Source organism: Cupressus sempervirens, chromosome 2 (assembly GCF_028749045.1).
Source record: "Cupressus sempervirens isolate cs-2001-9-10 chromosome 2, ASM2874904v1, whole genome shotgun sequence".
Taxonomy (NCBI): domain Eukaryota; kingdom Viridiplantae; phylum Streptophyta; class Pinopsida; order Cupressales; family Cupressaceae; genus Cupressus; species Cupressus sempervirens.
The window spans coordinates 502,554,122-502,626,210 of NC_143119.1; the positions used below are offsets into that span (position 1 = coordinate 502,554,122).

Below are 72,089 nucleotides of genomic sequence, written 5' to 3' on the forward strand. Positions count from 1 at the left end.
ATGAGCTCCAAAAGGTAGTAACTGAGGCCACAAGGGACAAGGTGAATCCATAAGAACCAAATTCTACCATTCCTTTAGTTACTCAAGTACAACCTTTGACCCAAATAATATTAGATACATCTACTAAGGTTGATACATTTGTTAAAGTTGACATAGTGGAGCAAAGGCAAACTGGAGAAGAAGAAAAAGATAGTACTACTAGACAACAAGAAGCAAGACAGATGGATTCTTCTGTACCTGAAACACAAGGATAAGGTGTTGTTCATGCCATGGTGATAAACAAGAGAAAATCTGAAGAGAGTGAGAAAACACTTAAGGTAAAGGAGCAAGAAGCCATCCAAGAATTGGTAACTCTACCTACATCTAGCACCTCTCCTACAAAAGTTCTTCAGAAGCCAAGCACAGAAGCTATACCATTGCAAATCTTAGTGCTAGGCTCAAGCTCTTCAAAAGTTGAAAAGGTAATTTACTATGGAGATATCACTCTCGATGAAGAGATTGTTATTCCTAAGTTTGATTATGATACAATGACATTAGATCAAATAAGCATTTTGCAACAAGCTTAAGAGAAGAAAAAGCATCAAGAAATGCTTAGGAGAGAACATAGGCAGAGGCAAGCACTTCAAGACATTAAAAGAATCTTTTGAGATGCATTCAGCCTACCAACTCTTGAAGAGACCAAGCCACTACTAGAACAACTGTCAAATATAGTGGAAGAGGTCAACAATAAAGACATTGATACTAATGCCAAACTTTTAGAGAGGTCTGAAAAGAAATTCTAGAGCAAGGTAAATGAAAATATATATGGTGATATAGCACTCACTCAAGTTGCATTGGCAACAAAGGTTGAGGATGTGAATAAGGTATTTGAGAGTATATTCTCATTGTATGCCAAATTGTGTGACCCTACACTCTTCACCCAAGAGAATAGACATCATATTCTGAGTCTAGAGAGAAATCTAAACATGTCAGGGACAAGGCTAACTCAAAACTCTACTAAGAGTGAGAAGCATTTTCATACATTGCTTCAAACATGAAGTCAATTAGTTGTGTTAATAGTAGAAGAGGCTAGTATAAGAGCCAAATTGACATGTATTCAGGTGTCCCTCACCCCACACATGGAAATAATACACAAGGAACTAGGTTACATAGAAACTCAATTGAAGAAAAACCCCAATCTTTCTACTCTAGATGGCCTAGTACATCTTGCTACCAAGCTTGCTATCCAAATCAAATCACTAGATGTTGCATGTGACAACTGGGATATAGCTCTTAAAATCATAATGGAGGTCCATAAATCATTTTTGGATAGACAAACTATATATGTATAGCCCATTTGACATAAGTGTCAAAAAAGGGGGAGAGATAAAGAAAAGGGGGAGAATAAATAACAACAGACATTTGGAGAGATAAACCATGGGGGAGAGATAAAGCCAGAAGAAGAGAATAAAGAAAGGGGGAGTAGATAATAAACTAGAGAATAAAATAAAGGAAGAAATAACAAAGGGAAAGCCTAGTAATAAAGTTATATCATTGGGGTGATACATATTTCTGAGATATTTTGAGATTCATTTTTGGAAAGCAATAAATAGATATAGATATAGCTATGACAGAGCATATCAGATGAAAGAATATTAGATAGAGCGTATTGAAGTCAGAGAGAAGCACAGATTATGGATACAAAACAAACACATTAACTTAGGGGGAGTTATGAATTTTGAGGCATATAGGTTATTGCAAAATTTTGAATTTTTTTGAAGTTTTGTATATATAATTTGACCCATGGATATGTTATGCTTGAGAAGTTAAGTAGAACATTGTATATTTAAGTTTTTTTGACACTCATGTCAAAGGGGGAGATTGTTGATCTCAGATTGGTTTTGACAAGTGACTTTCAACACAATTAAACCATTTACTCAGTTCACGTCGAACTAGTAATACATGCCAAGCACAACATCTAAATCTTAGACCATGCTGAGTTGAAATGAGTATTGAGTCACTCATGTGCCAAGTCACTCAAGTGCCAAGTAGATAGACCATGATGAGTAAATTCAAGTGTCGAGAAAATAGTGGATGTCAAGAAATTCAGGTGTTGATTCAAAAGCAAAAATACAATATTTGCCAAGCATTAGAGACTTCATATGCCAAGTGACATAGTGTGGACATATTTGTTTGTAATGGCACAAATAACTATGTAAACCATTTTTGAGCTAACTTAAGGATAGATTTCAATCTTTTGGAGATAAGGACGAATCTATATGTGGATTCCCTATGCAATTACATGCAGTCAATCAAAAAATGAGAAGGTTTAAGTGACAAAATGGATAAATCTTAGCCATAGATTCATACCTAACCCTAAGCCACTAGAGTCTTCTTAAGGAGGAAAAATCCCTAAATTTTTAACGATGATGAGAACAATGCACAAGGGGTGAATTATTAAATTGAAATAGTGAACAAGAGAGTTTGTAGAGCATTCAAGGTGACTTAGTGGTAAGAGTGAATTGCAGAATTAGTTAAGTGAAGAATAGAGGATAGAGAAGGATACAACATTGATACATCAAATCATGAAGGATCAATTAGAGATTGGATAGAGGTGATATGTTATTAGGCAAGCAAGTGTCAACCATAGGATCTATGCTAAGACATTTTGACGAGTGATTTTAGTTAAATCTCTTAATAGAGTAGTTCTAACAGGCTATATGAAATCCTTTAACAAGGTGCTTATTTAATTCTAAGTTGAAGTCCTCTAACCAACCACACTTCTAATAGGGTGTTGAAATCCTCTAACAAGGTGGGACTTAATAGTCTTTGTAAGCCTTTAACAGAGCAAGCCTTTCATAGGCCAGGCCATGATTCATGGTCAAACCATTGTAACCTTCATTGGATACACTTTATTATTGTAGTAGTGAAGATTTGTGGGTGTCATCCCCACCCTAGTTTTACCTTCTCACTTGGAGGGTTTCTGGGTAATCATATCTGGTGTTATGTGTGTGCTTGATTACATGTTTACATGATTGATGCATATGTTTTACATTTTTTAGTTTATTAATGCATATGATACATGAATGATGAAAGTTTTATGGGTCCAACATTTTCAATCTTTTTCTTTGTTGAATTCTCCAACTAAGCTTGGCTAGCTGATTGGATCAACTCTTCATAGGTTCCCAATTCGTCAAACTCCTCATCTTTATCTGATTCAAGGATATCCTTAGTATATCCTTCTATTTCCTCTTAAGTGATCTAATATCACAAGGGTTTAACATACAACATCCTAGACTCTATTACCTCAATGTATTTGAAATTTATGTCCACTGTAATGCAAATGTCTTCTTTGTACTTTTCTATCATGGAGGGTGAAATTATGAATCTCCCCCTCATCATAGTATGGAATGTCTTCACAATTAGATTACCACTATCGACATTTACCTTCTCAATGAGGTGTTTTTTATATACTTCAGAAATAATTTCCATTGTGTTCCTAGCACTGCTCATTATGGTCGATTCTTGCATGAATGAAAATCTCTAGATTAGATGGAAAAATATATGTGTGATCAAGGATTGGAATCTAAATTGATTGTTCTTAGCCTTCTTAATCCTTCTATGTCAATTGCGCTCTTAGGACTTCACATAAATTAAATTTCTCTTTGTTAAATAGATCTTCTAAGCTAATTGAATAAAGCCATCTATCATATCCTCTTCTTTGGAGCTGTAGCACACCCTTGCTTCTATGCTTCTACTTAGAAATATGGCATCATCCTTCTTGATCTTACTTATTACTATCCCTCTTCTATTGTATATAGACTTAGTATTGTCAAGTACTAACTTCTTGACATTCTTTCCATTTACTTGAATAGTACCTTCATTGCATAATCTAGTGACCTCATGAATAAGGTTCGCAAAGATCTCAACCACATAATCTCCTAACCAAAACTTTCCATCATGAATTCTGCTCAATATCACCTTAGTCCCCTCTTGATTATCAAATACATAGTAAAACAAAAAATTTACTAGGTCACTATCCTTCAAGTATTCATATCCTTATTGATAGCTCATATCTTGGTTGTAGATATGGTTAAATTCCTCAGAGATATGTTCTTCTCCTACATTTTCAAATTTTCTCCTTAGGTAACTACTCACATCTTCTAGGAAAATGACATTCTTGGGCATTTTCAAAAATGTAGTGCTAGGGTCATCAATCACATATTTAACAGGGTTTATCTTCACCTTAGGTCTTTCTTCATCTTCCACATTATGTAACAAAGACTTATCTGTTGAAAATAGGTTGATACAAGTATGAATATGTGTTTCAATCATTATTTTTGTCACTAATGTCAAACCTGCTACTTGTAGGTAAGACAATTGATTAGATGATTTGAGCATTATCATTTATTTCACTGATGAAGAGGATTTGATCAAATGATGTAACAATAGCACCTAGAGGAAAGGTTGAGTTATGATGTGAAAAGGAGTACAAGGATAAGTTAAGATAGTGATATTATAGTGCATTTATAATCTAGTTAAGGTTGCAGAGGATGGATACACTAATTAAGTTCAGAAGAACAAGTTAAAAGAATTATGTCTACCAAGCTTAACAATCTTCATAGTAGGTGCTAAGAAAAGTTAGTGTAAGACAAGTAGAAAATCAGTTGGATTTGAACAAAAGTCAATTTCAATGTTAGCCAGGTGATACAGTGTAAGCTGAGTAAATTTTAGTTGATATCGAACAATAGTAAACTTTAGTTTGTGCTGAGTATTTTGACAGTGGATGTTGAGCAACATAGTATGTGTCGAGCATCAGAAGCTAGTTAATGTTGAGTGTCAACATTATGAGAAAGATTGAGAATTCAATGAATCTGAGCTGACAAGTTTGATTTATTGGATTGTGTGAATCATATGGAAGATAAACTTGATGAGTTGGTGGCATAGAATTCAAGATAAACCATTTTGAGGTGAGTTCAAAGAGGATTGAAGGAGAAGCTTCTAGAAGGGAATAAAATGAAATGGTGGGTAGATTCATTGAATCCTACCTAATCCAACCTAACCCTAAAATAGATGATGGAGGATGAATGACAAAAGATCTTAATTTTCTATTTATAGAGATGGTTGCTCAGAAGAAAATGTTTTCATGTGCAAGAACCTAAGGAAGACAAGGAGTCTAGGGTATTGCTTCATTTAGTAACCTAAGAGAAGTGTATGCATTGGCAAGAAAAGAAAGAAGGTTTAAGGGTATGGATGCTTGAAGGGTGAACAAGTTGTCAGAGTTGAAGTGTGTGAAAGCCAAGCATAATGGAGGACTGAAATAGAGATCTATAATTTGCAAGTGTGTTGTAACTTCTTATCAGATCAAACCTTATGGTTACTTTCTAATCATTGTATCAGTCTAGTGTAAATCCTTTGGATTAAGGTTGACCTAGTAGTCATTTTTAAATCCTTTAACTAGGTGACATTCCAAGTGAATGATCTAAAATCTTCTAACAAGGCTCACTCCTAACAAGGTAATTAAAATCCTTTAACCAAGTGTCATTTAACAATGTGCATTGTAACCTTTAATAGGTTTGGCCTTTCACAGGGCATCACTTCAAAAGAGTAAGAATGAGTAGCATGTTATTGGTGGTTTTTCCCAAATTGGGTTTCCATGTTAAATTATTGTGACAAATGTGTTATTGAATCTATTATGTTTCATGTTTACATTTCTGCAAAGTTGATTTGATAGTAACCTACAAGTTTAAGTGAATGTATGATCTAATGGATGCATGCATGATGAAATTTTTTTATGAATCTGGGTTCACTAAGTTGTGAAAAGTTTTATTTGTACATATGGGCCTTGGATAACTGACTCACCCAACTCACCCCCCCCCCCCCCCCCCCCCCGGCCTCAATTATTGTAAAGAATTCCAAAATTATTCATTTTTATAATTAAATTATTAACACAATTTATAGATTAAATCCTCAGTTAAGAGTGAAATACCTCAATTTGACACATAATTTAGGGTTTTTTGAACTTTGTTCTTAAAACAATTCAATTCTACTTCAATTTTGTTGTCAAGATGCTCTTTATTTCTCCTTAACTCTTCACACAGTTGAATGATTCTTGTAGTCTTTCTCATGTGGCTTATATCTCGTTAAAACAAATTGTGCATTAATTATGCAACTACTCAATCCATAAAAATTTGTTTCTACTGACCAGTAAACTTGTTTCATTCATATAATTCATGTGATGTCCAAATGAGATGCACTTCCTCACGTCATCTTCTACCTCATATTAATTGTGCAACTCTTAACTTGATCTCTGACCATTATTTTCTCTTTCTGACACTTGATCCTTAATAAATAGGTGCTTAATTCAAATAGGATGAATCACATCTAATAGTTGACTTCAACATTTCATCAGGTGGATTAAAACATTTTTCTTCTAATACTACATGTAAACTTAATGGATCTTTTTCTTTGACAAATACCTCTTTGAATTCTTCCACATGTTCCTTCAATTCATCTTTCAGACTACTGTTGCTACTATCATTCCTTCTAGAATTTCTATTATTATTCCTTCTATAATTGGGATTCATGTTGATACTTTTCATGTCCAATATACAAAATCTTTCTATATGACCAATTTGTTGCATAGCTGACATACTGGTGTGCTTCTTATCTAATTAGGTTGATTCTGATTAACTGGTGCTCTACAATTTCTAGCAATGTGTCCAAAGTTGTTACGCTTGTAACACACAATCTAACTCCTTATTCCATTAAATCTTTCTCCTTCATTAAATGTCCTTTCATTGGATCTCCTTCTCTCATTACTTGCAAGGTTAGTATCTCATAACATTCTACTATTGCTATTATTACTATCTAATCTAGGCTTCTTACAATCAATTTCTTTATGGCCAAAACCATGAAAATTATACCAATAAAAATCTATAATAGGTTTGAATGACTTACCTGTATACTTTCTCTTCATATGACCAACTTCATTACATAGAAAGCATCTACCTTTGAATTCATACCTTATCTCTTTAGGTGGTTCAACTTACTTTATTTTCTTAGGGTCAACATGTTTCTCATGTTGACTTGCATGTTCAACTTCTTTAGGTACATCTTTCAATTGACTAGATTCAATCTCATTCTAATCATTCTTCTTAGGTTCAAGAGTTTCAACAACTAGATTTGGTTCCTTTCTTGCTTTAGATTTCTTTGCCAATTTTTCTCCAATGAAATATCCAAGACCAATCTTATCATACGAAGGTCTTTGATAATATAGTTGCTCATCAGTTTTCTCACTACTGGAATATAACTTTTTTAATTATTTCTTAGCCTAGGTTAACTCTCTTTTCACAATAATATTGTAATTCTCAAGTTCTGCATGCTCTATCTTGATGATTTCATATTTAGATATCACTTTAGTAAGATATGATCTTAGGTCTGCATTTTCAGATTTCAGATCTGATTCAACTTGCTATCATCTTTCTTCAAGCTTAGCTATAGTTCAATAATCTTCAAATCATGTTTCAAAATCTCATTCTCTTTCTTCAATGTTGATAACTCATCACTATCTTTTGTCTGCTTTTTAGGTTTCTTTCTAGATTTCAGATAATAAATCTTATCTTCATATGTTTCTTTTAGGTTGTCTCTTTATTCAATAAGAAGATCAATCTTCTCAAGGGCTTCTTCAAGATTCCTCTATAAATGTTTCATATTCATAGGGATCTTACTCAAGTTGTTAAGCCTCTTTAGAGTAACTATGCTTTGATACCAATTGTTAGAAATAGGTAATACTGAGAGAGGGGGGTGAATTAGTATTCTACAAATGTTTTCCCAAAACTAAATATTTTTAATTACTTTATAACATGCACATGAAAGTAAAATAACAATGATGATCAACAATAATAACCATATACTTTTTAAGACAACTCATAACACCATTTTTTTTAACTAGGGAAACCCTAGCCAAGGGAAAACCCTAGTGGGGATGGTACCAATAAAATGTCCACTAAACAAAAGTATCATGTTAAGGATTTTGACCTTGTCAGGAGTTGATTACATACATATAGTGTCTCGGTCCTTCATAGAGGAATACACCTTGTTAAAAGACTCAACCCTTTTAGGATTTTTTTATATACAATTAAAAAATGCATGGAAGATGAACCCATTGCCCAAAAATGGAACTACACAATATAGTTCCTTGATACAAAAGAGATAGATACAAAAACCTCTTTACTATTTCAATATCTTAAATATCTTATCTTTCCTCTAATGTACATTACACAACTCTCATCATACATTAGAATTCACATCAATATAGTTTGCAGGTCATTTCAAATATCACAAATATCTTACACTTTACTTCACATAATACAATCTTTCCTTTATACCTTTATATTTTACAAAATTGCCTAGTCGACCTTCAAGCTTTCACATGCTTGGAAAAATAAAATAAAAATTCTTTCTCTCTTAGGGTTAACATCTAGGATGCCTCCCTAATTAGTTAAGTAATTATTTCATAACCAAAATAATTCCTTAACTTGTAAATACCCAATTACTTTTATGCTTTGTTCTTCTCTGTACACTACCTTTACTAGTGTTTATTCCATAGCTCCTTCCATACTATGTGTACTAACTTGTGCACTTACATATGCCATCCTGACATTCTATACTATATGTACCTAACTACACATGTTCCAACAATAACTCTATCATTTTTACACATCAAAACTGTCCATGTTCTACTAGATAACTATCTGATACTTAGACAATTTTCATGTCTAACTATGGAATCATCATCAAGACATAGTTCCTTTTTTACAAAAGGTATATGTTACCAAAAGTGAAAATGCTAATGCTATTCCAACTTACCCTACTAAGCCATATTGCCAACAATTACCTTTTTAGAGATCAAAATATTTATATCCATTTTGGAATGTCTTACAACTCATCCATCACTCCTCGCAAGGCAACCATTTTTTCTTTGGCTATTTCAAATTCTTGGGTCATCTCCTATTCTTGTATAAGGATATTTTCATACATTTCCTTCTCTTTGGTTATTAATTTCAAATAATCTTCTATCATTCTATTGATCCATCTCTTTATCATCATGCTATGATATTTGTGCTTGTTTACATTTTCCACCATCAATTGATCAAGGATGTCATCCAAGCCTATTAAAGCTAGAGGGAAAGAAATTATCATTTGTGCATTCAAAGAATTTTTGATTGAACTAATATAAGACATTAATATTCGAAACAATTATCTAAGTTGTTCCTTTCACTTATTTTCTTTCTTAGCTCTATGTAATATTTGTGTTGTACATAACTGAAAATTCTAAAAATCTTCATTAGCAGTTGATAGACCAAGGTCTACTTTTCTTGAAGTGAAATCTAACTATGTGGCTTTTGTATTTTTCTCTTCTATAGGCCTTTCTATTTCCACATATAAATTGTCCTAAGTTGCATTGATATCCAATCTAGACATCACTTTTGTTTTCTTCACTCTAGGTTACTTTTGAATAATTCTAGAAACTATGTAAAATCAAGGACAAACCATCTATATCAGTCTTTTCTTCTTTTATAAACTTTTTTGTAGACATGAGAATGTAGGAGCTTGCAATGATTTGTGCACAACATCAAATTATTGATTCATTGTTGTTATCAAATTTGATGTGTTTGGAAAGTGGTTATCTATTTGTGTAATGTCGAGTAGTGGCATTCTTGGAGGAAGAAATTCATGAGGAGGAGAGGTTATGGTCATAGGTGAGGGAAAAACTAAAATCCAAATTGTTCAACATTTCCACAAGGTTCTTATAAGTGAGTATTTTTATTAGATCCCTCTTTCACATAATGTGCCTTACTAGCTCTATACTTTGGTTTTGTTCTCCTTTTCCTAACTAGGAAGTCAACCTCACATACTTTGGATAAATCAATTGGTTGATTTGGATCTTCATCATCACCATCATTACTTAAATTTACTTGTTATAATTTCTTGTCTAAGATCACTTTTGATTCCATATGAGATGATTCTTTTTGATAACTATTCTTGGGTTCTTCATGTATAAATTCATAGAAATCAAATAAAGTATTTGAAACATTATTGGTACTATTGGGAAAAAACTAAGTTCTATATCATTATTTTCATTGATATTTCTCTGATTAGATCTAGTATGTGGTGATTTTGGAAAAATCATAATAAAATCAATTTCTTGTCTTCCAGGGACATCTAAAATATTTATATCATGCACTTGAGTGTATTAGAAACTATGGGTCCCTCCTACAATAATACAATACAAAGTTTTGTTTTTGCCTAAACAACATTATGATTGATGTGAAACCCATGTTCATAGTATACAAAACCATGTTCCTAGTGTAACAAGGCTATGAAATTTAAAATATCTAGACTACCAATAAAGGAAACAATCATCACAAGGACCCTTTTCTCCAAGGTCATTTCATCACCTCATAATTTTGTGGAAATATATTTTCTTTTAGTATTTTCTTAAGATTTATCAAGTCATTATTTTCGTGGTGTCAATACATCTTCTTCTACTATTTTCTTAATATTAGGTCATTATTTGCAACTAACTCAAGTAAAGTTTAATGAAAACTTCCAACATATTTTGGCTCATTCACCCTCATATTAGTGTTATCTTTGTCTATAAAAACTTTTCTAGTACCAAATACACTACAAGGCTCTAGATGCCTTGGAACTCCACACATATTTTTTCAAAATATGCCTTGTTTGACCTATCAAATAACATGAAAATATAACTTGATACAGTCTATAATCCATAGTCAATTATAGTATCTAATTTGAAGCTAGGAGTGATCTATGAACTACATGAGACCCATAAAAGATTAATAGTTATCAACTTGGATACTTCATAAATTTCACAATAAATACATCCATTTAATCACAAGAACCATATTAGTTTGAAGAACCAACATAAACATGTGTATATCTTGTACACAAAGAACATTTGTCATCTACATTTAACATACTAGTAATCATTCTCATGTTGGGCTCATGTGTGAAGACATTAGATAGAAAGAAAACAAGAGTTATGGACATGATCTAAAACACTACATGATGATCACAACATGATTGTAAACTATCTACCTAGTTGCTTTCCTTATGTTGATAGTTAAACTCAAATTTGTTGATAATTAATCTAAATATTTTTATATAATGAAATATAAGTAAATAGGGATTTAAATGTGTAAGAATAAAACAAACTAATGAAGATTAAGTAGATAAAGTCAACATAATTACAAAAGATATAGATAGAGAAGGGAAAGTATAGTTTACAATGTGATAGGTGAAGTTTTAATTTCAAACCCAAAAATTATTAAAAACTTGAATCTACCCAATAAAGTAAAAAAAAAAGTGAACCAACAATTCTTACTACTCTATGTAGCTTTGATACCAATTTGATATGGACCTGATTCAAAACTATTTCCTTTATTAAACCTTGTATCCTTATTTCAAGGATACATTTTCAGCCATTGGCCATACTTAATATGTTTCTTTGGAACAAAACCCTCAAACCTTGATTGGTACTTTCCATTGGACCACATTCATGTAATTAGAAAATTTGTATTTTTGGGCATAACTTGAAATATAGAAATGACATAAAGATTCTAAAGACTATTTTAAATACCCATTGGACCTTCCATAACATATGTAAAAATGCACTAGGGTGTTTTTGTGGAATGGGTGAAAAATAATGTCATAAATTTCACAAAACTTAATCAAAACTAATAAAATCAATGACAAATCAAAGATGATCCACTCCATTTTCCAATGAATCTATTTAGAGGTCATAACTCTTTTATACAAGACATGCTACAACTTGACAGTTATGTGACAAATATGGAAATTGACAAACTATAAAACAACCATAACTTGAACACAAAACTCATAGAAATGAATGAAATCAAATCCAAATTAAACAGGATTCATACCATGTAATTCATCACATGTTCTTGCATGATGATTAGACTGTACAAACCCATATAATCTTTTGTAGCATCAAAAACCTATGAATAAACATTCTAAAAATTGGAAGCTTCTCTAGTACTTGTGCATTTAAAATGTCTTCCAACCTATCAATCATGTCCTCCAAACTACAAAAAGGCATCCATACAATTATTTATATTGGTATTTTCATCATTTAGAGCAACTGAACTTTCATATTTGTCCAACTAACTATGTATATGTTCCCACTTGACCCTTCATATTATATATGATACATTTTACATTTTATTTGACAACTTTATATGTATGTATGTATGCATGTATGTATGTATGTATCTTTTTGTGCAACTTTTACATCTAAATCAAAATACTCAAAAGATCCTAACTAGCATTTAGAAATTATCTTCTTAGACCTTATTTAATTTGTAAGATTCAAAATTTATCTACCATATATCACTTACCTCTTACGACCATTATCACAACAAGGACTATGGTGCTCCACCAATATCTTGTACGAAGTTCATAAGATGTATATTTTATTGTAATTCATTTAATTAATTGAGTGAGCTAATAGTATCATGTTATTAGTTAATTTAATAATGAGTAGAAGTGTAATTATAAAAAATTAAAAATTAAAAAAAAATTATAAATATAGATTAATGAAAAATAAAAGAAATTCAGATTCACAGTTTATTTTGCTAAGTATGAATCATGATGAATAAAGTATATAAAATTATTATGACTAAAACAAGGATAATATCTTGCTAGCAAGATATAAATAATGAAAAAAAAAAATAGCAATAATTAAAAAATGATAATAAATATAATTTGCACAAAATTAAATATTCTAAACTAAAATTCAACATAATATTGGAGCTAAGCTCAGTGTAACTATATTCCAAAACTATATCATTATGCAGTAAAACCAAGCATTAGTAACCTCCAATATAGGGCCAAAAATACAGGCGATAAGTGTCCAAGGATTTTAAGGTACGTGAAATGCAGCAAGAAAACGTTTGGCTACTTCAAAGGGAACCTAAAATAGGCACGACCGCCGCCCATGTCATGACCGGAAAGATCGAAATCCATGCAACTTCAATAACGCTAAAATATTACTTTGTATTAAATACGTTTTAGTGGAAGAAAGATTGTTCCTCCAATTTCTGGCAATACAGATGGATTCTTCGTTGAAGCAGGCCACTAATTTTTGCTCATGGAATTCTGTGCATGAAAAACCTTCTCCTTCTCAACATCGACACTCACCGCAATCCAGGTAAAGATCTTCTGTGGAATCTCAAATTTAACATAATAAGATTGAAATTTGATCATTGAGCGATTCAAAATAAGATTGAAATTCGATCATTGAGTGATTTAAACTAAGATTTCTTTATTCTTTCAATTTTACAGAAATAATGCCGAGGACTCCACATACGAAGAAGCTGTGGAGATTATTTCAGGTTTTTCTTCTACTTTCAACTTTCAACTGTTCCAATCGTGTATAAATTTCAGAAAATTTCAGATCTGCGATATAAAACCCCTAATCATAAGCTAGATTTCTAATGTACTTTTCAAAAGTCCCTTCCCCTGTTCGTAAAGCTGATGCTTTTAGTGCATCAATGTCAAGCTCATAGATCTATGAAGAAAAATGTAAGAATGCAACTGGAATCCATAGATCTACTTGAAAGGAAAATAAATGTAATTATTGTTGCATGTAAATGAGAAGCTCTGGGCTCGAAAAATGTTTATGAGAAGTTCGTCTTAAAGAAATTCCTACAAATTAATCAGCGACTGATTAATTACGCTCAAGATGAGTGAGGGATTTATTCGACTGCAACTAATTGATACAAGAGAATATACTGACCGATTTAGGGATGAGCGAAAAGTATCTCAGAATAAACAAAATAGGTCCTGAAGTGAATTTAGCAATACAAATATATTTCAGCAATGTAAATCTAGCCTAAGTATGCGTCACATCCAGAATACTGCAAAACAAGTCTAGAAGTTGATGCTCATAATGTCTGTTTTCCTACTAAAATTTTATCTGTTGAGAAACTAAATTTTCTCAAACAGACAATAAAGCATTTAATTTATTTATAAATTGTCAAAAATTGTTTATAGATTCCGTCACTTTTTGTAATATATATACGTATTAAATATAATTTATTTGAATATTTAGAGTGGTAAAATGTGAATGTTTTCCAAAATTTATTAATAATTGTTTTAATTGTTATCAATTATATATATATATATATATATATATATATATATATATATATATATATATATATATATATATATATATATATATAATAGAGTATATGTATTTTAGAAATTTAGTTTATTTTTTCATATATTACTAATTTATGGTTATTTTCTAATTTTATATTATTATATATTGCAGGTAATAATATTTAAAAGAGGTGAACTAAAAAGACATCAAAATGATTGACAATAATAAATAAGTTCATATAGAAATGACCTTGAAAATTCAATTGTCAAGACACTTGAAAATTTGTCACCATGTTTTAAGCATGTGCAAAAGTTAGAAATTTGTTGTGTCTACATTTTAATTTTATTTTTTGATAAAATCTAAAAATAAAATAAAATCATTCAATAAAGTTGTCTTCAAGCCAACAAATTAATATTGGCATTTAATTTTATTACCTTCATCACATATTTTTTAATCTCAAAATTAATTCTTTCGAATTGACGAGCATAGAGATCTTACGCTTTATGTATTATATTCATCCCAAACTGTGACTTATCCATTAAATAACCTCATACTCTTTAAATGCTTCCAAGTTTGATAATAGTAAACAACACCACCATCAGGGATAGATGGATAGCTTATCTGTATTTTTCTGCCAATGCATTATTTGGCAACATCCAGAAAGTAAAGATCATGCAGCTATATACATTCATTTCCTCATCTCTTGTCCAAATAAGAAAACATTTTGTCTAAATTCAACCCTTATTCCATACAATGAGAAGACATCATTTTTATTCCATGCATCGTACTTGGATTTTTTGCACATTTAACACAACCAACCATCCAATTGATATAGAAAGGTAAGAGTATGTAGCCACTTTTGTCACTCTTAAACATCACATACTAAGGGAAGAATTGAGCTTGGGAAAATAAGTCAACTTTGACTATTTAACACTCTGGTCTACCAATTAAGCTTAGTGTGTGATGTTTAAGCCGTTCCCTTTTAACACAACCACACATCCAATTGATTCTCCTAATTTAACAAACAAACATAGCCTTCTTCTAGAGTCTCATAAAATTTTCAATCCACCTAAGATTGGTTCTATTTTGGTGCCTTCCAACCTTCATATTTCTATTTTCTACTTAATTTGATCACTCTTCATTTAATAATTTAGTTTCTTAGATAATTGTTATTTCAAAGTTTGGGATATTTAACCAATGTTTAAAAAATATTATTTATTAGGGGCATTTGGGCTCCTAACATTCTACAATAAGACTTTTATTAATTATTGTAAAGGAACTTCCCCTTCCATATATGGAATAAAGTAGGTAGCTCTTGGTCTGATTTTATGCTTCCTCATCTATTGTTCTTAGCTTTGAAGTTGATCTCCTACCACATTTTAAAAGAATATTACCACATTTGGGGGTAACCAATTCTAAAAAAAAATTTGGAATACCTAATTTGTTACTATTTTGAGCATTAGCAGTCACAAATTGGTCCACACTTTCATTGGTTTTATCTATATTTGATTCAAGATTATTATTTATATTATCAAAAATTTATGGCGTGACATCATTTTCCAACAAAATATTGTTGTTAGACATATTTATTCTAGTATCATCTGTATCTAAATCATGATTGATGCCCATCATATCATAAACAACTTCTAATTTTCTATGGGGATTTGATTAGCAGTTTTAGGATTAGACAGAAGAGGTTCGTCCATATTTATTTTTGTATTTGACTGAGGCCTAACATCTCCTAAGATAGTTTCATTAGAACTAGGATTATTACATGTGGTTGGTTTATGTACAAGATACTAAGTAATTAGTTCATTTCTAACTCCATCACATGGATTACCATAATTTTACCAAATAGTTCAATTAGCATTTGCATTTTGGATTCCATGGATTTTATAAGTTCCTCACATTTCTATACATTAATTAAATCATCCTTGAGTTAAATATTATCATTAGTTTGACTGATTTCAAGATTATCATGTATAGTAAGCTCAAAGAGTTCATATATTTGTTGACAGTCCCAAATATTTGTGTCTAATATAGAAAGATTGATAGTGTTTGTTTTTAAATGAGAAATGCATATAATTCATTTCTAAAGATTTATCAAAATCTATTAGAAAATTAATTAATGACTTAGAGGCCTCAAAATGAATATCCTTAGGATCCCAATTCCTCAAGTTGCATTTATTTTGTTGATTTATAGGAATCTAGGGTACACACGTATTTCATCTTTTTTTATGTTTAAATATTTTAACATTCTTCTAACTTTTCTCTTCATTGCTGTTTGATATCTCAAAGCCTCCTCCTTTCTCCTTTAAAGTGAGTTGAAGTATTGAATCCAATGCATGAATATCTTGTTTTGGGAGTAATCCTACTTTTAAAAATAATTCCTTGGGTGTCTCAATTTTTTTGGATAAAATGAACTTTCTCTCTTCAATCAATCCTAAATTGGTTCTAGGGTAAATCTTATATGAACTCATTAAGGTTTCTAGTTTGAGGGATCTTATTTTGCACATTGGATTCATTTTAGCTAGTATTTTAACTAAACTAGTGTCATAGCTAGGTTTTTTATATACTATAGAAGACCATATATTGTTGCTTATTAACACTAGGGTTTCGCATTGTATCAGCTCAACTAGGATATGATCTATAAAGCTAATCCAATGAGGGATAAATTTTTGAAGTGTACGAGGTAGCTTAAAAATTTAGAATCCATTCAAAAAAAAAAGAAGGAAATGTCATTAAACATCAAATAAACACCTAATAGAAGATACTCTTTTAATTTTTTTGTTTTACATTCTATCATAATAAATTGTATTCCAAAGTGGAGAATACTTACGTATGTTCCAACATTTTTCTATATTTTCCCTCCCCAACATTATTCCTTCCCACACCATCATTAAACCATTTTCCTTTCTTTTTTTGTCTTCAACCCCAAAGGGTTATTTTCATTGGACTTGGGATCCATATTAGTTATTTTAGGTGAAGTTATGAGGTTAATTTTTCCCTCAAAAGTTATTTTTTGAATAATTGGGGCAATTGGCATTGATCTAGTTCTAGGAGTTGATTGAGAGTTAGATGTAACATATTCAGAAAAGGGTTTTGAGCATATTTTTTTAATTTGCCCCTATTGTGAAGGATGATATTTTGTTAGATAAGAGTAGCACCTATACTCTTATACATGTTTTTGGAAGTAGTATGCTATCCGTCCATGAAGATTTTGTCAATTCAAGGTGTCAATGCCTTTGCATCATAGTCTTCTGCTCTCTCTGGTAAGGTCAAACATTTCCCTTTGGCTTATTTTCCAAGTTATTATGTTTGAAATATATGATTTCTTCCATGTCTTATAAGCCCAAATTGATGCTTTAACAAATCCAAATTCTAAATAAAAATAAAGACTTATTTTATTAATTTCTACAAGTTCAACCCCTTTTCAACTACAAAATTTGTTGTGTTGTGCATGATAAATCACTGTCTAAAGAGGCCTAAGAAGTTTGTTGCCTATTTTATAAAAGAAATATTTTTTTAATGGTTCACTAATGGGAGATTTTTTTTTGAATCACAATCATTTATAAAAGAGAATTGAAAGAAGTTTTTTTGAAAAATGTTCCTGAAAAAAATACTTGATCACTTTTACTAATTAAAATATTTATTGGAGTTTGGAATAGCAATGAAGTTTAACATTCTTAATATTACTATGTATCATGGATGGTATCTTTGTTTTATCATCATCTACTAGTAATTATTACAAAAAAATCTTTAGATCAAAAAATCATTTGTATATAAGCATGTGAACTCATTTGTATTACATAAAAGGAAATGAAATATTCTATATCATGTTTATATGTGTATATTTTTTATATTAATCATTGTATTTCATATATAAATGATCATTTTCAACATTAATTAAATCATATTTGCAATATTTATGTGACATTTTACTAATACATTTCTTATTATTGTATACAGAACAAGGTGATTTTTCTCAACTAAAAATAGAACATTGTCGAGCATACTTACGAAAATATGGGCTTCTTATCGGATCTAGAAAGTCAAAGAATTCAAGAACATGTCAAGTAAGATATTCTCATTTGTTTAGTATTTTTATTATTTTAACATCTTTTACTATTTCATTATATTCTAAAGAAAAATAATGATTATACAAATTATGAGAGCTAGCATACCCATATTTAAAGAAAACTATGTTGATGAATATTGAATTTCAATATATTAGATATTTGTAAAAATGTATAAATCATCTCATTTTAAATTTTAAAATGGCTAAATATTTGAAGATGACAAAACAAATATTTTTGAAGTATCCAACATGATTTTTTTATTAGTATTAAATAATTTAGGATTATATAAATAAATTAATTAAAGGAGTTTTATAATAATCCTCCATTATGAGAACCTTAGGTTAAATAAAATTTATCAACGTATGTAATGCTTTCAATGGTCTAGCAACATATGTTGTGATATTCATTGATATAACATGAAGTTCCCATGGGATTGCTTAAGGGTAATTTTTGCTTTAGTTTGAGCAACTAACATGTTTCCATGTAATTTTTTAATTACAAGGAAAGGATAATTGAGATCATTAGTAATTTTGGAGGAGAAATTGTTCTTTAAAAATTGAAAATAATTATTGGAAATTGTCATGAGCCTAAATTCATAAAAACATTTCATAGATTATAATAAATCAAATAATAATTATATCTAGTCATACGATAGAATTGTTAAATATACCAATAATACTACATTTAACATATATAATTATTGAATGAGAAAAATAATATTTAAACATGATCATTTAAATACAATCATTTATGTTTACATATGAATGATAAAGTAAAAATTCTTAATTAAATACTTAATTAAATAACTAATCCAAATATCAAAAGAATTAACCTAATTAAATTCCTTCCCACATATAAATGGAGGAATACATTTAATCAAGCAAAGGAAGAAAAAAAGGACAGGCAAACTGGTCAAAAGGTGAGGACTTAGGAATTAGAAATCAACAAGCCGTGAATCAGATTTTAACAACACAGTGATCGCCCATTGGAAGACAGAGGACAATCCTCTAAATACTAAAAGACAGTCTGCAGTACAGAGTGAATGCAAAAGGAATTTCCATCGTAGATTCATTGTGGCCTATGTGGGTACCTTGAATCTGACATAGAATCAAAGAGAGGAACAAAGTCAAGTTTGAAGCTGAAAAAAAACAAGCCTAAACATTATTGTTGTTGTCGCCAAAGCAATAGTTCAAGGGCTTCTTTTCTTCTGCTTATTTCTTTTGTATTTCAATGAGGAAATGGGGTTTTCTTTCTAGTTCTTTCCCCATGGAGTTATTGAACTAGCTATTTTAATATATAGTTTGTGGCCCCATCCACATTTGCCCCTAAAAAAAAAAAAAAAGTTTGCGGGCACACAAGGAAGAAGATTGGGGACCCGTCAAACCACAAGCGATAGTCATTAATTCATCCTAGTTATTACGGCATCATAAATCAAAGGACTGGAACCATAATAACATGGACAACATAGTACCAAAGGTAAAATTAGTCCACTTTATGTTATTTTTTAAATTAATTTTTGTAGTAGGGTTACACATATTCCTATACTATACAATATACTATTGGCATACCTCTATTCATATACATATATATAATATAATTAAATAGTGGCAAGGTATTTGTATTATTTAAGAAGTAATATTTACGAATATAAATAAATAAATAATTTGGTTTATATATTTCTCACAAAATGAATTAAGAATCTATAGTGACAGTATAAGGACATTTCTCGCCTATATAAATGGCTATGTGCCACTATAGAGTCAAGAGTTGTCTTTATATGAATGGCTAAGATGGGAATTGATGGAATCTCATAGTGTCAGTGCATGTGATGTAACCTATCGTATAAATGGCTTATTGTGCTAGTGCGAGTAATTACTTTATTCTAGGTATAAATGGCTAAATGAGTAATGAATCTTATAGTGCCAGTACAGGAAGTGAGATCCTTGTATAGATGGCTATCGTGTTAGTGCAAGAGATGAGTAACCCTATATAAATGGCTAGATAAAAATGAGGCAATGGCCATAACTATGGCTAGAATAATATATTTAAACTTGTTGATATTCAAACTTCACATCTAATTTTTAAGGTAATAATGTTTCAAACTAACCCTAAATAGTGGGGACATTACAGGAATTTATGACCTTGGCCTCTTAGTTTAAAAAATAAAAAAATAAAAAATAGTGGGCCTGAAAACAAGCAGATGGTCCTTATTAAAAAATACTGCTTTTAAACCATTTTATTAGAACTATACAAAATATCTATTCATTATTTTTGCACTACTACATAGATATTTGGAGCTTTTTAGAGATGTTTCTCTAGTCGTGTCTAGTTTCTTGTCTTTGTAACTATTTGTGTCAATATATAGAGCTATCTATTTGATAGTCTATCTAAATTTGGAGTTATTGGAAGTTTGTGATGCATCTCCATATCTAGTATAATATATTCTCACTAATCTTCATATTCACCATCTTCATAATCAATGTGCACTATATTTTTGAAGTTCTTGAAGTGGCTCACACTAGGCCATCTCGTGAATCATTCTTGACAAATCAACATCTCTTCTAGTCATGATCATTTAGCTAACTATGTTATATTATGTGTATGTCTTATACTTTACACAATAACTTGTGTATGTGCACTTCTTGCCCTTCTCATTCAACTTTTATGTCTTCTCTTTTGACAAATTAACATATCCAATGTATAGCTTTAAATACTCTTACTTGTGCTCAACTATCCACTTACATTTTGGTAGTTCCAACCCTTTTGGACATATATCTATCAAATTAGTTACTTTTGCTACAACTCAAAACTATTATTCCTTTAAGAGTACCTTTCTCTCTTAGCATGATCATTTTCATCCCTTCAATATCCCTATTATTCCTCTAAACGACTATTTCATTATAGAGTACAACTTTTATTTTTCTCCTTGTTTATGACATTTTTATTTTAGACTTAACATTTTTATCAACAATATAAAAATGACTTTAATTTCTACTAGTATTGTTTCTACAACTATTGTTCAAATACCAAACTTCAAAGTTTCCTTCTTCACCAATATTTCTTATGAATAAAGTTGTGGGTTGATTTACTTCATTTATTTAACTAGTTGATGTATGTTTTCCAATACTCACTTCAATAATAAAACTCAATATTTTCCTTATCATATTTATTTTGAGCTAATGATCTTCTCTTTTGGTTTTGAGATAGATTGAAAATTCCCTTCTCTCTAATTGTCATCTACTCATTCCATGTTATCTCCTTTAGAACTACTATGGATTACTTCTATCACAAAGTACAATATATTTTCCCTATATGATAGAAAGTACAAAAGACCACATATAATACCCTAGAATATGTGATGTGAACTCCATTTAGTGTTAGCATATATTGGATGTTGGATGCTAGAAATTATCCATGAGTGTTGAAAAACATTCTTCCCATTGGGAAGAAATGACACAATAAATGTGTGCAAAATGACTTTCTTTTCTAGATAGGAATATGTAAGAAGCAAGACTAATCTCTATGAGAAAAATAATTTTGTCACAAGTTACAAAATTAATCCTCCAAAAACTCTTATGGTGAAATTTTTAAAGTTCCCCAAACCATAACTTTCCAAAAATTTAAAAATATATCCAGGCTAAAGTTAAGCACCCTAGAGTTGGAAAGAACTGGGCACTAAAAATTCATATTCAACCACTTTTTCAAACTTGAAGGAGGGGAAAATGGTTGGAATTTTTTTTTCTATTTTTTTAAGTTGAGGGGCTTGTACATGGTCATAGTTTTTCACCACCTAGATGGTTGTGTTATCAATTCTAAACTATAACATAAGAATTTTTTAATACTCAAATTTGTGTGGTATGTGGGGGCTAACAAAGTAGATCACCCCACACAAATTTGACTAATACTCTCACATGCATCTAATGTTGAGGAGGCCATGCTTTATCTATTTATGTAGGAAGCCATGTTTATGTACATACTCATGAAGATGAATAAAATTGTGATGTTATAGATAATTGAGGCTATGAATGTCATTAGGTATCAAAGGCCACATATTGTGAGCCTCATAAAAATTTTGTAGGTTGCCTTTCACATGCTCCATCTACACATGCTGAAAACCTCTTTTAATATTTGTTATGGGATTCAAAAAATCTTAGATTGGGTCTAATCCCATGTAGAATTCTAAGAACTACTAGAGATATTAAGAAACATGTAATAATAAAAAAGAACATAAAATTGAATTTTAAATAATGCAATAAGAGGAGTACACATTAGTGTGAGTACTTCCATGGAATAAGGGATGATCTCCTCAAGTAGAAGTGGTGATTTAAAGAAACTCATTAAACTATGCCATGCTTTCTAAATAAAACTTACAACTCTCTAATAGTCTCCTAAATGATGGCAGCTTGTGTAGAGACAAGTGTCAACTAAGTATGCATGACTAAATAGGTTTAACAAACCTAAGTATAATTAAATAAATAATAATTTTTTTAAAAATCATCCATAATTTATTCTTTATTTTTATTCTCTAGATATATAGAATAGTTTTTTTAATTATGAATAAGAAAGAAAGCTAGAATCACTACAAGTACAATAAGAGAACATAAGAGAAAGATGGCCTCCCCAAAAAAACCTAGTAGACTACCCCTCGCCATCTCTAAAGATAACTATATACATGATAATATACCCCATATTTAAAATTGGAGATATCTAAACTTACAACAAAATCCACTTTAGTGATAGTCACATCAACATAATTTGTATATATATAATGATAAAAACTATCATCATTAACAAATCAAAGCTCAAATCATCATATATCAGCTACAAAAAAATGATTAAAACTCCATGTCTCAATGTATTCTATCTTTTCAATCATGAGAAAACCACCTTTAGTGAGCTATGTGGATTTGTTGCTTGATCATGCTGGCATAAGAGACTTGTGATGGATGATGTGGACATGGTTCATATCTTAAACAAAATTCCTACTTGACTCACCCTATCTATTCAAATACCCCACATCATTTAACATTTCATTCTCCTGGATTGGGAATATAACTTGATAGTTTGAGGGTAAAGGAAATCTAGTCTAATAAAAAATTAGTGTAATGAAATCATGTTTTGATATACTTATTTGGCTAAAGTTTGTATTTGTGTCACCTCATACTTGAACCTAGGCTAGGAATTTGATGGCTATAGTGGCCCTTTTTCTACTTTTGAACTGCATATGACATGCTAAATTTTTTTTGGACCGCATTGATTGATAGGTTACATTTTAATAAAATTGTAACATGATACTTAATTTTATTAATAAACCATCAAATTTTGTTATAGGCAATACCAATTAAAATATTAATATGCAAAATGTAAGCTTAGAAACTTTCTTAAGTTAACATGTATGTTGCTAATTTATAAAAAAAATTGTAGAATCTTATATTATTTTACAAAAACATATAAATTTAGAAACTTCTAGGTACAAAATTTTTGTAAGTATTACTAATTTATACTTTAAAATTGATTAAATATTAAATTTTACAAGAATTATTAAATTATTAAAAATAAAATGACAATCAATATTTATTATAAAATGTAAAACGAAAGGTATTATCATGACCGAACTATCATAAAACATACTCATGATAGGCAGCCTGGTGTGTGTCAAATTCAAGACCTGCTTGAACCAAAATTCTATTTTGTATAAGCTTTAATTTAAAAATAGAAATAATTTTTTTCATTAAAAAAATATGATGTTGACCTTTGCATTGAGAAGTAATTAAATCCCTTGCTAAAAACAAATTCAAGTCTCAAAACTCATGGTCTTCCAAAAAAATGTGATAGGGAAGTGCTGCATGAAAGCTGCTTTGGCACCTTATGATGATGTGCCACTATGAAGAGAGCCTTAATTATTTGTCTACTTGGGGTAGAAATCTAAGATTCAACCTCTTCTTTATGAACTTGATGATGCTCTTTTAGAAAGCACGAGTGGATTTAAGACAACTTTGAATCTATAAGTGACTTTAGATTTGGATAAGCATCCCAAGAAATACATTTTGATGGAGAGTCCAGATTTACAACTGACACCCCCATATTAGCTAGAAAAAATTTAAAATATTATATAAATGGTAGACTTGTTGATTTAAAATCATAAAAGTGCACATATATAGAAGCCTAACTTAAATAAGGATTTTTATTATATTAACTAAAGTGAATATTTATTTTATAAATACATGTACTATCAAATTTATTAAATCTAGAATTTTTTTTAAAGAAATGATTACTTATTATAGTTTTGTTAGAAATATGATATTTCAAATTAGTCAATAAAATTTTAACCATTTATAGTTTTATTTATGTGACTATAAGTAATTAATATAAGTATTGGTTCATATGAACAGTTTGAAAAGCGATGGAGTCAGAAAATACCCTCAAGAATCATTTGTTGTTGATTGTACAGGTAAATTAAGCCACCAAAAATTAGAATTGAATTTGAATAGATTGTCATAAATATTTTTATCTTGAAAATAAGTTTAAAGTAACATTGTATTTGAGTTTATTTCTTAATGAATTGTTTAGTCCATTTATTGTTCATTCTATAATGTTTGTAATAAAAATATTGTCAATTTAATTAATTTACATAACAATGTGTACAATTAAATATTATCTTTGTATTGATAATTATAATCTTGTGTAACACTAAACACTTATGCAACTAAGGTTCATATGATATTTTGTATGACAAAATTTAAATTATTTTTTGAGAATGCTTTTATTGTAAAGTATTAGCATTCATTTTTAAAATTAATACAAAAGAGAAAACTAGATGGGTGTTTGTATGTTTTGATTGGTAGTTAAGAATAATGGGAGCCTATAGCATGAGCTAGAAATATCATTTTAATACTTTAACTAATTTTGGGGAGCTTTTGAGGGTGAGTGGAGCTATTTTTCTTGGTGAAGAGGCAATTTAGTGAGAAGGCTAAGGTGGGGATTTGGCTGTGTTTCTTTTTATGGGATTTTCTCAGCTAAAGGAATATTAAAGGAGGGAAATACTTTTAGATGTAGGCATACCCTCTACTCATAAAATTGTAAGAGATCTCAAGAAGATGAAGGGAAGGATGGAGAAGAAGATGTTGTCTAGGCCTTCTATTGTAGGTTGGTGAAGTCAATAGAGGTGACATTTTTGGTGTTGCTTCCTCAAATTTGGTAAAGGAAGTGGTCATTTTATAGTAGGGTATCCTTGATGGTGAAGACCAAGGAGTCAATATGGGCTTTATTTTTGTCTGTTCTAAAGATTTGGATGCTCTATGGATTTTTTCTTGGAATTTAAGTAGGCTCTTTATTTGTTGTAAAAATATTTTTACCCCTTCATCTTATTCTAGCTTTTCCTCTTTGAATGGGGTTCACATAATTGATGGGGAGAATGACCTTCTTATGGATGTCTTAATGGAAATTATTTGTTAAATATGATGGATGTGACTTCAAATTTAGAGGCCTATGATGGTGGTCTATTTTTTAAGTTTAAGAGAGGGGTTTCTCTCACTTATTTTGGAGATGCTTCCTTCAATTTCAATCATAGTTCAATGAATAGGTCTACTCTATGCTCTATTTCTGTGGATGAAAAGTTTTACATTGAGTTAGTAGAGGATAAGATAATTTTCTGTCTTCCTTTACCCTATTATCATATGTAATTAAAAGTTTAGGAATCATTATAGGGTTGTTTTCTCCTCTCCTCAAAGACATGATTCTAATATTTCTAGTCTTAAAATGTTTCTCTTTTTCCACTAGCTTTAGCACAATATGAAGGGATGTTAGTTGTTTCCTGTCTCTCTACTATCATTGTTTCTTTCTTCTCGACTTTGAAGGAGCCTTGTGCTATGCTAACTAATGTGATTCATAAGGATACCTTGTCCTCAAAATTTTCTTTGTCACATCATTTTTTTCAAGTTTTAGTGTGCCATTTTGAGGTTTTGCAAGATTGTTAATTTGAACTAATTTTCATTTTTCTTCTTGATGGGTTGACAATTTAATTGAGGAGGTCTTCTGGCAAGTTTCGCCATATTCATCCCAATACACATAATGTACATAGATGGATTCTTTAGACATGGAAGCTTAGTAGACATGTTTAAGTAACATCAATATTAAATATATTTTTTCAACTTTCCATTTTCCAAACAGAGGATTTTAATGATCCTTCATGATAGACCTTGTCTTTTGGGCATGAATTCACTTTATATTTGAAGTTAGTGTCTTGGGTTAAACCAAAAAATGGAAACTCTCAAGTTTCATATTTGATTCATTTTCTAGTGCTACATTTGAGATTTTTGAATGAAAGCACTTTTAGGATTATTGTGAACTCTTCTGAATTATGCTTCAAATAAGGTATTCAAACTTACTTAATGTGGTTTTATTTATAAACTTTGAGTTTATGTGGAAAAAGATGATGTTCTCTCTACTCGTATTATCATATTCTTTGTATTTGGTAAATTGGTGCAATAGTGAGTTTGAGGACTCCCTATTTTTAAATAGTTCTTGTGGTAAAGGTTTTTAAAGGAAGAATTGGGACTTTATTTATAAAATTAAGAGTCAAACCCATAGTTATACAAGGCCTTCTTTATTTTTGTATTTGGGAGATTTAGAAAGTTGATATTAAGATAACCCCCTATGGATATTTCTATGAAGTTGTTGGTGAAGGTCTTGCTAATGATTTTATAATGGTACTTTCTTGCAAGAAATTTACACTTGAGGAGAAGGGCCCTAATTATAAGGTAATGCAAAGATCCTTGGAATATTTTTTCAAAATAGATTTTTTTATGGATCTCTAATTTAGTAGGGCTCTATTTATTTTATTGTTTTCTTTCTCTCTCTTTTGTAGTTAATGGTTTTTTTTTTTTTTTTTTTCATTTGATGATTTTTTGGGCTAAATGTTTCATCATATCATTGTAAAATGAAATATGGTCCTTTCAAAATATTTTTTTATCCAATAAAAAATATACCATAATAGAAAAAAAGTCTTTCATATCAAATTGGAAAAAAAATATCAAAATTTAAAGAAAAGAGAACTATGTAAATTTTGTAACATTGGAAGAAATTTTATTCTTATATAGAAGGAAGATCGATGGAGTAGCTTCCTATGAGGAGTACTTTGGTTATTTGACACATCCCATATGATGAGATTAGTATTTATAACTAAAATTCCCCAACAATGTAGATGCAAATGCTAAGAAAAAATTAATGGATCCACGACTATTGAGGAAAATCATAAAGGTGGAGATGTTACATTATAGTAACATTTATAGTTATTGATCCAATCTTTGACTATATACTACTGCAATACAATATCCATAATAATTTACACTTACCTTCTAAGGAAAGAAAATACAACATAATATTTACTACTAGATGTATGAACTAATTATGGAATGTGAAAATTTATAATAATAAAATATATGTAATATATGGCTTCTAGGGAACTATTCCCTAACCCCTACTAAGGCATGCATCCCCTAAACCCTAGGGGGGTACATCACCCATACATTGACACACTCAACTACCAAAGAACAACCTTATTTTACTGCAAAGTTGAGATATCATTTTCCTAACACACATGATTTTCACAAATCTGTTATTTGATACTAGTGTATGTTATATAAGATTGTCCCCTATGCGAGAAATTGGATGATAAATTTGACAAAAGAGTACTTGCAAGTCTTCACAAATATTTGATCTAATGCATAATACACTAGCAAGACCATTTCCAATTTTTCATTGAAAAATAATCACTAATATCTTACCTTTAATAAATAATTATTCCAAATTCAAGAACAACTTCTCTTTTCATTAAAAATCTAAAGTCTTTGATGGATCCCAAGACTTTGAGCATCATGGGAAATGAGAAGTAGTAATCTTGAGCATATAGGTCTTCAACACTAAATTATCTAGTTTTTTTGTAAATGAAAGACTTGATCTTTGAAAGATGTAGTTAGCTACATGATTCATTCTCAATAACTTGCACACAAACACTAAACCATATTTCTCACATCCAAGATTTCATTCCACTAAGGGTCATAAGAAGAATAACTCCCTTTGAATTTTTATATGATAGGAAGATTGTAGTCCATCTCCTCAAAGTATTTGAAAAACCAATTTAGGCTCACGATCCTCTACAAGAGAAAAAATCTTGAAATCACAAATATAATATTACATGCTTATTGGATATCTTTGTGACATAAATGAATATTTTATTATAGATCTATACATGATATCTTTGTTAAGAGAAGTGTACATTTTGGGGAAAATAGTGTCAATTCATTCTCCAACAATTCTCCTTTTTCCTTCATACAAAATTGGCATAGACATATGAAGAACTTTCCTTGTACTTCCCAAACTTATTAGGTTCATTTATCACCCCATTAATTTTAAAAATTTAGATGATGAGGAATCTCATTGACCCCATTATATTCTTGTTCCAATTGTTGAACTCAAGAGAAACACTACATCATGTAAGCACGCTTGGTGGGAATCGCCCAAATACTTAGGGGAATTGATCATAGTATATTGACATTTCACATGCCTACATTGACATGACTGAAAACCCATTATGCTTTTGTGAAGTCTCAGGTTTTCATAAGTGACATTTATTCACGAAAATTTATAATACAATTATTTTTCTTTAGAAAAATGTCACATAGTATCTTGTTCTAGTTTCTTATAAATGAAAAATAATTTAGAATAAGTGGATCATTCATTCTAATTTATACTAAATAGTAGTAAGACAAGCCCTATGCATGGCTTGAGGCTAAAGGATTTTCACAAGTTCATAATATTTTATATAAAAATATTTTCCACTAAAGATAAAAACCTCCATTCAATTGACTCTTTCCATAGTTAAAAATCATGACATTAAATGTACATGTATTGGATTGAAGTGTGCATTTTTATCATAAGGGTCTTCATAAGACAATTTACATTTTCCAACCGTAAGGTTTCATTGACATTTTTGATGATTTTTAGGTTAACAAAATATCTCTATATAGTCTCAATCAATCCCCTAGATTGATTGGTTTGGAAAAATAGATGTGTTTCTTAGTCATCTATATTTACCTAATGCCACTTAGATTAGTTCTTATAATAAAACAACCCAATTCAATGTTTTTTTCTATATATTGATGATTTGGTTGACACAAGAATAAACTTATCCATCATTACTACAATAGACTACATTTCATAATTTATCATGCCTGGCTTTGTTTAATACACTACTTTCTCAAGACTTGGAACATGTAATCCTCTTTTGAGATCACATTTTCTTTCAAGGTATTCTCTATCTTATAACTCAATTTTATTTTGAAGATTGCAAATATATCCCAACTCCTTTTAAAATCTAGAATTAAGATTATGGTTGGATTATGTTCCACTAGTTTATACTACCTTGTGTCACTAACTTATTGGAAGCTTCATCTTTTTGACTCACACTAAGGTCACAACATATTTTATACATAGTTATCATGGTTTCATGCTTCAAGTAGGGACCTAACAATCTTCATTAGAAAGATAAATGAAACTTACACTACATATAGGAAATTCATAGATACGGGGTTCAATATATAATAAGAATTGGTTCAGACATAATTAGATGTACGTGAATTCTAATTGGTCCATTCACACTTGTCATTGTGAATATATATCAAGCTACAATTTATTTTTCTTTTAGCACTATTTGTTCACAACTAAGGAGCAATGCATCTTTATTCTTTCTTTAACAATGACTCTGTAGTGAGGGTTGTTTATAATACCACTGAAAGTTGATTGCCTTAAAATTACTTTTCATTGAGATTTGCTTCCTTCCTCCAAACAATCAGTCTACTTTTCAAATGAATTCATCTTAGATGTCAAAGAAATTCGTCTAGACAACAAGAGAGGGTTGGATCTTTAGTTGGTTGGCTTCCATTAGACCTTCAACACAAGCATTATCCACTACTAAAATATGTGATGGTTGTAAAGTCAATCATCAAAAACATCGAACAGAAATCAGATTTATATTTATTGACACCCAAATTCTTCAAATAGACATAGAATTGAAATTCATAAATTGACCCCCAAATTCTTAGAGTCAAATTTATAAATTGACACTTCCTCTACATATTTCAAATAGTCAGATTGGAATCAAAGTTTAAATTAACCCCAAATGTTGTAATTATCCAAAACTACTCGTTTATTATCTGTAAGCAATGTGCTATGAAAAGAGAGTTGCTCCAGAGTTGACTGTTGACTAACGAATCAACGTGCAATGCAGGTGATGTTTCTGTGGCGAATGTCATTCTTTTCGAGCAGAAGGTTTATGAGAAGTATATTGCTCTTCTTCTATTATGTTTTCAAGTTTTTAGCTCCTTAATTTCAGCCATTGCTCTTATTGTAGATAGTATGATGAGAATATATTTAACGAGATCAAATTGTCCAGTTTGGAAAGCACATTCTGATCTTATATTCACATTTGACATTATACTATTTCCTTCAAGATAAATCATTTGAAATTATATCAGTTTCTTTAATAGAAACATAAATTGCAAATGAATTAATTAACCAAATAAAAATTCAAAGGATGTTAATGACATCGAATTTTTACAATTGTCTTAAAAGTTTGTTAATGAAAAATTGCCAAAAGAAAACTAGAATAAACAAAATTACTGTTTAAATAGATCCGCTTTGTAAAAGCTTTATCGATGATGATGAGAATGTGGTCCGATTGGTGCCACTGATATAATTTGTCAAGGACTTCATCAAAAGCGTGTGCTCTGCCTCCACTGGGCGAAAGAATTGTAGCAGGGCGAGTGGTGAAAGAAACCCCAGGCACATTCACATTCACGGTGAGTACACACTCATTCAATTTCATTATCAATGTTTTCAACCTTCCACAATCTAAGAATACTAAGATTAAAGGCTTGTACAAAGGCCTGTGGTGTACATATTCTATGAATTATGGATTGACGCCCAAAACAATGCTAACGCTAATGCATGACTGCCCATCTCTTGATTCACAGATTGAAGTATTGCGGACGAAAGGAATGAATCCTTTGCCTCCTTTGTTCCCCATTACCATCGCAAGAAAAGAGCTTCACATGTTAAAGATCTATCGTCAGGTAGACAACAATTTTTTTATAAAGGATTCTACTTTTTCGCTAACTTCTTTGATTAAGAACATTCTTATTATCAACTTTATAATATAACTTCATTATATGTTTTATGGTGTCTCTCTTATTGAGCGCAGCTTCTTCCTTCGGAAGAAATATACGTCAGAGCAATGAAGGAGCATGCTGAAAATCAACATAGAAATGGTGAAAGAGGTAATTTACTAAATATATTTAGGGCGACACAGTTATATGGTATTCATTCAATGGAACTTTTGATAAACTCTGCAATAGAGTAAAATAAAGCAGAAAATAGCAGTAAATACAGGGCAAAACAGAGCATAACAGATCAGCAGAAATGAGATTAGATACAGCAGAGATGCACACTAAAACCTGCAAATATATTCAACAAATATACTTTTAATTTTGTTCCATACATATGTGAGGGCGGGAAGGCTGATGTATTTATAGATCTATGCAGCTTCTAGAGAATTCAATAGAAGCTTACGGAGATGAAGAACGGTTAATCTAGAGAGCCTTCTACTTTTAGATATTTTTAGAAATTACATTAAATGCTCAACTAGTGAGCACTGTAAACAAACATTATTCTAACAACTTTCAATGCTAGATCAGTAGTTGATTATCTTTGTTTTGTATTTTGGTAAGATTCAATGTCATATTAATATTGTTTTGAAGCGTTTAAAAATATTAATATAATAAATATATAGTAATTAGTGTTTTATTGGACTGTCAATATGATGTAATATAAGTTAAGGTTTTTAGGCAAGAGTCTACAACACAATGGTAAATTGTAAGCCTCTTATCTCAAAGATAATAAAAAAATGTAAGTTAAGATTTTTAATTCAATTAGAAATACTTGAAACTACAATGTTTTAGCCACTTTAAACTGTCTGATCCTCTTCCAAAGATGAAGTGTTAATTTTGATTGGACAGCAAGAGTACTTAATGTTTTATAAAGATCTAAATTCAAGAGGGCTTATCTATTTTAATTTCAATATTTCATATTGTTACCGGCTACAAATAATATGTGGGATAGTAATTTAACACCATAAAACCTCAAATGAAGACAAGTCCTAAGCTTGGAAGTGATAAAATTGTGATTGACAGGAGGCCCAAGCAACTGTATGAATGCAAATGAAAATGATGGTGATGTTTTGCCCCGCACTCCACCTCCAACACGGGATAATGGCTGCCAAGGTATATATAGATGCTAAGCTGATTGTTTTCTTCCTTTAAAAGTATGGATGGCTTAAACATCACACATTAAGGTTTCATTTCTACACTAAAAATATTAAATAGTCAAAGTTGACTTATTTTTCCAAGCTTAATTTCTTCCTTACTGTGTGACATAAAAATAACCTGTACTAACAGTTGACTTTGATAAATTTGTTGAAGTAGAAGATATACCATTTTATACTGCTTCCTCTGCAAACTCTAATGTGGAGGCAGCAGTAAGAGAAGATGAAGAGCACAGAGATGTGGCACAGAAAACACAATCAAATGAATTCAACAGCTCTCAACAAGACAATTGCAGGCAACAGAACGCACAAACTGATTTAGAGTGCTCAAACATTTGTGCAACTGCTGGTAGAGAGAAAATGTCCAAGAAGAAGAAGCAACAACCACCAAATGTGACCACTGATCCGAACAAAGATCTCTTCTTCCGTCAATTTCATGATAATTGCACTGCTGATAAAGAGAAGATGTCCAAGAAGAAGCAACAAACTGTCAAAGGAAAGAAGGATACCACTGAGATTGAAGAGCTTTTCATCCTTCAAGTTCATGACAATCGCACTATTGACAAAGGGAAAATGTCTAAAAAGAAGAAGCAACCACCTGTGAATGAAAAGCAGGATACCACTGAAAATGAAGAGCTTTTATTCCCTGAAGTTCAAGATAATTGCACTGCCAACAAAGAGAACATGTCTAAGAAAAAGAAGAAGCAACACATTGTGAATGAAAAACAGGATACCGCTGAAAATGAAGAGCTTTTCTTCCCTCAAGTTCATGATAATTGCACTGCTGACAAAGAGAACAACTCTAAGAGAAAGAAGAAGCAACAAACTGTGAATGAAAAGCAGGATACCACTGAAAACAAAGGGCTTTTCTTCCCTCAAGTACATGTTAATTGCACTGCTAACAAAGAGAACATGTCTAGGAAAAAGAAGAAGCAGCACAGTGTGAATGAAAAGCAGGATACCACTGAAAATGAAGAGTTTTTTTTCCCTCAAGTTCATGATAATTGAACTCCTGACAAAGAGAATAAATCTAAGAAAAAGAAGAAACCCTCTGTGAATGAAAATGAAGAGCTTTTCTTCTCTGAAGTTCATGATGATTGCATTGCCGATAAAGGGAAAATGTCTAAGAAGAAGAAGCAATCAGCCTTGAATGAAAAGCAAGATATCACTGAGATTTAAGAGTTTTTCTTCTATCAAGTTCATGATGATTGCGCTGTTGATAAAGGAAAAATGTCCAAGAAGAAGAAGCAACCAGCTTTGAATGAAAAGCAGGATATCACTGAGAATGAAGAGCTTTTTTCCTTTCAAGTTCGCAATGATTGCATTGGTGATAAAGGGAAAATGTGCAAGAAGAGGAAGCAACCAGATTTGATTGAAAAGTTGCATACCACTGACAATGAAGAGCTTCTCTTCCCCCAAATTCATGATGATTGCACCACTGATAAAGCCAAAGTTTCTAGAAAAAAGAAGAACCAGCCAACTGTAAATGAAAGGTCAAATATCGCCGAAAATGAAGAGTTTCTCTTCCCTAAATCGGAAGATAATTGCACTATTGATAAAGAGAAAAAATCCAAGAAGAAGCAGGATACCACTGAAAATAAAGAGTTTTTCTTCCCCCAAGTTCATAATGATGGTTGCACTGTTCATAAAGAGAAAATGTTCAAAAGAAGAAGCAATCAATTCTGAATGAAGACAAAGATACCACTGAGAATGAAGAATTTTCCTTCTCTAAAGTTCATGACGATTTCACAGATGGTAAAGTGAGAATGTCGAAGAAGAAGAAATACCAAGCAACTATGAATGAAAAGCAGGATGAAGAGCCATTCTTCCTTCAACTTCACGATGGTTGCATTTCTGCTAAAGAGAAAATGGGCAGTAAGAAAGAGAAGGAGCAGAAACCAGTTGTGAATGAAAAGCAGGATACCACTCATGAGAGTGAAGAGCTCTTATTTCCTCAAGTTTATGATGATTGGGCTGACTTACTTGATGATGTTGATGGCTGTTCCAAGATTAAAAAGAGGAAGAGAAAACAAAATGAGAATGAATTGGCATCTGAAGAAGAGAAATTGAAAGAAAAGAAGAGGTGGGGTGTGGAAGTGGAAGTGGAAATTTAATAATAATATTATATTAAATAATAATAATATCATGAAGTAAATATTAATAATAAATAATAATAATATTGCATAATATATCATACTATTATATGATAATAATAATAATTATTATATATTTAATATGAAATAATAACAATAATAGCGGTATACTAACATGTCAAATATTTGATTTGAAATTGAATATCCGATGTCAAATCGGATATCCGATATCATATCGGATATTCGATAAGGCTTGGCTTAACCTTCCAGGTTTGGTTCCTAGATAGATAAAAAAAGTCAGAGCGGATTTTGAAGCACTTTTAGGCATCTTCAAACTCTCTTTTTTTCACATCGTCACTTTTTGGCACATCATGATCATGCACATACCCAAGAGGCTAATCAGCTGGACTTTTTTAGGCCCATTTCTCTTTGTAATGTGGTCTATAAAATCATCACTAAGCTCTTAGCAGAGAGGCTTAAAATTTGCCTTCCTATGGTTATCTCTGAGGAACAAGGGGGTTTTGTGGCAGGAAAACAAATTTTGGATGGGGTGGTTATTGCTTCTGAAGCTATTCACTCTATGTGTACTTCCAGGGAACGTGCTATGTTTATTAAGCTTGATATGGCCAAGGCTTATGACAAAGTCAATTGGGATTTCTTGCGGAAAGTTCTTCTTTCTTTTGGCTTCAATCAAGATTGGATTAGATGGGTTCTTAGCTGTGTTACTACTCCTTCCTTCTCGGTCCTTCTTAATGGTGAACCGACAGAGCTTTTTGGGGCTTCTAGAGGTCTTCATCAAGGAGATCCCATCTCACCTTATTTTTTTATCATTATGGCCGAGGGACTTGGTCGACTTATCAAGTTTCATGTTTCCCAAAATTTGATTCAAGGATGGCAATGGGGAAATGGTTTGCCTACTCTTTCTCACCTTCAGTTTGTTGATGATACTGCCCTTGCTGGGAGAGCTCGAATTTGGGAAGCTAAAGCCTTTCAGCTCACCTTGGATTCTTATTTGGCTGTCTCTGGGCAAAAAATTAATAAGCACAAGTCCTCTATTTTTTTTTTCAACACTCCTGAGCCAATCCAGCGGAGGATTGCTAATATCTTGAGATTTCAGATTGCGTCTCTCCCTCTGACTTACTTGGGGGTCCCTATTGTGGTGGGTAGACAACCTAGGCTTTTCTGGCAAAGCTTGCTTGACAAACTTCGTCAAAGGGTCAATAATTGTACTCACAAGTGGCTTTCTACTGCTGGTAAGGTGACACTCCTTCAATCTGTCATTCAAGCTCTTCCAATATACAGAAGCATGGTTCAGGCTGCCCCGATGTATTTTCTTAAAGAATTTGATGCCCTCTCTCACCAATTTCTTTGGAGTGGCAATTTACAACATACCAAATGGAGCCTCATCAATTGGGATACTGTTTGTAGGCCAAAAAAGGAAGGAGGCCTTGGCCTTCGGTCTGCTATCTTGTGCAATCAAGCTCTTGCTGCCAAGCTCTATTGGCGTTGGTGTACTAGTCAGTCTCAGCTTTGGGCCCATATCCTATCACACAAGTATTTACCTGGTGTTGAACCTTTAGAAGTTTCTAGGTTTTCTCTTGACGGAAGAGGCTCTATGGTGTGGCATACCCTCAAGATTGGTGCTCCCCTGGTGTAGAAAAGTTTATTTTGGATTTGCAACAGAGGCACTGAGGCTCTATTTTAGAGTGATTCTTGGAATGGGCATCCTCCTCTCCTTTCATCTCATCCTCACTTGCAGGCTCTTTGTGATTCTTTCCTTTCTGCTGGATGGAATAAGGTGGCTCATTATAAGGAGGCTTTTAACTTGGGCCTTTCTGTGGGTTATAGATGGAAGAATTCTTCTGATTAGCCTCTGGGTGGCTCACTGGGAGATCGGCTGGAATTATCTCAAATATTGGCTTCTAGGGAGTGTAGCTCGTTGCAGGAATTAGATGTTTTGGCTTGGGGAGGTGCTTCTTCTGGAAAGTATTATGTTTCTTCTGGGTACCTTGCACTGACAAAGCAACTTTTTGGTGAGGTGGAGGTCTCTTGGTGGAAGAAAGTTTGGAATAGTTTTTCATGGCCTAAGTGTAACTTTTTCCTCTGGATTTTGGTTTACAATCGTTGTCTCACTTGGGATAATCTCTGCAAGAGAGGCTTCCAGGGGCCTTCCCTCTGTGTTCTCTGTCGCAATAGTGAAGAGACTGCATCTCACCTTTTTTTCCAGTGCCCCTTTGCCAAACAGATTTGGCACCTCTGGTGGAGTGTGTGGGGATGCACGTGCTGGCATGCGTCCTCTTTGTCTGAATTTTGGGACCGTTTGGGCCATTCCCCTTCCAAGACTTCTTTTCTTCAAGTTGCTTGGACTATCGGCCCTTCCCTTATTTTATGGCATGTTTGGCTTGAGAGGAATAGAAGGATCTTTCATGATTTGCAGATTGAGATCAAGAACCTGTGGGGGAGAATTGTTAATTCTCTTCAGGAAACACTCCTTGCTAAATGTGACATTGGCGGGGGTTTGGATCCTATTGATGCTGGTATTTACTCTCGCCTCTCTTTTCCTCTTCAGGGTTGTTCTCCCTTGATCCCCCACACCCACTTTGGAAATCGAGCTAAGCAACACCCTCAGTGAGTTAATCGTCAGGGTCGTTGGTCTCCTCCTGAGGTGGGCACTCTTAAAATCAACACTGATGGTTCTTCTCGGGGAAATCCTGGTCCGACTGGTATTGGGGGAGTTGGGCGTGATAGTTCTGGTAATATCCAGTTTCTATTTTCTACTTATAAGGGTTACTATACTAATAACCTCATGGAAGCCCTGGCTATCTTGGTTGCAGTGGAATAGTGTTGTCTACATGGCTGAAAAAGAATCCTCTGTGAGACTGACTCGCAGGTGATTGTGAACTTATTGCATAATAGGAACCTTGTGCATGTGGATTGGCATTTGGCTCTGGTTATTCAGCAGATCATTCAGTTATGCAATTCTCTGGATCATGTGTCCTTTATGCATATCCCTCGTGAGTGGAACGGTGTGGCTGATTGTCTAACTAAATGGGCCTCTGACCAGGGGCCGGCTTGGAACATTCTTGATCCTAAGATGCTTCCCCTTGATTTATCTCAGATGCTGGTTCAACTTGTGGACTAGGATAAAGCTATGTAGTTCTCTTTGTTTCTTGTGTTGTTCAGCTCTCTTTGATATTCAATAAAATTTTTACCCCTCTTTTAGTTAAAAAAAAAAAAACCACCAAATGTGACCACTGATCAGAACAAAGATCTCTTCTTCCCTCAATTTCATGATAATTGCACTGCTGATAAAGAGAAGATGTCCAAGAAGAAGCAACAAACTGTCAAAGGAAAGAAGGATACCACTGAGATTGAAGAGCTTTTCGTCCTTCAAGTTCATGATGATCGCTCTATTGACAAAGGGAAAACGTCTAAAAAGAAGAAGCAACCACTTGTGAATGAAAAGCGGGATACCACTGAAAATGAAGAGCTTTTATTTTCTCGAGTTCAAGATAATTGCACTGCCAACAAAGAGAACATGTCTAAGAAAAAGAAGAAGCAACACATTGTGAATGAAAAATAGGATACCGCTGAAAATGAAGAGCTTTTCTTCCCTCAAGTTCATGATAATTGCACGGCTGACAAAGAGAACAATTCTAAGAGAAAGAAGAAGCAACACACTGTGAATGAAAAGCAGGATACCACTGAAAATGAAGAGCTTTTCTTCCCTCAAGTACATGATAATTGCACTGCCGACAAAGAGAACGTGTCTAGGAAAAAGAAAAAGCAGCACAGTGTGAATGAAAAGCAGGATACCACTGAAGATGAAGAGCTTTTCTTCCCTCAAGTACATGATAATTGCACTGCCAACAAAGAGAACATGTCTAGGAAAAAGAAAAAGCAGCACAGTGTGAATGAAAAGCAGGATACCACTGAAAATGAAGAGTTTTTTTCCCCTCAGGTTCATGATAATTGTACTTCTGACAAAGAGAACATGTCTAAGAAAAAGAAGAAACCCTCTGTGAATGAAAATGAAGAGCTTTTCTTCTCTGAAGTTAATGATGATTGCATTGCTGATAAAGGGAAAATGTCCAAGAAGAAGAAGCAACCGGCTTTGAATGAAAAGCAGGATATCACTGAGAATGAAGAGTTTTTTTCCTTTCAAGTTCACAATGATTGCATTGTTGATAAAGGGAAAATGTGCAAGAAGAGGAAGCAACCAGATTTGATTGAAAAGTTGCATACCACTGACAATGAAGAGCTTCTCTTCTCCCAAATTCATGATGATTGCACCACTGATAAAGCCAAAGTTTCTAGAAAAAAGAAGAACTAGCCAACTGTCAATGAAAGGTCAAATATCACTGAAAATGAAGAGTTTTTCTTCCCTAAAGCGCAAGATGATTGCACTATTGATAAAGAGAAAAAATCCAAGAAGAAGCAGGATACCACTGAAAATAAAGAGTTTTTCTTCCCCCAAGTTCATAATGATGGTTGCACTGTTGATAAAGAGAAAATGTTCAAGGAGAAGAAGCAATCAATTCTGACTGAAGACAAAGATACCACTGAGAATGAAGAAATTTTCTTCTCTAAAGTTCATGACGATTTCACAGATGGTAAAGTGAGAATGTCGAAGAAGAAGAAATACCACGCAACTGTGAATGAAAAGCAGGATGAAGAGCCATTCTTCCTTCAACTTCATGATGGTTGCATTTCTGCTAAGAGAAAATGAGCAATAAGAAAGAGAAGGAGCAGAAACCAGCTGTGAATGAAAAGCAGGATACCACTCATGAGAGTGAAGAGCTATTGTTTCCTCAAGTTCATGATGATTGGGCTGACTTACTTGATGATGTTGATGGCTGTTCCAAGATTAAAAAGAGGAAGAGAAAACTAAATGAGACTGAAGTGGCATTTGAAGAAGAGAAATTGAAAGAAAAGAAGAGGTGGGGTGTGGAAGTGGACAACTTGGAGAATAACCAAGGCAAAAACACAAACTCCCCAGATAGTGTGGAGAAGCAGATACCCATTCCTACCGAATGGATAAAAACGAGAACAGAAAGGCAAAGGAAGCAAGCTCTGTGGCAAATGAGAAGGAGAGTAAAGATGCATAGGAAATATCCACTTGATGATTATTCATGTTCATATTCATGTGAGAAGAAGAGAATAGATGAGCAGAGCGCGTCCAAGTGCAGCAACAGTTTCAGATGTTATATCTCAGATTGTCCTCAGTTGGCAGCGAAGAAATGTGTGAATAAGTTGTGTGGGTCGTGCTGTGTAGCTGTGGGTGGCATCTGCATCCGCCATCGCCATCAACCCATCGATGCCACTCCTTACTCTCATGATGATCAATTCCCCGCTCCACCAAACTAACCCCTCTCTCTCTCTCTCTCTCTCTCACATTTCTTCTTCCTTTCAACAGGATCTTCATACTCTTGCTGCAAGTTATTATTATTGAAATTGTTAAAGAGCTCTTCATGATTGTGGTTGGGGTTAAATTAATGTTTCGAACATTTTAATAAATTATTATTTGTTGAGATTTTTTAAGAATAATATAAAAAAATTGATTAATGTTTTTGTGTATTATTACTAGATTCGTATGATGTCATTTCATTTTATTTTTAACTAGCTATATATATTATACAATATTTAATTTGTAAATGTGAACTTTATTAGTCCCGGCGAACTAATGTTTTCCTTGAATTGCTTTTTAGTTGAACTTCTTTTGCATTAGCTGGCCGTGTATAATACTTATTTTTAATACCAATACTAATGTTCAAATTGTCTTTAAGTTTTTATATTCAATTCTTTATCAATGTATCTTTTCTCTTATCAGATCTTTATAAATTATAATATTCAATTAATATATATAATTAATTAATTTTAAAATATATAATAATTGTTAATAGATAAAATAAAATATGAAAAAATAAATAGGTTCTGCAATTTATTCTTTTTTAACCATTAAGTCTTCCTGAAATCTGTGTACAATTTATTTCTAATACCTTGCCTATTGATAGTCCAATAGCACACAGTGAAATTGTTGATGTCAAACAACTCATTCTCTTTGACAATATTTTAGGAGAATTCGCACCTCCTGCCCTTACTTAAGCACTTTTGGCCCAGTTAATACGATGCCAATTTGGAATGGCATTAGCCAACGGTTTATTTGGTAATGGGCAGTTATTTTTTGTAGATGTATTTATCTATGTTTAGAAAAACCATTGCTGCTGAAAAAATAAGTCTAATGTAAAACGAATAAAATCTTATTGTTAAGTTAGTTGTTAGACAAATATAATATTGTGTCTGTAATTTATCTATTTATTTAAAATCAATTATTCTGAGCTTTCTAGGACAGTTTATCTTGGGATTTACAACTTTTTACACTTTCAAACATTTAAAAGATGAATTTGAATAAATATTATTGTTAAGTTAGTGTAATATTGTGTCACTTTGATTTATCTACTTATTCAAGCCTTATAGGACAGTTTATTCTGAAAAATTTTGTTTATTTTTCACTTTCAAACAATTAAAGACAGATTTTGAAAAAAAAAAAAAAAAACATAAACACATGAAATTTTGGATAGAAAAGTATTGAATATAAACTAATAAGTATATTATATTCTTCACAATACATTTGTTTTTGAAAGATTTTTAAAGTTAAAATTACTATTTAATTATTTGAATAATATCTAAGGAAAAACATAATCAATATGGTTGAGCCTTTAGACTCTAAATATTGTGAGATAATCACATTCAAAGGGAAAAGTGACAATGCAAAACCAAAGACTCCATTTTTCCTAAGAGGTGCCACATCTCTTGAATCTAATCAAGGACAATCACAGTTTTGTGCTAATATTGTCAAATGATCCTATGCTAAAATAGTGCTCAAAGGCCCTATGCCTTCTGCTCCTAAAACTAAACAATTTAAAGACAAGACTGTTGCTAGTCCAACTGGTAAGAACATAAAAATTGTAACATCTTCTACTACTTCAAACTATAGCATACTTGAACAACTGCAATGTACTAATGCTCAGAATACCATTTTTCAAACAACTTAAAATCTTGCCTACTCATAGGCAAATTCTTGACAAAGCTCTCATTGAGGCAAGTGTACCTAATGATCTTGATCTCGATCAATTTCAATCCATGGTAGGTCACTTGACCTCACCTGACTACTTTTGTTTCTTTGAAGAAGACAATAATTCTTTGAGTCATCCTTACAATCAACAATTGCATATCGAAGTCACGATCCATCAAAAACATGTTCATCATGTGCTTATAGACAATGGTGTTGGTCTTAACATGTGTTATGTTAGTTTTCTTACACAATTGGGTTACAATGAGGAGTTTATTGATCCTCACAAAAAGATTACCATCAAAACATATGATGAGGTAGAATGAAAATTCAAAGGTCTTATTGTGCTGCCTATCAAAGTAGGGCCTATAGAATGAGATGTCATATGTCAGTCCTTGATATTCCTCTAGCATACAACATACTATTGGGAAGGCCTTGGATTCATGAGATGCAAGTTTTACCTTCAACATATCATCAATGCATAAAGTTCCCATTCGAAGGAGTGGAGGTAAACATACCTACCAACACTGGCTACACTTGTAACATGCTCAAGTATACTGATAGTTTTGTTTTGACCAATAGAGAGATTGTTGACAATCATGTTAACAAGCTGAAAGAAATGGAGAAGACTATTAAATTGAAAGAAACTAGCATGGGGGAATATCAAATTGAGTCTCGTCTCTGACATCTCTTCTTGTATCTCCCCATCATCATGGGAGACCATCTATTGTATCACATAAATTGTCTTCGATGGAACCTTTATATAGACCAACATACCTTTAGAAGATGAAGATGAAAATAGAGCCATTTTTGCTTGGCTATATAAGGAAGACGTCCCAGCTGATCTTATAGTCCAATCTCATGAAATAACTCCTAAAAAATATGGACGAGGCCTTAAACTGATGAAAAGACTTGGCTACAAGGGTAATGGTCCTATAGGATGCTACAATAAAGGAATGATAGATCCAATTAAAGCTACATCTAGATAGCCTCATAATATTGTAGGATTAGGCTTCAAGAAAGTCTCCTTTCCTCTGGGAACAATGAATTTGTGTTAGAATCCCATAGTCTATCTAAACATGAATATCAAATTGAGTCAGACAATCAAGATGAAATTTCTAATGATGAGGATACCTTTCCTTATCTTATTCCATTGGATCTTGTTACACTCTTTGCATATCCCAATGACTTTGCACCATGTGACAGTACTATTAAAACTAATAGTAATTCTACTAAGAATACCATTGATACTCCCCTAACACAAATGGAATAGGGTGAGTCTAGTCATGCTCTTATTGTTGAGAGAATCAATCAAAACCAAGATAATATTGAAAGTGGAGAATGGATACCCATGACTATTGGAGAATACTTCAATTTAACTCCATGTAGTACTAACTCTTGAGAGTATGAATTTGATTCCCAATTAGATGCAACTTCTAATAAGGATGTTGATAGAGTTCACATGTATGAAAACCAACTCGAAGTAGGAGAGTAGTCTAGGGTTCAATCTGATGAGTCGAGCCCTACTAGTGTCAATGTGTCTTTAGTTGATGTCATTAGGATTCAGAGGAATTCAAACATACATCTGGACAAAATATCTCTAGGTGTCAACTTACTTGTCCATGCATTTCATGACTATACTATGAACACACTTCAACTCACTACTTCTCTTTCACTCACTTATCTTGAGCTAATAGATTGGAACTCAAAAACTACACATATAAAAAAGTCCCTATATTCTAGAATGACAACACTCTCGCTTGCTACCTACATGTTGTCAAACTGGTAATGTCTTCCACTAGTAAACACAATGTCAACAATGTGGTAGTATCAAAGCCGAAAATAGTAAAAAGAAAAGACATATCTAAATATTAAAACCTCTCTAAGGTGCCTAAGAATGTGATTTTTGATACATATCTGAGTCACTTTTAGGAAAGATCATCAATGTTGATAGAAAAAATGCAACCAGTAAATATGGGTACTAAACAACATCCTCATATCATACATCTTGCACAATCTTTATCTACTAAGGAAAAAGAAGAATTTGTTTCTTGCTTCTAGGGAAAAAAAGATCAACTTTGTATGGACATACTCAAATATGCCAGGTTTGTATCTTGATCTTACTATGCATCATTTTCCCATTGCACCAAGAGTAAAACCTATTAAACAAAAACTCCAAAAAATGAACCCTCTAACATTTCTTGTTAAAGCTGAATTGGAAAAATTACTAGAACATGGATTCATTCAAACCATTAATTATGCTGAATGGATATCAAATATAATTCTAGTCTTAAACCTTGACAAATATATCAAAGTTTGCACTAATTTCTATGATCTCAACAAAGCATTCCCTAAAGATGATTTTCCACTACCTAACATTGATATAATACTGGACATGATGGCTAGGTATGAAATGTACTCACTAATGGATAGTTTCTCTAGCTATAACCAAATCAAGATTGCATAAGAAGACCAAGAAAAGACTACCTTCACTTGTGCATGGGGGACCTTTTGTTGGAATGTCACGTCATTTGGCTTAAAGAATGCTAGCACAACATCTTAATGAGAAGTCACGACAATATTTTGTGATATGATGCACAAATTATAGAAGATTATATTGATGATACTCTAGCTAAGAGTATGCAAAGAAACACTCATCTATAAGACTTGGGACCCATCTCAGATTGCATGGAAAAATATAGTCTCAAACTGAATCCTATGAAGTGTTCTTTTGGCATCACATCAAGAAATTTATTAGGGTACATTTTTTTTGCAAAGGGCATAGAGGTGGATTCTAAAAATGTTCAAACTATAATGGAGATGCCTCCACCTCATAACATTATTCAAATGAGAGGAATATAGGGAAGACTTCAGTCTATTCACTAGTTCATATCATAGTTAACAAATAAATCAAAACCCTTTACTAAGACTCTGCATAAGGGTATGAAATACAACTTGAACACGAAATGCAATTAAAGCTTGACACAAATCAAATATTATCTTGCTAATCCACCTATACTGATGCCTTCTATTTATTGGGAAGCCACTCATTTTCTACATCTTTGCAACAGACTCATATCTAGGTGTCTTACTGGCTCAAGAAGATCACAATAAAAATAAATGGGCTATTTACTACATTAGTCGTATATTGGTCTCGTATGAGGTGAATTATGGTATCATTAAGAAGGCATGTTTAGCAATTTTTTTGCTTCCCAAAAGTTGAGACACTACATGCTCACCCACACTATAAGACTGATTGCAAAAATTTGTCAGTTAAAGTATTTTCTTAGCACAACTACTCTAACAAGACAACTAGCGAGACAACTAGCAAAATGGGCCATGATCCTAAGTGAGTTTGACATTGAGTACATGGAATGAAAAGCCATCAAGGGACAAGCAATTGCTAATCAACTAGTAGAAGAACAATTGCAAAGTCATCAACTGATCAATATTAAATTTCTTGATGAGTCTATTCTACTACTGATAGACCAAACATGGGTTATGTTCTTTGATAGAGTGTTCACACAATAAGGGGTTGGTGCTAGAATTATATTCATCACCCCACAAAAAAATATCTACCCAAGGCATACAAGATTCTTTTTCCTTCTAAAAAAAATATTATGGAATATGAAGCCCTAATCAATGGAATGAAAATAGTCATTAAATGTAGGGTAGATAAGTTGAATATCTTTGGGGACTCACAGTTGGTCATCAACCAGGTCAATGATATTTATTAGACAAAGGATGAAAAATCGACACCTTATAAAAGAATGGTTGATGATCTAAAGAAGTACTTTTCACATGCTACTTTCCAATAGATTCCTTGAGAAGATAATAAGGTGGCCAATGCAATGAACACTCTAGCTTCTATGTTACAAATGCCAGAAAATGACTTTTGACATGAGTTCCTAGTGGAGACATTATCCTACCCTTCCTATGACTCCTGTGAATCCTAAATAATCTATTTTTTCATAGAACATGATTCATCTAACTACCACCACATATACACCTACTTAGATGACCAAATTGTTCTGGATACCCTAACCCAAAATGAGAAACATCACCTTATCTAAAATGCTTCATGGTATGTCATCATCGCTAATGACTTATTTAGGGGAGGTTTTAATGGTACTCTTCTTAGGTTTCTAGAACCCAAAGATTCAAAACATGTGTTGATGAGGTATATGAAGGAATTTGTGGATCACACTCAAATGGCCAAACACTAGCTTGGAAACTTATTAGAGCTAGTTACTATTGGCTAGAAATGGAGAAAGAGGAAATCAAATATGCTAAGTCTTGCAAGAATTTCCAACTCCATAGAAATCTAATTCATGCTCGAGCTAGTGAGCTAATCCCATTCATCATACTTTAGCCATTTTCAAAAATGGGCCTTTGATTCGGTGGGTCAGATTCATCCTTCCTCCTTGAATGGACATAAATTCATCATCATAGCCATAGAATACTTCACAAACTAGATAGAGGTAGTACCTCTTGATGAGGTCAATGGAAAAATTGTAACTATGTTCATTCTCAATTACATCATCTATAGATATGGTGTACCCTCCTCCATTATCACTTACAATAGAGGGCAATTCAAGAAAAAAGATCCAAATGAGATGTGTTAAAATTTCAAAATCATACAACATTGGTCTCCATCTACTACCCCTAGGGTAACCGACAAGTGAAAATATCCAATAAGGCTATTCTAAAAATCCTACATCACACAGTTAACAAATCTAGAAGGGACTGGCACCTTCAAATCAACCGGTCTCTATACGCTTACAAAACAAGTATCAAAATCCCTATGGGGAAAATGCCCTTTTCTTTGGTATATGGAGCAGATGTTGTGCTTCCAATTAAGGATGATATTCCTACTATGTGAGTCCCTTTGAATGGCCTCATTATTGATGATGACTATAGAATATCTTGATTACAAGAGCTAGAACTATTGGATGAATGTTGACAAGTGGCATTTGATCATCTACGAACTTACCAAAAGAGGATGTCCAAGAGCTACAACAAGAAAGTTAAATCATGAGACTTCCAAGTGGGTGACCTCATTCTGACTTGGAAAACCCTAAGAATCAACAACGTTAAGTATAGAAGGGAAATTTTGAGCCAAATTGGCTTGTTCCATACATTGCCACTGTCGTGTTCTAATTAGGTTCTTATCAACTCTTAACTACTGAAGGAGAACTGCTCACAGAGTCAATCAACACCCTTCATCTGAAAAGGTTCTATAGTTAATACTCTTTGAAGCTCTTTTTACATACCTAAATGTCCTAAGAAAATCCTAAAAATTACAAAAAGTCCTAAATAAATCTATTATCCTAGTAAAAACCTAGCAATAGGCACCTTGATAATACCAAAAAAATTGAAAAAAAATACAAATTACCAAGAAAAAGAGAAAAGGAGAAAAGAACTAAAAAAATGAAAAACAAGAAAAGTGTTATTGATGCGAAACCTAGCAAGTAAGCATCATGGTAGAAAAAATAGAATCTCTACCAAGAAAGTGAAAACCTTGTAAATAGGTGCCTCTTGATTCAAATTCCTCATCTTGCAATTTACCTTCTTGCTTCTTTATAGTCACTTTCCTACTTTTAGTTCTTTACTTTTTGCTTTAGTTTGCTTCTCTCATCGCTCTCAATTATCTTTGAGACTCTTCTTGTACCTACATGGATTTAAATTGGTCATAGTCTAGGGGGAAACAACCTATGTTCTTATAAAATCTCTTTTGCATCAGTCACCAATTGTCCAAACCATGTCTACCTATCAACACTTAGTCTACTAATGAGATTCCTCTTGCAAAAGATCTCTCTAGTGTCAACCACCTATTGTCCTAATTGTGTTTGTCTACTTTCATCTCTCTACTAAAGAGGTTTCTCACAAATTTCCTGAACTTCAACATCTAACATCACTCCACTAACACTAACATTGAAATTGAAAACTAAAACTATTTGAGCTATACTAAGCTTCTTCTTTTTTGTGTTTGTCTTTTTCATTTTCATTCCCCTTCGAGAAACTCCAGGATATCTAATTTGACAAGAGGAGCAAGGATTGGGAGCATGATATTTTCTTTGTTTTTTGTTTGTTGTTTTAGTTCCAATGATCTGAAGGATCCATATAAATGGGGTGTCCAATATAAGAGCCTCTATCTCGTGTTGGATGGCCATGTGTACCTTGACTCATTTTATACAAAAAATTTGGTGAGGTTTGTTCTTCTCTTTGTTTGTTTGAGTGAATTCTCTATGCTATAGTAAAATATTGAATCTTGATACTTGTCTTGTGAAGTGGATGTATGGGTCACTATGAGTATGCATAGCACACTTTTGTCTCAGGTTAAAAATGTAAGGGTTGTAGTGGACATAATACTTACTGATTACACAAGAAACATTCTGGTCATCCAAGCATTTATGCTCTGATTGTTATGTTCTCTTACTAGAGTAACATAAAAGATGTTCTGCCTAGGAATACCAAGAAGAGGAAGGCTAAGGAGGATATGCCTCTAGAAAGGAGAAGTGAGGAGACACTTGAGATTCCTAGCCCCTCCCCTTCCCTCTCTTCAGCCTAGGGAAACATAAAGGAGATCTTGGTGGGAGATAGTGGGGAGGAGGTAATGAAAGAAAGGAGGAGGTCATGGAGCAACTTCAATACTAAAATGATGAAGATGGGGATCTTCAGAGAGACAATGAATCTTCAAGTTCTCAAAGACAAGGAAGGAAAACTTCATTTTGAGAAATTCATAGACCTAGCTTTCGTAGCAATTTTAGACAATGCAAGGGAGATAGGGTTCAATCTACCCAATAATGCCAAAAATAGTATGATAGACAACTTTCATTCAATTAAGTGACTATTCCATGAGATTGAAGAGCTTAAGGAGAGAAGGTGCTAGGAGGAAGGCCAAAGGAAGAGTAATGACCAGGGTTTTTTAGTTGACCAAGAGGATCGTCTTTCTATGGTCAAGAAAAGGGTACAAAGGATGGAGATATCAAACCAAAATATTGCCAATCAGGGGATCACCACTCTGAACACTCTAAATGAGAACATCAATAGTCTGGAAAAATCATTGAAAAATGTGAGCTTTGGTGGGAAAAGGATGAAAGGGTTAGCAAGGAATCCAACTAGACTAAGGGGGAAATGAATGAGACCAAGGAATCGGTGGAACAATCTACTAATCTGAACCAAAAGCATGTGACTATGGAGATCTAGAGTGCTAATGAAGCAACTGAAACCATGTAGGAACTTGATAGGAAGATTGAATAGTAAGGGTTTTATTTCTTGTCCTATCCTTTTCTCAATTGGGTCTATTTCCTTTTTCTTTCTGGCTATTGGCCTGTCTTTTGTTATAGCCTTATGTAGGTAGAAGTAATAGGTCTGGACTTTATTTAATATTATGCTTCCAAATTTTATTTAAAAACATTTGGGTTTCAAGACCCCTATAAAACCTATTTTTCTTAATCAAAAAACATAAAAGATGTTCTGGTCATTCTGGCTTCTTGTGCCTAATGCTTATATCTTAGTCTGAGAAAAATATGACTCATGTCATATCCATATTCTCATGATTGCAATGTCAATGAGGGTTTTATGACATCCAATGACCTTAATAAAATGCTCTATAATGAAAATCATATCTTACATGTTTAGTAACCAAGTCTTATGGATTGCCTTTAGTATAGAACTACATTTCATATTAGGCTTGCATTATAGCATAATTTTGGTAACTCATTTGATTGCATTTCTTGACTTGAGAGGCAAAAGACTTCTCATACGTGTCACATTTTCATCTTAAATGCACAAGTTATTGATTAATCAACCCCATAGCTAACTTGACTACTCTAAACCCATTTTTGGGACCAAAACCAAAATCTGACACTCTTGAACAACTCAAAATCACAATTAAAAATTTTGGGATCGACATGGTTGAATGCTTGTGCAGTCCATCTTTTTTATGCAATACTCATACTAAAATCTCATCATGTCAATATTTTCTCAAAATTCTCAAAAATTTCCTCAAAAGTTAGCTCTAGTCAACCAAGGTCAACTGTGGTCAAGTTTGGTCAAAGTTGGTCAAATAAACCTTCAAATCACTTTAAATCAACTCAAAATATTCTACATGCTTCTCTGATCTATTATACATTCTTCTTAATCTCTAATTACATTAGTATCTCCAAATGCTACTGCTCTTCATCACTATTTTTACATATCATCTTTCAATTTTTCTCCTAAGTGGGCAAGATGATTACATCATTACATCAATCAAATCTTGCTTCAAATATGATCTAAGATTAATGTCCTTGTCACTAGGGGCATCTCATCACTAGGGCCATCCTTTTTCCCTCTATTTGACACCATATGCTATATATCTTATTTATCAATTAACTCATCAAACTTATGACAATCCTTATCATAACTTGATGGAAAAGTATCCGGGTATTCTACATAGATTGCTGAGGTTTAAGCCTCATTCTAGGGATAATCCTATGACTCATGATAGGTCTTGTTATCATTTTTATGAACCAATATTCATGTATTCTATCTAGGCTCCAGAGGATTAAGCTTCATTCTAGAGATAATCCTAAGATTTCTATTAGTCACTATTTAATGGATAGGCATTGAGGTATTCTAATCCTAACTCCTAAGGATTAAGCCTCGTTCTGGGGACAATCCTATGAATTGTGATTGATCTTGTCATCTTTTAATGGATAGGTATTAGGGTATTATAACCCTAACTCCTAAGGATTAAGTTTGGTTCTGGGAATAATCTTATGAATCATAATAATTTGACCAATATCTAGGTGTTCTATTTGAACTCCGAATGATAAAGCTTCATTCTAGAGATAGCCCTAAAATTCTCTTTAACCAGTCTTTGTCTTATCAATCATAGAGCCAATGTCAATTCTTGTTTCATCCTTTAAACTTTTTATATCTTTTAAAGTATTGTTGCACACTAATTCGAAGAAGGGAAAATGCAATACCCCAAAACACATTTCCATTCTGAACAAATATCGGTGCATCAATCTTACAATATCAATTTCTTGATCATTTAAGTCATATTGTACTAGATATTTATAATTCTAATTGTCTTTACTTTACCTAACTATCAAATGTAGAAAACCCTTAATCTGCATTAACCACATACTTTATTTAATTCTAAAATATTGGGTTAAATTGGCCAAATTAACCTTTCTAATTGAATTAATTTAACTATAAGTCCTAGCACTTTAATTAAATAAATTTACCCCATTTAGCTAATACAAATGACAAAAGGGATTAAAGATATTTGATTTAATTAAATACCCTCATCCTATTTATTGAATTTAATTATTCAATTAATTAGAACATTCATTAATGAGGTCATATTTAATTTATTAAATCAAATCTTCTCTTCAGTTTAGAATTGGAAACATTGAGTCAACTGAAATTAGAAAAGTAATTAATGCTAGTTAACTCCTAATTCATCTCAAAATAAATCAGTCAACTCATGCAATTAGAAAAACTTTCTATTCCAAATGGCCAAACTTTCTTCAAATCTCCATTATTCATCTAGTTTGATTTTGGTTGTTGATTGATGTTGAGATTTTATAAAAGGAACCTTCTACCTCTCATATCAGGTGGATGTATTTTTTGAGTAATGAAAATCTGTTGTTTTGAATACTCAAATGCTTGTGCATTCAAAGATCTTCATTGTAGCTCATTTTCTCTCTCATTTAAATTTCAATGCATACATTTAGATTAAATTTTCTTATCTCATTCTTAGATTAATGTACATAATCATATAGATTAGTTTGAATCTACTTTTCATAAATAAATTCTTGAAAATATAGATTAATTAGTATATATTCTATCTTGAATCTTTCATTTGTATCCATTAAATCCTTCATTCTTAGTTGGTGTGGTTGTTGAACTCTCGATTCTAAGAATGCATAATAAAACTCTATCTAGATAGAAGGCTACAGATCACATTGTGCAAACATTCAAGATGAAGAACCTCATGTTCATTCCTGGATGAACCTGACAAGTAATGACTATTTTGAAATGCGTGGTTAAATTAGAGGCCCATATTTAACACATACACTATTTGGGCTCCAGAGGATTAAGCTTCATTCTGGAGATAGTCCTAAACACTTTTAAATGGACAATTATTTAGTTTCTTTCTATCCACTAAACTCCTAAGGATTAACTTTTTTCCAACCAAGTTTAGAATCAATTCTATCATATCTACCAATCTCTATATCATCAAGCTCATAATCGATCTCAATTCTCGTTCTATGCTTCAAAACTAGATCATTATTTGAATCAATGTGTTTCTTGCACATCAATTCAAAGATGGACTAATATAATACCTAAAAATTGGTCTCCTATACCAATTTTCTCATAAACTTTGAAATATCAATCAATTAATTGTAAAGTCCTAAAATCACTAGGTATTCTTAGTCCCACTTGACACTATGCAATTTGAATATCAATTGCATAAAATCCATAATTATAAATATCAATTAACTTTAATAATTCCCTAAATATTTGATTGAAATTGACTAGCTTAACCACTTTGATTAATTAATTTAATATGAAGTTATAACACTTTCTATTAAATTAATACACCTTATTCAATAATACATGACAAAGGGATTTATTAATTCATTTCAAATAAAGTTGTTTCCACATATTCATTTATTTGACTATAAATATTCAAATTTGAGACACCTTTTGGAATGTTCTTGAATAATGACACTTTTTAAAAAGAATCTTTGAAAAGGAGATAAGTTGCAAGTGGGAAGACATGTCATATTCCCACTCCTTCAGAATGTCTCATTTTTAGTCATACTACCTCCACTCCTCTACTTGGACTTTTGACTCACTTTTTCTATGAATAGAGAGCTCTCACCTCATTAAGGATCCAATTTATGAGCAATGAAACTCTATCAAACTTAGAACTCACTTTTAGCATCCAAGCTTTATTGTATAGTGTTCTCATTTCTAGTTTGGAATTTTCATACACTTTAGATTAGTTTGTTCTTTTTTTTCATAGCTTACATATCATTTCTATTACATTATAAAATCTCAAATATATAGACCAATATTGCACACATTCCAGCTTAAGTTTCTCCATTAATTTATTATTAGTTTAAATTTGTATTTTCATACAACTTTTTTCCATCTATTTGTATAGAAGATACAAAAAAATTGAGTTCTAGAATTGCATTCATCTTTATTCTTTCAAATCTTTAATTCTAGCTAGGTCTCATGGTCATTGAAGCTCTTGATCCTAACAACATGTACTCAAATCCTTACTAGATAGAAGGAAAAAGGTCAATTTTCCTAGACATTTCAAGATGAACAATCTAGTGTTCATTCTTGAATGAATCCATCATGCAATGAATATGTTGAAGTGTGTGTAGAATACTTTTGATACATACAATTATAATCTCATAGATATCAAATTATACTTCAACATACAATAAGCAATATGAATTCTAGTGATTAAAATGGAATTAAGTTTTCTACATTGTATCTAAGAATCATAGATGTAAGTTTTATATTTAATTAAATAATATAATTAATAGACATTCCTCTCACATCCTATTTTGACATAGTAAAATCTTCCAAAACCTTCTTCTTAATTGACTTTAAATTGAGGGTTTCACTGGTTGCACTAAATACTATAATTTATTGAATTAGTTCCTTTGCAATCTTGAGAGATTAATAATTAATTTAGAGAAAATAATCATAAATATTACTTAGAACTAAATTTATTCATTCCAGTTCATTTAAGTAAAAAAAGCCTTAAACTAAATTAGGTTAATTTCCTTGAGCTTCCAAAATTTATTCTTCAAGATAAAATTCTCACCCATAGATTTTTACTACTTATGAATATCCAGACTACCAATATCTACCAACTCACAATGAATGTATGTGTAAATATCCTCAACATGCATAATATCAAGTGGCACACGAAAAAATGTACCTTCCAAGTCATCTTCCATTGATTTAAAAGGGTACAATTTAAATTCATATCTAGGTTTTATTAATGCTACATAAACTTGAGAGGGGGATTGAATTAGTGTAACCAAAAATTCAAATCCTTTAACTATTATCTTTCATAATACTAAAAATATAATGAAAATTATTTATAGATGTAAAGTAAATTAAGCATCCATATAAGAGACAAAGTAACACCAATATTTTTTATATGGAAATCCTTGATTGGAGCAAAACAAATAAGGTGAGAATTAGTACCCAAAAATATCACCATGTCATAATAAGTGTTCCCTGTTATGAGAAATTTGATCCACCTCATTAAAGACATTCCTAGCTAAGAACATCTTATCCCAGTTATGAGCTATTGCAAAGATCGACTAGGATTTATCTAGTTAAGTGATTTCAAGTTTATTTTGAGCATCACCTCATGAGAGGATTTGTGCTTTAGACCTATTAGGATCCTCCTAGCCCTATTGGGAGCTACTTAATTAAGGGATTTTTCTTGCCAATGTGCTAGAATTAAAAAGTAAAGAGTAATCTAATAATTTCATGTAATGCATGCATGCCATATCCAATTTATCTCTAACCAATGCTCTACTTTGAATTTCTTCTAACATACTTCTACATCTCAAAACTATCATCAAAACATCAATAATAACACTAATAGTTACCACAATTCAATCTTTCATATTATTTTATACTTATCTTAAGGTGGTAGAAAACCTTGAAATGATTTACTATAAGTTAGATTAGAATGAAATTTAAATTTCATGAGAGAGTACCAATGCCTTAAATTTTGTGCTATGATGTTAACCCTCAACTACAAATTACTAGATAGCTAATCCATCAATTGAATTCAGCACAATTGAATAACCAATTCATTATAGCTAACTCTATTAGTTGCTTTGATCTTCATACTATGATTGGTTTAACTGAAAATACCTTCATTTGTACTACATTCTGGCTTATATAATTCAAAACATAGATTGGTACACCTCTAATAATACTTTTGTATCAACTACAAGCTTTGAAACACATAACTTCTTCATTTTACAACTCAAAAATGGTAACCAGTTATCAAATTATCAATATACAAAATACTTCATAATTCCAATTTTTTAATCCTTTCCTCTACTAGTTTGGTCAATCTATCAACTCTAGAAGACTTTTTTTCCAATAATGACAATATTATAATGATCTTCCATATATTTTTATTAAAGCAACCTCATCAAAACATCATCATTATTGAGTAAGCCCCCCCCCCCCCCCCCTCTTTCATTAATGAAAACACTTAGGGAAAATTTTGACTAAGTTTAATATTGATGAATCATCAAAATGTAACTCCCCCTTAATTGATCTCTAATCTCTAGAAATAGTATGACTTACTCCCCTTGTAGAAAATTTATAGTAACTACTACTCCCCCTTTGACACCAATGATCAAGGAATGCAAAATATCAAAAATGTCAAAACTGCATACTGGTATTTAGTTATATTATCTTGGAAACATCCACACACAAAAATTCTTTAATACCGTAAGATTTTTCTCCTAGGACTTTAGTAGATTTCCCATTGTAAATATCTGACCTCTTATAAAAAAATGTTAATTCCTCTAATACATCAAATTGACACACATTGTGTAAGAGGAGGATAACCTATAATTCCTTAATACCTTTCTACAATAAGTCCATTTGTAAATTAGGTTTCTTTGAAACTCTAGCAATGTTGCAATCTTCTTTTCACATTCATCATTGTAATTCTACAACTTATCATTTACTACCCCCATATAAAATCCAAATTTCATATTTGAATGAGCTACTAGATCAAAACTTGCTACTATCTTCTTTATCTCTTCTTGTGTGTATGTCTTCTGCTTGAGATCTTACACAAACTTTCTTTGACTACCACCTTTACTTGATTCACCTTTACTATTGATGTGAGTCATTCTAAGGAAATTGGTTGAACTAAATCTTTGGCTCATTTATGCTCATGCTCCTTTTGGAATTTGTACATTGCAACATCTTCTAGGCTTTGCATTCTCTCATTAGCTATAGTAAGAAAAAACTTTAGTTGTGTTAGCCCCAACTGATAATGCTATTAATTTATGTGAAAGAGTCATTTTAGTTTTTATATTATTATTGATGTGAAGCCTTAACTGGTAAGACAATATGACAATTCAATAGAGTTCATATCATTTGATTGATGAAGAGGATTATAGAAAGTCTAATAAGTTAGAATGATGATAGGTATGATATTTAATGGCTACTTGAATGAGTTATACTTTGACAGTGTAATGTTAGTTTGATTGTTTTAGAATCACATAATGTTTATGAGATATTATTTAATATCATGTATGTTCAAGTTACACTGACTAAATTGCACTATAAATGAACAAACACAATATTAACCGAGCTACTACAGTTGTCACCAAGTGCTTGGAAAAGAAGTGTTAACCAAGTTAGTTCAATGTTAATTGAGTGATGTATTGCTTAAGTAAATTTTCAATGTCAGTAAGCTTGAAGAGGAAGAAAAAGTGAAGAAAAGATTTAATTTGAGGTCAACATTTGATGATTTTCAAGAATGTTCAAGAGGGTTCAAGGATAAGGACAAAATTAGTTATCGGACCAACGACTAAAATAATTCAAAGGAGATCTAATGGAGAAGATTTAAAAATCTAAAATAGAGTACAAAGTTCAAGAAGGAATTATATTTTCTAAGTGACTAAATACTATTAATATGAAATCTATGATTGTGGTTAAGTAGAAAAATATGGAACATTTTGGAAAGGAAAACTTAGCTATTTATTGGGATGATCAAGGTTGTTATTTTTGTTGATTATGTGTTTTTTATTGCAAATTGAATTGGAGAAGAAGATATAAAGTAAACCAAGCATAATAGAATTGAGAAGATAAAGCAAGAGGAAGTGCTAAGTGAAATAGAAAGTGTGTGAGTCAGTTAGTAAGAGATCAAAAGGAAGAGGTAGAGTGAAACAAAGATCTATATAAGAAAGGTAGTGCTAAAACCTAAATAGATGGCTTGACTATTACTTTCTTACCACTATATCTAGTAAAATATCTTAATTGAGTGGACCTAACAAGTCTTTGAAATCATATATGGTAGCATCTAATAGTGATGTCTTGTAAGTCCTTTAGAGAAGGTCACTCTTTAGAAATGTCAAGGAGTGATAAGGTCTAGATGATCTTTGGTGAAAACCCTCTAACAAGGTCACTTTAAAAATATGTATGTAACCTTTAACAAGGTTGGCTCCTAACATAGCTCACTTTAGAAGAGTGCAATTATTTCAGTTTCCAATTCCCAAGTGTTTTTGCCTTTGCAAGGTCTTCACGTTAAATATATGTGTCAAATGTGTTAATACTATTGTGTGGCAAGTTTATTTTCATGATAATTTCTTAATGCTTCAACTCGATATATGCTAAGTGATTATTGTAATATTTGGTACCTTAAGGAATGATAAGATAATAGTTTGGAGTAAAGTTGTTACAAGTTTGATTTGAGATTTTTGATGTAGTTACCAAGTTATTGATTTGAAATTAAATAAAATTTGAATTTCTAATAAAGGGTTTTAGGGCCTATATAATAACTAGACATAAATGTTTCACCCCCTAATCAGTTATCTAACAAATTGTGCAATGGGTAATTCACATGCATCACAACCCACTTCTAGCATTAAATCTGAAATTACATCCCTAGATAATTGGATAACTTGATCCTCTTCTTTATATTCTTTATTGAATCTATTTATTTTCTTTAGATTGCATAGTTATAGAATCTTCGTTAACTTATTTAGACACAAAATATTTACATCAATATTCCCTTTAATTTTTGTTGTGTCATCATCATCCTCATCAACAATCTTCTTTAGTGTAGGTTTAATATTTGTACTATAGTTTCTTGATTCTTTTCCTTTCCTAAAAAACATAACTGGACTTGGTCTTGTTTCTTCTCTTTAGCTTTAATTTATAAATTATTAGTATGTGCAGGAATGTCCTTTTTCTCATCACCTCTGATAAAAATGTCTACTAGTACCTATTGTTTCTAAAAGGTAGGTGCATTCTTTTTATTATCATCAACCAATAATTCTTCAATTACTTGATCAATCTCACTCATTGTTGATACTTCCATTGGTCCCCCTATAGAATTAGGGATATCAATATTGTCAATTATGACTTGGACACCACCAATATTCCATTCCACATTAATATGAGTTAACTTTGGTTCCTTTGGTTTTGATTCATCATCAACCACTTGAACTTCTTCCTTCTTCATTTCATCTAGTCCTAAAAACTTCTTTTGTATTACCTTAGTCTCATCTTAGATTTATTGGGACTTACCATTTAAAAATATTGTCAACCTTTTATTAGACTTGAAGGAAAATATTTTCATTCAAGGAATTTCCTTAATTTCATTTAGTGACAACTCTACTTTAATGTGTACTAAGTCATATTAATGAGTTCATTTTCTTATTTCTATGTATTCTTTCACATAGCCTCTAGATTGTTGTGTAATGATGTAGGTATTTGACCTTGTAGTTCTATCAAACCTTTACTTAGCTTGTTCATGGTGACTACTACAACATCCTCTCTTTTTTTCTCTTCATCATTGAACTTGTCATAATATTTCTTGACTTCAAAAATAATAACCCATGTTTTGATCTTATCAACAATTTTGTCAATTTTAAAAACTTACTCATGTTCATCTAAATAGTCTTCACAATTGGTGCACATGCTAGTTTTTATTTCATCTCACTATCCTTCATTTCCTTTTGACCTTCATCTAATTCAATAAATGCTTCTTCAGTAGGATCTTCATCCTTTTATCTTTGTTCCTTATCCTTCTTCCAATTTCTAGTTTCCTTTCTTGGTTTAGTTTTCTTCCTTCCTTTAGATTTTTTAGTCTTATTATCCTTTTCCATTCTTCTCACTAGAAATTTTTCTAGTGGAGTGACCTTATCCTTCTTCACTGGTGTAATTATATTTTTCCTATGGGTAGGATCCTTATAATTGCTAACAATATCAGTTCAATATCTTTTTCATCACCATCCACAATAGAAAACATATCAGTATGTTCTACTTGATGTTGAGCTCTAAAATTGTCAATATCTTCTTTTTTAAAAACTATCTTCAAGGAAAACTACTCTACTTCCTTTCTAATCTTATTTTTAATGACCGATTGACATAATTGAAGGAACACTCTTCTATCCTTCTCATCAAAGTTTCTAAACCTTGGAATACTTTAGTCTCTATGACTAGACAACAAATCTTTAACATATGCTCTTACTATATCTAATTAAACTTCATATCCCATTGACATTGCCCATGGAGTCTTAGGTTCTATTGTTTCCATCAAACAAGTATCAATATCAACCATGAATAAAAGAGTATCTTTATACTTCTCCAGCACCTCTAAAGAGATTATTTCTCTTTGGTGCATCTCTTTTTGGAAACTCTTAAATAACCCCATACATCACCAGTAAGGCTACTACCAATCATTCTAATTCAATTCTTTATTTTAACCGTTACTAATTTTTCCTTTGACCATGTCATGTTAAATATACCAAGAAATACATTTTTGGAATAAAAGAACAAATCCATAAGTATGTGACTATATTTAAAGGGTTATCTATTGTCCTTTTTTCATCTTCTTCATGTTCTAACTATATTTTTCTCACATAATCTTGAAAAGATCATATCCTACATTGTCTTTCACCATTTGGCAAGAAGTAAGAATTATTGTCACCAAAGTGTTTTTTATTCTACTTGAATAGGATACCTTATATCTAACTACCATTGAAGAAAACTTCACTATGAGATCTTTAATATCATTCACTTTCATCACCCTTTTGTCTCAACTAGATTTGGTTAATTGGATGAACTTATCTTATTGTGCAGCTCTTGATGCCAATACATCACTAGTAGCTCAAACTCTAGTCACAATATGAATACCCTCCTTGCTAATTTTTTAGGGCTGGTCCAACTATTTAAATTAATCATGAACATGGATTACAAAATATATTACTTATTCATCATCAAAATCTTTTGGAAAGTACACCACATTAGCAAAAACATTATCCAAAACAACCTTGTGTTCATCACTCCTTATCTTGATCAAATATATAGTGGTTCTTTGATTTTCTAATTTTTAGTGGATACAAGATCTCACTTCCTCAACATGAATGAATTCCTAGGGCACACCTGATATGGCAACTACTAGATCAACCTTAATTGACTTAAAAGTATGTTTCTTAAATTATGGTTAAGGTATCTCAATTAAATTTATGGCAATAGGAATAGCCATATTTATATTAATAAATTCAAACTTTGAGATCCAATAAATACCTCTAAAACTTTGAAACTACGGTTCCTAATGGATAACTCAAACACAACTTGCAACTCTTTAACAAATGATAAAAAACAATTCTTCTAGTTTCTTAGACAATCTTTAACCACTTAGGTAATCACTTCTATATCATCTATAATTCACATGAAATGTGTACGTGACAAAATGAATCTCAAAATAATTTTTAATTATAATTACAAACTATCATTTAATTCATTACTAGATAAGCATAAGTAAACACCATTTAACACCATAAACTATAATTCTAATAAGGTAAATCTTCAAGCAATGAAACCAAACTTCACAACATATCACAATTCATTAAATTATGCATCTAGATAGACAGGAAAATATTTTTTCATATTTCTCTATGAGGTCTAGAGATTAATTTAACAAATATTTCTCCCTCTAAACCAATTTAGGATTAGTTTGAAGACAAATTATGTGCACTTGATGGAGATGTAAACCCTTTTGATGACTTTCTCTCACCCATCTTCACTCATACTTGATTGATTTAGTTTTCAATCTCTTCTTTATTAACAACTTGTTTTTCTTTTTGTTTATTCACCTTATTCACTTGTTGGTTTGCTTGATTTCTTGACTTATAAAACCTTACAATGTATCCAATCTTGTGACATTAAAAACATGTCATCACAATAGATTTCAAAGGTCCAAAATACCAATATTTGCCTCAATTTGTAGTTGAATTCTAAGTGACCATGATTGTTGAAATTTGAATAAGTAACATTCCAGTAGATCTCATTCAAATAAGGACTTTTTCAATACAAAAATGATCCTTGATTATTCATCCTTGTCTTGCACTTATTGGCTCTATGACCATTTTCTTGCAATTGAAACAATGACCATAAAACACATTAGGTCTATTTTGCAAACCCTAGTAGTATGAATAATCTCATGATAAATTGAATGTGTAGGTGTACCAAGCCTATTCCTACATATATTTTTATTATGTCCAACCTTATGAAAATTGAAACAAGTAGGTTTATAGACTATTTTGCTAGGAATTCTTTTGTTCACCTTTTATGGATACTTGGCATCTTTCTTAGTCTTTTGGGTTATGAAATACTCTTCAAATTCATTGTTGGTATTCTAAGTGATGTGTCTCATCATAAATCCTTTATTTATTGATATACTCATCAATCTTTGTATAAATTTCATTGAACTTCATTAATAGATCATTTTTCAAATTTCAATTCTTCTTGAAATCTCTCATTCTCTCTTCTCATAGTTTCATTACTCATCAAATAGATTTTAAGCTAATCTATGATTTATTATTTTTCATCTTTAGTCTTGTGGATATATGGATGAAAAGTACCAAAATCTTAATCATACTTGAATATTTCATGTTCCATATCTTTCAAGGCTTGATCCTAGGATTTTAGGGCAACTTCTATGTTGGTTCCTCAAATTCCTTGTTTGAAAACATATGAGCCTTTCTTTCTCAATCCTAGGTAATTTGACACAATTTGGTCAATGACCAAGATTGATGTTTAATGATAAAATCCTCTTTACTTTAGGATCTTCTAACCTAGGTGGGTATCCCTTATGAAAACTATTTGATCTAGTTTATGCAGATTTTACTAGTTGATACTCTTGAGGTAGCAAGTTATTCTTAAGGAGAAATAAAACCTTATTGGTTGTTTAGCATACCTTTAATGTTTTTAATGATTGTAAATTTAAAAAATGCATAACACTTGAGTATGATAAATAATTCCACTAACTTCAATTGATTATGGGCTTTATTGAAATTAAATTAGACTAGTTACTTGTCCCAATTGGGAAAAATAGGGTCAACTTGATAAAAAAAACTTCAAGATCATCAAAACCTCTAGAGATAGTGTGTGCATACCATAAATAACCAAATAGATAACTTTAACAAACACCCTAGTTTAATTTATTTTAACTTTAATCTTTGAAGATCAATCAAATAAAAAACACAATGTCTGTGAATTTTAATTATCAAAGGATTGTACTAGATTTCATTCAATCAATGGAAATATAGATTACAAAGGAAAATCTATTAAATGTAGATAATAGATTATTCTACACAAGTTTTTAGAAAGAAACAAAGTTTTTTTATTAACTTCAAAAGGAGTAGAATAGAGTCATGGCTAATTGTAGTATCCACTCAAAATTTGTATAGATTATTCAATTTTGTGATATGCCATGATTTTGGTATTAACTATATTCTTATATGAGTAAAAATATGATAATATTCATATTCATTTTTAGGGTCCTTGTACCTCTTCTTATAGAAAATGAAGAGGTGCAACAAAGTCTTCAGACCCTTTCAAAAATTGTTTAACCTAACTAATTTTGATCAAGCATAATATTTACATATTAAAAAAAATAATATTTTCATAATAATATTATCAAAGGAGACCATGAAACATATCTAGCAGATCATTGAGGTTGGCTTAGTCTCCTAGATGTTCTCCTCGTTTTGCTTGTATGTACTCAATCTCTTCCTTGCCCTCCTTTGCTTCAAGCTCATGGAAGTCACTTACATAGAAAGCATAATTTTTTCTAAGATCCCATGGGGCCACATAAATGTTATTAGTGATATCAACCTGATCTTCTTCCTTATGAGAAAGATCAAGTTGTACTTATAGTTTGGGCTTTTGACCTATTGAATGCTCTTGAATTGGAAAACCCATTTTCACAATTGCAATAAAAAATTATGCAACCTTGGAGACTTTACATGATAATGTACACCAAAAATTTTCTTGAAAAATTAACTTGCATTAGTCCTAATTATATAGTAACATTTAATGAACCATTAATTCAAAAATCCTTTCAACCACATCCCACACATGTTTGGCTTGCATTTGTATAATATTTATATCTTTTCCAATTAAAATTTGTAAAATTCAATCTATACTTCTCATGATATTCTAAAGACAATCATTTTTCCTTTCTATATGCTTATCTATCTACCTCCCTTGAAACTATGATGGTCATCAATGTAATGAAAAAAACCATTTTCACCATTTCAAGGTACATTAAAAACATCAAATATGATTTAGAAAAAAATTGCTATTTCATAGTACACCTTTTGTATGCTCCCTAAAACCTCAAAAATTGCCAATTCACAAGGTCTTGTCAACATTCGTTGTGAAATTATATAAAAAATCTATTCCTTATTATTCTCATGATAAATCATGACATTGTATTGACCAAGTGAAGCTCCTCCTAAAATAGCAAAAAAATTACATTTTTGAACTATGTCTTGTTGATACCTTGTGATCTAGAAAAATTTCACTGTTTCATGCTACCTTTCACCTCATACTTGCAAATTTCCATTTTTTGTTGTTTCACAAACCCCATACACATATTCTTCCAAAATAACAAAAATGATGCTTTAGTATCATTTTCATCATAAAATTGAGGGTTCCACCAATGGCTCTTTCTGGGGATGCATATTACTTTAGAATATAATGAGAATCCAGTTATCTCTCGTGAAAATGTAATATAAGGGAAAATAAAAAAGTTATCTAGTAATACAAAATGAAATTACATATGAATTTAGGAGAAAAAATGGCTTAAGGAATTGTGTGTGCACATGGAGCTCTTGCATGCTTCGATATGTTTCCTCTAAGAAATAAGAAATTTCCCCTGCAATGTCAAAAAAAATGGCCCAAGCCATATGACATCAAAATTTCCATGGTTTCCTTTGTCTTGATCATTGACATTCCATTTAATAAAGTATCCAATCTCCAAATTTAAATGATCTCTTAGTTGATTTCTTATCATGAAGGAATTTGATCTATTTGTATTTTTCAATATTATGTTCTAATGTTGATCTTGTGAGCTCATCCAACTCACCCAATGTATTAATCCTTTCCTTGATGAATTCAATATCTTCAAGTTTTTCTTCTATCATAAATTTGTATAGTGGTAGTAAATTATTCAAAGGAATCATGGCTTCTTTTCCATAAACAAGATTGAAAGGGGAATACCCTATGTACTTCTTTACTGTGATTATGTCATCCCATAATGCTAAGTTTAATTTAGTATCCCAAGCCTTTTTGTTATTTTTAAGAATTATTTTGATAAATTTTAGTAGGTTCTTATTACTTAATTCTACTTGACCATTTTCTTGAGGCTGATATGGAAAGGAATATGAGGTAGTTGTATCATATTTGTAGAAAAGTTGAGAGAATTCATCTGATCTAAACCACATACCATTATCCATAATAAGTTTATGAGGGACTCCAAACTTGGTTAGACTACTTTATAGGTATATCTTCCACTCCTTTTGTAAAATAGTTAGTAGCCATAAGAATGCAACTGTGTCCTCTACTTGACTTGTTATAAATTTCCCCTATGAAGTCAACACCCCATATTTGAAATAGTTATTGATCTTGCAAGGTTCTTAGGTGGAGGGCTTAATTATACTTCAATTTTATACATAACTTCTAACACACTTCACATTTTCTAGCAAAAGTGTGACAATCCCTGAATGTATATGGCTATAGTAGCCTACATACAATATCTTATAGGATGTAGTTTTAGCTGAGAAGTGACCTCAATGAATTCCTTCATGAAAATCCTTCAAGGTAACTTCTACCCAGTATGTGTTTGGATAGAATAGTATTATAGTGTCCTTATTTAAACAATAAAGATATCTCTAAATTAAGAAATATTTTGATGCTTGTAAATTTAAAGTCTTCATTTGGTTCTCTTCTAGATCATCATGACACTTCATGTGTCTTAAGTAGTAAACAACTTATTTATATCAAGGGCAATGCTCAATACTAACAACTACATTTTCTAGATCTACTTGATTCACTTGTACTACCTCCAAACTAGCATTGGAAATAATCTTTGCTAAGCCTTGACCTCTTATCAATTTTGTAATCTAGATATTGATATTTAATTATTTAATTTGATTGATCCATCTGCACATTTTCCTAGTAGTTTCTATCTCTCCAAAGATGTCCTTAAAAGTATCATTAGCTACATATGCAATAACTTCACCACCAAATAGGTAGGGCCTAAAATATTTTAGATATTTTACTAGTGCATAGGATTTTTTTTCATTTATGTCATAATTTAATTCAAAGCTTTGAAAACTTTAACTAAAGAATACAATAGGTTTCTCATATCGATCCTCATTTTTTGAAACATAATATAAACTATTCTATGATATGACACAAAAGAAAATATTTGAAAAGGTTTCCTAAAATAAAAAACCTTTAGTGTTGGTGCCTCTTTAATTTCCCTTTTTAGATTGAAGAAAACTTACAATACTTCATCATTCCAGATTACCTTATCTCATTTCTTCAATATCTATAATAGCCTTAACTATCTTAGAATAACTTGAAATAAATCTTCTGATAAAGTTAATTTTCCCATAAAATGCCTAGATAACTTTAATAGTTTTAGGGACATTTATATTATCAATTGTAGCCACCCTTTTAGAATCTATTATGACTCCCTCCTTGGATACAATATTCTAAAGGACTTTTCCCTCTGTGACATTAAATTGACACTTCTTTGGATTTAGAGACACTTTATACTCAAGGGTCCTTTTGAAAATCATTTCCAGATGATTACAATGATCCTTTGATTTCTTTAAGTAAGAAGAGAGATCATCTTGATATACCACAAGAAGAAAATCAACTAGACCTTCAAAAGAAACATCTATAGCTCTTTTCTAAGGAAATGGACACCCTCTAGATTACTAAATAGGCTAAGGACAATGGGATCACTAATCTCTACTTAGATGGAGATTCAATGAACATAGTCAATTGCCTAAATAGTTCTTCTAGTCCTTCTTAAAATTTTGAAAATATCATTAGGAGAAATGATGAAATCCTTAAGTCTATGCAAAATTACCACATAACTCATGTCTATCATGAATCAAATATGGTGGCAGATTCTATTGCTAATGTGGTGGTGAGGTGTGATCAGAGGATAACATGGTAGGGTAATGAGAGCTTACCCAAGGATGTCATATCATGCATTGATTATGATATTATCAATAGGAGGGAGGGAGTTATTATTAATAGGAATGGAGGTACTTAGAGGTGATGGTTTTTTGATTATGAGACATGAGAAGGAGAGAAAAGAAAAAATTTGTATTTATTTCTCTATTCTTTCGCATGCCTTCTGGGTAGTTTTGAGAGTTATTGTTTGTCATCTTGACTAGTCTCTGCATATTACTATAAGTTTCTTTACAAATATATCTCTATTCACTAGAAACCAAAATAAGATCATGGGGGTTCATCTTAGGTGATGTGAAACTTCAAAAATTATGAAAAATGGAGACAATGCACAAGGTTTGAGATATTCTAGAGAAGGGTGTCTTAACTACTTTCACGAAAAGACTCCATGGTGGAAATACACAAGTTAGTTAATTATTCTTGAGGAAGTGGAATTAGGACATGTTAAAGGTTGGTAGTCAAAGTATAACCATCATTGAGGAGCTCATTTCCAAGGTGATTATTATTTCAATCATGTGCAAGGAATTCTACAAAGACAATCAATTCTTAGATGCCACCATTAAAGAGTTTCCCAAAGAACCTAGTGAAAGTGAGGCCCTCATTAAGTAACAAGATAAAACCTATTTTTAGCCCAATTGTATCAAGCATATTAGGAATTTTATTCTACATGTTATTGTTTACTATGTTGCTTTGGATGGGAGATTTTCAAGGGTATGTTTGTATCATTTTTCCTTAGTGATCCATTTTAGGCATTATATTAAGATATCCATTCAATTTTACCTTGACTCTTCCATGAATACCAATATCATTGCATTAAGGGAGAAAATTCTTACCAACCCTCTGTAGGTGTTTTAAAAAGTACTAAAACTACTAAGCGACAAAATGCTTAATACCAGAATGACAGTACATACACAATCTAAAGACTAGCCTATTCTTATTAACAATTGCATATGTAAGGTATTTGGACCCAACTTCAACAAAACCACAGATGGTTTTCTACTCTTTTGGCTCTGCAAAACTAGGGTGGGTGTACCCAGGGATGGTTCAAAACTGAAACAACTGTATGAGGATTATTCTTAGTTTCATTCTGATTCTAATTTCAAGATCCTCAAACATATACATAATTCTTACTAACTTGGTAAACACGTCCCATAAATAGATATGGCCAGGAATTCCTCTATAGATCTGCAAATGTTTTTAACAACAATGGCTAACTGAAGCTAAAACAATTCTTGCAGACAAGTGTTGGCCAACTTTGAAGATCTATAGGAAATAAAAGTAAAATTTTATTTGATGATGCATTTGAAAAAAACTATTTGTAATACATTTCTCCTTCAGCTAAAATAATATGATCAGTGCCTAATCCATTGGGGTTCAGAGTCTATAGCAAATTCTTAGATCTAATTTGTTGCTTTACAACAAATTCTATTAGCAATTCTTATCAAAATTTATAATTCAAAATAATTTTCAATACTTAAGAAATCTCATCACATTCATCAAAGCCTTTATTTAATCCATTGAATTAACAGCAATGATAAATGGATATACAACCCAACTAGATTGCATTCAATTGCACAAGTTTTTACTCATACGACATCAAGGTAGCTAAGTGTTTAAAAGGAGACAAAATTCAGAAAGAACTGATATGGGGACAGTTCATAATTTGTATTCATTTCCTTTGAAAATGGTATATCCTTCACAGTAGACTTAGAATGGCCTTCAGAAAGAAACACAACTCATTCTATATTCATGTATTCTTAGAGAATTGACAGAAAAATACATTACAAACTTGCTTTCAAAATTTGGACCAAAAACCAGACTAAGCACAATACTTAGAAGAAATAAAATTCGGACCCTTCTTTAGCCTTGGAATCTCACTTAAATAGTGTGAGATGCAACAAGCTTCGGGCTAAATAAAGTGACAAGTGTCTTCTAAAAGATACTGACAAATGTCTGTCATAAAAGACAAAAACAAATAACAGAAAAGCTAATACATCGAACAATCCTTGGTGGGTCCCTTTCTGTTATGCTTCTCAATTGTTGAAACAAGAAGATAAGATCTGATTCTTCAATTATTCTTCATCCTCAGAGTAAATAGCCATGAGGTTTAAAAGTGATGTATCATCTTTAGTTACCTGTAAATTTATTTCAACCTGGGGATTTTCCATGTCCTCATTATTAACTACGAGGGTGACTTTTACTTTTACATTTTCCTCCTCATCATCTTCTGACATTTGTTCAAGAAACTGATTCCTCCATTTATAAAAGCATCATCATCTGGCCAATCAAAACTTAGAGCTTCTCTTTGTATCATTATTAAAGAATTTGCACTTTCTTCTAAATCATCAAATTCTTTCCTCATAGCAGTATAAAATAACTGTATTTTTACTAGCTCTTCATTTGTCTTTGCCCAGAACCAGTGGCTAGTTTCACTCATGATGTTTATTATTCTTTCATTTAATAACTCATCCATCTCCCTTTTCCACTTTTCTTTTTCTTTTATTGTATCAATAGATTCTAAAGCACAAGGAAATAGGGTGAATTTTTTAACAATATATTAGGAAAAATAGAGTGTTAATCTTCTCTGTAAAGAATCTCTTTCATCATCAAAATTCTCTAGATTATTTAATAAATCAAAAATCTTCTCAACTTGATGATAAGGCATTTGGACTGCAGATATACATATGATTGTAATATCATTATTTCTCTCCCTCCATTTCTGTGCAAGAAGAGTCAGTTTATCCTTATCTCTGTTCAACTCATCCATGAGGGCTGCAATTCTCGTCAACTGATCAAAAAAGGTTGACCATTGTATTTTATCCCTCAAATATATCACACCCTGTTTTAATTTCTCTTCATATTGATTTCTCAATTCTATCTGCAACTCATGCAATTTTGTTTTTTCTTCTTCAAAGTCCTCTGCAGTATAGAATTGGGGCCTTTCAGGGGTGTTAGGTATTTCAATAATAGGGGTTGATCCAGATCCAACCAATGGCTATGAAGGGTATGAAATTGTAGGTGCACTGGATTCTCCCATTTTTCTCTTCCCAAGTATTCTTTCCATTTGAGACATTTTTTTTTCCAGTGATTGTATCTATATACCCCTTTCCTCATATGCTTTCAAAACTTCTTCAAACCTAGCATTGAGTTGGGAAAACTTATCTTCTTCTTGTCCAGATACAACACCACCTAATTTTAGTATTTCTGAAGCCATTCCCATTACTTGTTTACTACTTACCTCACTGGCCCTGTATACTATCAATGTACCAGTATGTTCTGCAGTGGGAAACTCATGCATCCTAGTACTTTCTCTCTTATCTATGGACCACAAAACAAGGGCTTGGTGGTCATCACTAAATTTGACCCCTCTATGAACCTGTAGTACTTCTTCAGTGGTTGTTAGTTGAACATCCTTCTTCTTTCTTACTGAATAAAAAATAATAGCATTTGCTATATCCCATTCTGGAAGATGGAGGACTCCTAATTGTCTAACTATTTTCCTTCCAGCTTCAAGAGTGAACCGGGCAAAATCACTCAAAAACTTTGATTTTACCTCTTCCTTGATAACCGGGTCAGATTTATTTGGTTGCTCAGCCTTGATCTTCTCATAGGCTTTCTCAAAATTCTTTATATTTAATCTCCATAAAAACTGAGCAAAAGCCCTAGATCTTACAAAATTTTCATCATTAATAAATCTTTCAGAAGCCTAGGCAACAATTGGGTCAATTTCCTTACCTTGGTAATCAGCAATGGTTAGGTCCAAGGAAGGTGTAGGAAGTTCTTATGGCTCTCCAATATCCAGGTCTGTAGAAGTGACAATCAAATCCTCTTCTCCTCCCAGTTGTCTAAGCTGTTCCTTTAGAGATGCTTCATCATCTATCTGGATTGGAGACTGGCTTGGGGAGTATTGTTCCTTTTGAGAAGAAGAAGACCCCTGCTCTAATTTTTGTCTTTTTGCAGAGCTGGCTGTAGATGGACTTCTTGACCTTGGCTCCTTATGAGGGGATAATTGTTGCACATTTTGAACCATGACATAACCTACCCTTTTCTGCAATGTATATTGGCCAGGAGTTACCACATTTCTACCAATCATTCTTCTTTGTATTTCTGTTGCCTTGTCTGGGTGTGTCTTAATAAATATATCTTTCTTTTCATTCATAGTTTGAATTATTATAGCAAAATTATTCATTAATGCCTATATTTTATCTCCCTAGTATTTCTTGTCTTTCAATGGGTCGTACTGGGCGTCAAAAGCATTAATGAATTCCATGTTTTTACTGAAAACTATCCATTTCTCTTTCCTTAATTCTTGCTCCTGCAATGTGAAAATATTTCTGATTATATCTTCCGGATAGTAAACTCGATGTACCATATGGGAAGCTCTCACCCTTTCTCTTAATAGATCATAGAATCCTTCAGGGTCAATGAATCTGGCATGAGATTCTGCCATGTTATATTTATTCAATAACAAATTTAAATGCTTCCACACCTTTTTAACAAAAACAAAATCATGCACTACAATAACCATTGGAAAGAAAGTTCCCTTCTTGACCAATTCCCTCTCATCTATAGTACCTATCTACCATAAGAGCTCGGCTATCCCTATCTTCAAAGGTACATGAAAACGTAACACATGAGGTTTTCCTGAGAAACCATAAACTCTTAGTACTGTTGAAACATTTTAGGGAATAATATCCCCACAGTTGTGACTGACAAGTAGCCCTTTAGCATGGTCCCTGGGTCTAACCAATTCTAATAATGCTTGTGGGATTCTAGGGCTATCTCCTCTTAAAAGCAGTCTAAGCCTTGATGCAAAATACCTGTCAAATCTTACATAACTAGCATGAGTGGCCTCTGAAGTCATATCCACACTCCATAACTGCATTGGATTCCTTTCTCCATCCTTTTTTGTTTCTAACTCCATACCCTTGGAGAAGAAAGTAATTCCTTTGTATAAACATACATGCATCATCAATGAATACCAACAGAATGGTTTGTTTACTTTCCCCTTTGCTATTCCAACCAGACCGTTGTGAATCTCTTTTGCTAGGAAAGTGGTAAAATGCAAAATGGTACTCATTCCAAATTGAAGGGTTTGAGCAATTATAAGGACCACAGAACCTGGAATTTGATCACCCTCATCTATCCCCAAGATCTTGCAAAGAGAAAAATATAGTGCTTGAGCTCTTTGATTGAAATGTCTTCTTAACAATGGCTCTGGAGTATTGGCTATGATCACAAGCAAATTACCAACCCTAGCAGCATGCTCCTGTAGTGGCCCTGTTCTTAAGTACACTCGTTGTGCATCATATCTAGCTTGCAAATCATCCAAATCAATGATTTCATGCACAACATGGTTAGGGTTTAGGTTAAAAACCTCACTAAACAGTTCAGGGAAAACCCTAAAAAGGTTGACCCATAAATGATTTTTTACCCACCCTGTGATAGGGTCATACTTCTTTGCCAGGTCCATCAATAAATCACTATCAAAGAAGACACTGGGGACTACTAATTTTCCAATGTCAAATTCCCATACATTGCTCAGAGGAGTGTCTAGTTTTCGCTCTGAAAACCATTTTTTAAACAACTTCAAACCTCCCATGGAAACCTGGGCATCCCTTATCCAATTAGCTTTGTCATAAAATCCTTCTGCCACAACTAATCTAGGGTTTTTTGGAATGAGTTCCCTTCCCTTAGTTATTTCATGCATTGATAAGAGGAATTGTTCGAGAAAATCATCATGCACTGAACGTTTTAGATAATCTTTTTGTCCAGTAAACTCTTTTCGGGGCGGCATTTTAATGAAACTTTGGAAAATTTAGAACAGCAGATGCTTCAAATTTTACTCAAAAAGTCATAGAGCACTTACCTGCCAGAACTCTCACTTCTGCACTATATGATGTCTTCTACAATTTTATTGGAGTATTAACCGAGAAATTCTGTGCCTTAGCTCTAAAATCTTGAATGCCCTTTT

At 32.0% G+C, this 72,089-nt stretch overlaps 2 protein-coding genes across 2 annotated transcripts; both read left to right on the forward strand.

Moving 5' to 3' along the window:
• Positions 1–12,935: 12,935 nt before the first annotated feature.
• LOC149573197 (zinc finger CCCH domain-containing protein 62-like) lies at positions 12,936–32,964 on the forward strand. Its single transcript, XM_089815924.1, has 10 exons — positions 12,936–13,234; positions 13,369–13,418; positions 18,161–18,267; positions 30,557–30,597; positions 31,034–31,127; positions 31,302–31,400; positions 31,529–31,604; positions 32,517–32,606; positions 32,781–32,860; positions 32,944–32,964. Exons 1-10 carry the CDS (start codon positions 13,137–13,139, stop codon positions 32,962–32,964), a joined length of 756 nt encoding a protein of 251 aa, XP_089672050.1. The 5' UTR covers positions 12,936–13,136.
• LOC149573198 (uncharacterized) lies at positions 30,557–33,664 on the forward strand. Its single transcript, XM_089812119.1, has 4 exons — positions 30,557–31,127; positions 31,302–31,400; positions 31,529–31,604; positions 32,517–33,664. Exon 4 carries the CDS (start codon positions 33,008–33,010, stop codon positions 33,653–33,655), a length of 648 nt encoding a protein of 215 aa, XP_089668245.1. The 5' UTR covers positions 30,557–31,127; positions 31,302–31,400; positions 31,529–31,604; positions 32,517–33,007; the 3' UTR covers positions 33,656–33,664.
• Positions 33,665–72,089: the final 38,425 nt, after the last annotated feature.

Bases quoted from the DNA above. Each gene is read 5' to 3' on its own strand.
- LOC149573197 (XM_089815924.1), top strand. From the start codon at position 13,137: ATGGATTCTTCGTTGAAGCAGGCCACTAATTTTTGCTCATGGAATTCT. The intron at 13,419-18,160 runs GTTTTTCTTCTA...TATTGTATACAG, and splicing joins AGCTGTGGAGATTATTTCAG to AACAAGGTGATTTTTCTCAA. The intron at 31,401-31,528 runs GTAGACAACAAT...TATTGAGCGCAG, and splicing joins TGTTAAAGATCTATCGTCAG to CTTCTTCCTTCGGAAGAAAT.
- LOC149573198 (XM_089812119.1), top strand. From the start codon at position 33,008: ATGTCCAAGAAGAAGAAGCAACAACCACCAAATGTGACCACTGATCCG.